Genomic DNA, 72,089 nt, shown 5'->3' on the forward strand with positions numbered 1-72,089 from the left:
ACTAAAGTAGGGGAGGAGAATTTCCTCATCTTTTGCCTGGGGCCAAGATTGGTCATTATAATTATAAAGCATTACTTTTTGTTCTATTGTTCCTTTTGTGTACATTGTTATAGTCATTTTTGTATATTATATTACCTATTCTTCATGCTTTTACTCTGTGTTAGTTTATATGTATTTTCCTGAGTATTTCTGAGTTTCCCATAATTATGAATTCTTAAAATGATTGCACTGTATTGTGGTGTGTGTGTGTGTGTGTGTGTGTGTGTGTGTGTGTGTGTACATGGAGACTTTTCTTTTTGTCTTTGACCTTCTTGGGGTATTACTTAACAATGGACTAAATTATAAACAATTTACATAAAACAAGAACCAGGAATACATTGTGTACAATAACAGCAAGAATGTGTAATGATCAGCTATGAAAGATTTGGTTCTTCTCAGTGGTTCAATGATCTAAAGCAATCCCAATAGACTTTTGACAGAAAATTCCATCTGCATGCAGAAAAAGATTTAAGGAGACTTAATGTAAATCAACACAGCCTATGTTAATTTCTTTTTTCTCAGGTTGAGGTGATCAGAACAATGTCATCCATGAAACAACAGATAAACTTGTTGAACTCATTAGTTTAAAGACCATTTTAAATTAATTCATGTGTCCTAGATCTACAACAGGTTAAAATGGTTAAAAAAAGGAAAAACTGGATGTCTCCAATATCAAGAAAGTAGAGTAGGCAGGATCATAGAGTAAAAAGAATGTGAACTTTCAGAACACTTGGATTTTAGTTCTGACTCTCCTTTTTACCTATGTGATCTTGGGCAAGTTATTGAATTCTTGAGCCTGAGTTTCTTCACCAGTGAAATGTACATACTGATTTCTTTTTCTTTAGAGACAACCAGGTTAAAAAACATCCTTATTCAGGTGTCAGTCAGCACTAATGGTGTCAACCTGTGGTACCATCCAATTCTAGGATTCTGAAAAAGTAGGATGATCATACTTTTGCTACATGCCTCCCAACATGATAGTGGATTGGAAGTCAATCTTTTATGTTTAGATGGCTCTAATGATCAAGAAAGTTTCCTTTCTATCAAGCCTAAATCAGCCTCTCTGAAACATCTGTCCATTATTCCTAATTCTCTGTCCATTATTCCTAATTCTGCCCTTTCAGATCAAAAGCAACATTTGCATGTTCCTTTGAATAAACAAGAACTATCATGTACCCTTTCTATGTCTGGACATCTTTCAAGGATTTAGGTGCTGAACAGCTTGAAGGAAGGGGGTCTAGCTCAGGTGACCTCCTTCTTGCCCTCCTGTACACAGGGGATTCAGGATGATTTCTTTGATTCACAGTCCCCACTGGGAAGATTAATCAGCAAACGGGAGCCACTCTGATCTGCACTAAGCTTTTTATAGACTGTGGGAGCCAACTGCCAACCACAGCTTTAATTAGATCCAGGATATAAAGACCGCTGTGAGATTCTGTCTTCTCTCTCCCAATGACTTAATTCTGGCTCTGACCAGGAGGCTATGGTGTGGCCTTAAGGGTGCTGCTGCCCATGGAAATGGGGACATTCACAGCTGACTCTCCCAACCTTGTCTCTAATAGCTATCTTATCACAGGGGACCAGGACAGGTAGGAAGTTCTTTGTTCATAGGAACCATCTGACCCATGGAGATATCTTTGTGTCATTTTTTACATGATATTGCTTTTTATTTTTTTTATAAAAATAGCTTCTTATTTTTCAAAATACATGCAGATAGTTTTCAACACTCATCCTTCCAAATCCTTGTGTTCCAATTTTTTCTCCTTCTCTCCCCATCACCCTCCCTCAGACAGCAAGTAATCCAATATAGGTTAAACATGTGCAGTTCTTCATGTTTCCACATTTATCATGCTGCACAAGAAAAAGCAGATCAAAAGGGGGAAAAAACACCAAGCAAACAACAACAAAAAAAGAGAAAACACTATATTGTGATCCACATTTTGTGCCCATTGTCTTCTCTCTGGATGCAAATGGTTCTCTCCATCACAAGTCTATTAAAATTGGCCTGAATCACCTCCTTGTTGAAAAGAGCCTAGCCTATCAGAATTGAAAATCACATAATCTTGTTGTTATATACAATATTCTTTTGGTTCTATTCATTTCATTTAGTATCATTTCATGTAAACAATGTAAATGTTGATCATTTCTTATAGAACAATAATATTCCATTACATTCATATGCCATAACTTATTCAGCCATTCACCAACTGATGGGCATCCATTCAATTTCCAGTTTTTGACCACTACAAAAAGGACTGCTGCAATATGGCTTCTTTCCCCTTTTTTATGATCTCTTTGGGATATAAGTCCAGTAGATATACTATTGTATCAAAAGGTATGCAGAGTTTGATAGCTTTCTGAACATAGTTCCAAATTGCTCTCCAGAATGATTGAATACATTCACAACTCCACTAACAATGTATCAGTGTCCCAGTTTTCCTGCATCCTCTCCAACATTCATCATTATCTTTTCCTGTCATCTTAGCCAATCTGAGAGGTATGAGGTGGTTAGGGTCGTTATTCTTTCTATGGGAGAGGCATTATGGCCCAGTGGATAGAGATCTGGCCTCAGAATCAGAAAGACTTGAATTTGTAGGCTGATATATGTAGAACTCAGTACAGATCTCAGCAGTCCTTTAATTCAACCCCCTCATTTTACAGATGGGGAAACTAAGGCCCAGCATGGTAGCGTCACTTGCCTTAGGCAGTAATTGGCAGAACTAGGATTTCAACTCAGATACTTTTATTCTAAATCCAGCCCTCTTTTCTCTGTATTTTTAATATAGATTGGCGTGTGACTATGGCTAAGTCCTTGATAATGATAATAACAGATGATCTTCCCCAAGGCTCCCAAGAAATTTTTAAGACTATAAGTTACAGATCAACCACTAATATGTACTGATAGACTTTCTGATAGTGAAGCCAAAGGCCTGATCTCTGCCATGCATATCATAGGTACTTAATAAATGCCAATTGACTGATTATTCTGAGCTAGGCACAATATTATATAGTTACTGAATGTATCAATATATCAATATATATCAATACTTGTAAAGAACATATATTTTTTCATGATGATGTAGTTTGAATACTCATAATTCCTGGTGGTTATGGGGTCAGATTATTTGTCATACTGGGGAGGGGGAGAGGAGGAAAGGAGAAAAAAATTGAAAATCAAAATCTTATAAAAGTGAATGTTGAAGTTTATAATATTTTATTTGGATTTCTGAGAGTGAAAGGTTGTACTGGGGGCATGATGCCCCCAGGGCTGATGTCCAAAGCATGTAGTAGTGAATGTGAGTTCTCAATGACATATTTATAGCTCTTAGCTCAGGTAGCTAAACAAAGGGGGATAGGGGAAGAGTCCAAACTTTGGTGAGCAGGAATCTCTAGGGAGGGACCATCAATCCGGTTCTGACAGGTTGCAGGTCATACCCATCAGACCATACTGACCATAAACTACCCAGCAGTGTCTCTATTGAGTCTGTATCCCAAGCAGATCATAAAGGAGGGAAAGGGACCTGTTTGTGGCAGCCCTCTTTGTAGTAGCAAGAAACTGGAAACTAAGTGGATGCCCATTAATTGGAGAATGGCTGAATAACTCATGGTATATGAATGTTATGGAATATTATTGTTCTGTTGGAAAATGATAAACAGGTTGGTTTCAGAAAAGACTGGAGAGACATGAACTGATATTAATTGAAGTGAGCAGAATCAAGAAAACATCGTACATAGTAACAAGATTATGTGATGATCAATATGATGGACTAGACTCTTCAACAATGAAGTGATTCAAAACAATTCCAATAGAGTTGTGATAGAAAGAGAGAATTATGGAGACTGAATGTGAATCAAAGCATAGGTTTTTTTAGTTGTTTGTTTGCTTGTTTTTCTTTATGTTTTATTTCTCTTTTGGTCTGATTTTTCTTGGGCAGGCTAATGAATGTGGAAATACTTTTGGAGGAATTTCCATATGTTTGGCTTATATTGGATTTCTTGCTATGTAGGGAAGCAGAGAGGGAGGGAAGAGAAGGAGAAAAATTGAAATACAAGATTTTGCAAAAGTGAATATTGAAAACTATCTTTACATGTATTTGGAAAAATAAAATACTATTTTAAAAAAAGGTATGTTGGAACAAGATTATGGAGGGCTATAAAAGCTAAAGAGAGGAATTTTTATATTTTATCCAAGAAGCAAAAGGGAGCCATCAGAGTTGATTGTGATTTGGTCAGTTCTGTGCTTGTGGGAAATAATTTTGGTAGGGGGAGAGATTTAAGACAGGAATGTCACACAGGATACTCTGTCAATAATTGAAGTAAAAGATGGTGAGGGGTCAGACTAGGGGGGAGGTAGGGTGAGTCCAACATAAGGGGGGGTGATATGAAATATATTGCAGAGGTAGAAATAGCTAGATCTGTCAAATGACTGAACAAATAAGGGGGGAAAAGAAAGTGATGGATCGAAGATAATGTTAAAGTTGTAAACCTGGGAGACTGAATAGAAATAAAGAATTTTAGAAGAAGAATGAGTTTCAGGAAAAATATAGTGAATTTTCTTTGGGGCATATCAGTTGAAAAAACTAGTGTTGTTTAGGCCAAGAAGGAGAAGACTTAAGGGAATGCAAGGAATAGGATTTTATAATCTTAGCTGTTTTGCTTTCATAGGTGTCCTTGAGAAAGAGTAAATACCCCCGGGAATGTGCTAGGATTGCAGTGAAGGAGAGGGAGGGGGAAGTTGCTTCTTGGACTTGAAAGGATTGGAAAAGTGCAGATGTGACCAACAGCATGAGCTCAAATAATGAAAGGAAGAGCTTCTCTGCTCATATTTTGCTTAGAATGGGATATATTATTACCTTTTAAGAAGCATTATAATTTGGAAGGATCTTGACCCAATCAGGATTCTGAGGAAGAATGGGCTAACATTAAAAAGCTTGACCTAGCCTCTGTAAAGTGTATTCTTAATCTACAAAATTGGTACACCCATTCTTGCAAGAATGTAAAATAAAATCTTTCCTGCATTCATCAGTGACTCAGCGAAATTTTTGTTAAGATATTTTTGTTTCTTATAAGGAAGAAATTAATACAATCTCAGGATATTTAAAATGCTATCCTTTGGCCTGCAAAATTTCAGCATTGATTCCTAAATTCCCTGTTATTTTTTGAAGCAAATTAAAGAGTGGGGAATGATGTGGACTTACTCTCTTTCCCTGGCAGGAAGAAACCCATATGGCTATTATCAAGCATCACCAATTCCCAGACTATCCTGTTTGTATTAGAATAATTATGAGGATGGAACTCTTTATCACTCTCCATTGTCTATCCCCCAACTTCTGGGCATCTTTAAACAACATTTGAGATATTAATATATCTTTTAGACAAATTTGGGACCTGATTTGTCAGGTACTCTAATTCCTCCTTAATCCCTCCCTCTGAGCTACCAAATTCTTTCATGAGAAGTCTGTAGGGTTATATTTCCCCCATAAAAGATCTGCTCTGATGAAGATCTTTGCTAAGTTCTTTCCAGGACTAAGCCTGTTATCAGGTACTGTCTCTCTCCCTCTTAGTGTCTTCCCTTTAATGGAGTCTTTGTCCTTGCTGAGTCTTATTAGTTTGCTAAACTCTTCTATGGATTTAAGCTGCCAGTCAATAGTGTATCCAGATCTCATGGCACATTCCTTTTATGAATTCTTCCAAAGTCCTTTCCTTGATAATGATAACTCTACTCCTCTCTCAAATCTATTTCATATTTGCCACTCTTGACACCTTATTTTGTCTTTAACTGCTTCTTCTAAATAAACCTACCTTTTGGCAAAAAGAATGGAAAAAAATAATAATTAATTAAAGTGTTCTCTTCTGTTAGAGGGGCAGCTAGTTGGAGCAATAGATAAAATGGAGCACTGGGCTTGGATTCAGGAAGACATCTTCTTGAGTTCAAATTTGACCTTAGATATTAGCTGTATAACTCTGGACAAGTCATTCTACCTTGCCTCAATTTCCTCATCTGTAAAATGTGATGGAGAAGGAAATAGCCACTCTAGTATCTCTGCCAAGAAAAGTCCAAATTGGTTATTATTATTATTGTTATTAGTTATGTGGTTTTGAGCAAGTCACTAAATTACCCTGGGCCTTTGTATCTTCATCTACAAAATAAGGAGGTTGATTTAGATGGTCTGTGAGGTCTCTTTTAATTCCACAGTTATGACAAAACAAGGTCACTGCCTTCTAGTTCACTTTACTGGAATTATGAAGAGTCAACTAAAAAAAAAAAATGAACATGTGCTAGAAGGACAAAATGTTCTTGGTCATAGAGGGCAGAATAGGGAGTAATAGATAGAATTGTAGGAAGGTAAGATTTTTAACATTGAATTAAAAGTGGAACAGTGTTCTTTAGGAGGTAACAGGTTTTCCCTTTACTAAAAGTTTTTAAGAGGCTGTTATTTGCATCTAGAGAATTATGGAGACTGAATGTGGATCAAAGCATGCTATTTCCACCTTTTTTTCTTGTGGCTTTCCTCTTTTATTTAGATTTTTCTTTCCCAACATGACTAATATGAAAACATACTTAAAATGTTTGTACATGTATAACCATATCAGATTGCTTGCTGTCTTGGGAAGAGTAGAAGTAAGGGAAAGAAAAAAAATTTGAAACTGAAAATCTTACAAAAATGATTGTTGAAAACTATCTTTACATGTAATTGGTAAAAATAACTACTGTTGAGAAAAAAAAGGAAAAATCTGAATGCTTGTTAGGAATGTTGTAGAAAGGATTTTGGTTCACATCTGAATTGGGACAGTTGCTTTCTGAGGACCCCCTTTCACTGACAAACGTGAACTTCTGTGTTTTGGTGGTGAGGGCAAAAAGTCAAGGGCCTTTATTACAATGGGACTTGCTGAGAAGCTCCTTACCCTGTATGAGCATCAAGAGAGTAAAACAGTTGGTATGTAGTGTATAGGGCACCCTCTATCTCACATGAGCTCACAGAAAAACCACCACAGGTTCAGAACACTCTGTAGGTCAGCACCAATTCACAAGCACAGCTTATAAGGCTCCAATAGCTAATTCAACCAGCTATCCAAAAAATAAATTGGTTCAAAACTAAAGACATTTAATCAAATGGCATAGCAAATAAAGTGAAAATATAATTCTGTCCCCACTGAACACATCAAGTAAACTCCTACACTCAATCTCATCACCACTGTGTAAGGGCACACAAATAAGGTAAAGAGATGGTCATTAAAATGTATGAAAGTGAATTGACAGCCATCTCTAGCCATCCTCATGTATATCTTACCAGTGGAGCTAAATGCCTCTGGAGGAGAAAGTGAGACAGGTGACTTTGCACAGCTTTCCCTCCCTTAAATCCAATTCATTTGCATATCATGGCATCACCTCTCTGATGTCATGATCTTCCAGAACAAAAGACAAACAACAACAGCAACAACGAAAGTGAGTATTTGTATGAATGTAATGGAATATTATTTATTTTTTATATGAAATAGTGAGCAGGCTGATTTAAGAAAATCCTGAAAAACCTTACATGAACTGAAGCTAAATGAAGTGAACAGAACCAAGACAACATTGTATGCAACAAGAAGATTATATGATGATGAACTGTGATGGACTTGGCTCTTTTCAACAATGAGGTGATTCAAGGAAATTCCAAGTTGGAATGGAAAGATCCATCTGCATCCAGAGGGAAAACTATGGAGACTGAAAGTGGATCATAGCATACTATTTTCAACTTTTTGTTGTAGTTTGCTTGCTTTTTCTTCTTTCTCGTGTTTTTTCTCCTTTTGATCTGATTTTTTTTTGCACAACATAATGAATATGAAAATAGGTTTAGAAGAATTGCACATGTTTAACTTATATAGGATTGCTTGCTATCTAGGAGAGAGGAGATGGAGAGAGAGGGGAAGAAAAATTTGGAACACAAGATTTTGCAAAAGTGAATGTTGAAACTATCTTTGCATCTATTTGGAAAAATAAAATAATATTTTTTAAAAGGAAAAGGAAATGAATATACATGTGACATGAGGAAACTCAAGGCCTGGGCAAATAACACTTTTGATGCCACACATAGCCAATGCTCTTGCATGATATCATGCTTTTTTCTGATCTTGTCAGAGCATCAAGCTTCTCTGTGCTACTGTCTTTTGTGATTTAGTTCTTCAGGGTTATCTATTATGTTATGCATTCTCATCTACTAAGACACAGTAACTAAGAAAGCTTCTCTCTTTCAAAGGTTTGTTACAACAGTTTGTTACAATATAGCTAGGTACCATACCTAGCTAAAAACAGTTCACAAAAGTCACTCTATTGCTAGGCTAAAATTGTCTATTTTTTTTTTTTTTTTTTTTTTTTTTTTTTTTGCTCTAGTCTGCTGCTGATTTGAAGTGCATGGTCCCAAACAGCTGCCATATTTAGAGTGAGAAAAATCTTTGTGTTTCTAAATATACTTGAAATAGAGATTTTGGAACTTCTCAACTTCATTTCAGAAATTCTACAAAATTAAAAGCTGAAATAAAAAACTTCTAAAATACCAAGATCCACTATGATAGAGGTGAAAGTAACAGTAAGCAAGAGCTAAACAGCAAAAAGGCACTGATTAGTTATATGGCCTTAAGCAAGTCACCAAATTATACTGTGCCTTGGTTTCTTCATTTGTAAAATTAGGAAGTTGAAGTTGATAGCCTCCAAGGTCCCTTTTAATCCCAGAGCAAAGACAAAACCAGGTCATTGCCTTCTGGTTCACTTTACCGCCTATAACAAAAGCCCTTGACTTTTAGCCTTTATGCAACATGTACCAGTATAAAATAAACAATGATGAAGGCTGAGAGAAAGGGTTTTATCTAGTACAACTTATCTGAATTGTGAGCAACTGAGTGGGTTTCTGTTTCCAAAAGAACATGCTAAAGTGAATGGGGATGCTGGGTAATCTGGATTCTAGTCTTGTCTCTGACATAGTTTTGATGAGATGCTCTGCTTTTTGGGCTTCAGTTTTCCCTTCCTTAAAATGGAGGTAAAATAATGCTTGCATTACAGAGTTAGGATCATAGAATTTCAAAATGAAAATGACTTTGGAGATCATCTAGCCCAATTCCTCATTTTTAAAGAAGGAAACTGAGGCCCAGGGAAGGGAAATAATTTACCCACAACTATCCGGATATAAAATAATGAGTCTTAGGAGTCCCTGTACAAGGCCTTTTCAATTAGAGAAGACTTGTCTTATTCAAAGCAAATCTTGAGGTTTTCCTTCAGATGAGAAGCAAATAGTTTCCTAGGAGTTAAAAACAGAATTGGATGTGGCTCTGTCAGACCCGGGGTCCAGAAAGGGTCCCCCTTGAATTTCTGGGAGGTGAAAACTCAGAAAAGGGAAGCGACTCATCACAACCAGGGGAGAGGGGGGAGAGGAAAAGAGAGAGACAGCCTTCTCAGCCCAACTCCAGCTCGGTATTTATTAGTATCAAACAAAGGTGGCTCCGTGCCAAAGCATGGAGAGATGCGCTTGCACAGAGAAGGGATTACTTATATAAGCATTAGTCAGCATGGTTACATCATTGTTAGCCTATATGGCAGACTGCAGATGCAGGATCCTTGAAGCCTGGGTTTTCACACTCCACCTGTTCAGGGATCCATGCCCAGCTTGGTTGTGTTGTGGGACTGAGCCCGAGCACTGCATTCCTACCCCCAACTACGTGTGCTCTAACGTAGGAGAAGGCCAAGTTCACCAGCCAGGAGGATGGTCGGCAGTTCGGCCAAGTCGAGCCCAGGCTATTCCAGCACCGCTGCGGGGTCCCCCACAAGGGTGTGGACCTCCTGTGTGCGGGAGCTCACAGTCGGTAGGGTTGCTGATGTGACATGACTATGGTCAAGGGTAAAGACACAGCCCTTGCGTATAACAGGGCATGCGCGCTATCTTTGGCAGCATGAGGAGATCAAAAGCCGTTCAATGTTGCAGCATGACCTTCCACGTCTGTCCAAATTCATCATTCAGAAGGGATGTCATGCCGTATGAGCATCAAGGGCCTGCTCCACGCGGAGGCTCGGAGCCCTGCGGACAACCTCCCCTGGGGGCGTGATGACATTCCATGGTGTTCGCTTCATGCACTGCCCGGCCGAAAGGTAACCCAGTTGTGAGGCCGCATGGTTGGGCAGGATTCAACCAGGCAAAACCAGGTATGCTGCCCCTCCATGGTCCCATCAAGCAAGCCCACCCACTGTTCCCACGGGCCCTCAGGCCCCACAGGGCAGGGCTGGTATGTCACAGTTTGAGGGTGATAGGAGAGGGAAGTCATCGGCACAAGCAACGGGAAGTCCTGCCCATCCAACAGTGTGCGGCCGAGCTTGGAGTCCAGAGCCCTCAGGGTTCCGGCCACTTTGGTGCTTCACACGCGGCCTTCTTCGGGTCCTGGGGGATCCTCGGGAGAGAGAGAAACACTCGTGATGGGCCTTGGGAGAGGGACACCCAGCGGAAGTGAGGGCTCTCAGCCCGGCCGCTCGGGCCAGGCCTCGGGGTCAGGGCCCAGGAGCGGCCGCCGCGGGCCAGCGAGGCTTTTATCCGGACACCCTCTGAAGGACTGCTGATTCTATAAAGGTGCAGCCCGCTGGACGGGGGCCTCATAGACAGCCCCTCTATCTGCACACTGGCTCAAAGAACCTCTTCCCAACCTCCCCAGGGCGCACAGCCCCAAACCTGGCCCCACCTGAGACCTGCGAGATCCCCCGTACGTCCCCTCAGGGCCCCCGGGCTCCCTGTCAGTGGGACGCTGACCAGACCTCCCGTCCCGCCTGTCCCCGATCCCAGCAGCCCCTTTCTGGTCACGTTGTACAAGAGTCCGGACAGCCGGGTCCGTGGGGAGTGAACACCCCCCAAAAAGGTCCGGGAGGTCTGCAACGGGGAAATTACCGGGGGAGGTGATGAATCACAGCCTCGGGCACTACTTGGGCCTTGCCCCACCCCGTCTAGAACTTGTCAGACCCTGGGCCCCGCAGTACTGCCGGCCGGCCGCACGGTGGCAACAGCACCGGTGACGCGGCTCTGAACCTGGCAGAGTGAGGCGGCTCCCACCCCGCCTCGGGCCCCTTCCCTGGCCGCAGCGCGCGCATTCTAGGCACGGGCCCAGCAGCGGGACTGTAAATGCCCCGAGTGAAGGGGAACCAGCCCTGCGGCACGCGGCTGTCTCCACAGACAGAGGGCCAGGCCCGAGGCAGTGACGGGTCCTCGGCTGACCCGTCGGTGGGGGCAGCGGCAGTAAAGGTGTTTAATTGCTCGTGACCACACATCACAGGGCACCCGGTTCGCGGGCCGTGGGAAGGGTATGTCAGGCCACAGGTCCGGGATCCTCGGAGACCAGCCGCTCCTCGGTGCTACCCGGGCCAGAAACGCGGCGGAGGGATACTATGTGCAATAAAACATTCACAAAACTACGCTCGGCCGGAACTCTAAATCGTACCCTCCCTCTCCACCCCCCGCGTCTGAAAAGCTGCTTTTTATCCACCAGAGGGAGCAGCAGCACTGCGTTCCAGTCTGGCCTAAAGGCGGGGTAGGATAGAGGGCCTAGCTCGAGGAAAGCAAAGAGTAGCTATGCCTTCTGGGAATCGTAGTCCTTTCTCCTAAAGGACAGCCCTCCGAGATGGCGCGCGATGCCTTTCGGGAATTGTAGTACCGATGAGAGCGCTGTCCGAGCTTCCTGGGCTTCCGCCTGACTGACTCTCACTTTCGGGAACTTTGACTCCCAGAGGGCAGCGGGGCTGGGGGAGGGGTCTCTGCTCCGGCTTCTGGCTCTGACGGATCCAGAAGGTAAAAGGTCGATTTCTAAGGGACCTCCAAGGCAGGGTGAGTATGACTTAGGGTGATGATCCCCAGGTCCGGCGTCCCTTCTTGAGCCCCTTCCTGGCCCGCGGCTCTCCTCCTTGGCCCTTCACTTACTGACCTCCTCGGTGAACCCCATGACTCCTCAGGCTCCCCTCACTGGCCCCCACAGTGACTCCTCACAGCCCCCTTACTGACCCCTCAGTGACCCCTCACAGCCCCTTACTGACCCCTCAGTGACCCCTCACAGCCCCTTACTGACCCCTCAGTGACCCCCCACAGCCCCCTCACTGAACCCTCCATGACTCCCCTTACTGACCCCTCAGTGACCCCTCACAGCCTCCTTACTGACCCCCTCAGTGACCCCTCACAGCCCCCCTTACTGACCCCCTCAGTGAACCCTCCATGACTCCCCATAACCCCCTGATACCCCAACCTTCAGGGCACCCCCAAAGATTCCCCATAGTTCCGCTCACAGCCATACCCCGAGCCTCTCACTGAGAACCCATGACTCCCAGAGCGTACCTAACCCTTAATAACCCGCAGTAATACCTCATGAGTCCCTTTACTGTTCCCCCCCCCTCCAAAGACTCGGACTCCTTGTAGCCCCGCACTGTGACGCCTTGGAGACCCCTGACGTCTCCTCCAAGCCCACTCCCACTCTCAGGAAGGTGTTGCCCCCAGGGCAGAAGATAAGGTCTGAGGTGGGGTAACCCTGGCAGGAGAGATTCAGCCTTGGATACACATCCCTTGGCTGGTGGGTCTCCATTTGTGTGAGAATAGAATGGTTTCCCTTCCCATCCCATGGAAGGGCACCGGGGCTTCCTTCTTGTAAGTTCCATTTTGAAAAGGACATTGATACTGATATAGATGAAATTTATCTGTCTACCTTTGGCGATGATGGCCCTTTAAACTCTGCCCTTTCCCAGTCCTCCAGGGTCTCTAGAAGAGACGGACAGATGTGCAGTTGGGTCTAGAACCTGATCCTTGTCTTTCCCCCGATTCTGGAAGAATTCCCAGCACAACAGCCCTGTGCCACATAGGTTGGAAAAGATTAAAGGAGCTTAGGACTAGGGAACTGGGCCAGGGATCACTTAAAGGGGAAACAGCATCTCAAAGTGTCAGGACAGAGGGAAAGAAAAAAGAGGCGAGACCTTTGTCAACAAACTTAATTATTTCCTGTGCTTGGTTTTCCCTACTTACTGAGCTGCAAACTTCTTGAGAGAAAAGTATAACCTTTATACTCTGACAGCACTGAGAATCATAGCTTTGAAACTAGCAGGAACTTTAAAGGCCGTTTAGTCCCAGCCTTTCATTCTAAAGATGAGGAAACAGTCACAGAGCATGGAGTGGCTTACCCCAAGTCATACAGTTAGTAAGTGGCTGAGCTAGAACTGGAACCCACATCTTCCCATCATGTCCGCCTTCCCTCCTCCCCCAGTGCTGCCCGACCTCTCCATTTTCCAGCTTTTCTCCTGGAGCAGTGGTATCAAACTCCAACGGAAATGATTGTACATAAGGATTCATGAGGTTACCTGTTCACTTAGAAAACCACATATTAACATTATCTATGTTCTATTGTATTTTTGTTAATTTCATCTTGATGTGGTTTGGGCTGCACTCCGGAGTGTTTGTGGCAGGTATATGACATCTGCCCTAGAGCACTGCGAAGATGAAGTTTGAAAAGTAGTCAGATGATGAAGCACCTTGAATGGCTAGGAAAGGAATCTGGACTTGGTCTTCCTGAGTCCTAGAGGGAGCAGGAAGAGAAAGACACTGGGCATGTTAGGAAGAGTAATCTGTTAGTCCCTGTAGGAGAGAGTGGAGAAAGCTGGAGGTGGGGAAGCAAAGAGTAGCAGACAAGAATGCAGATCTAAGGAAGGAGGCCGTATGGAATAGCAGAACAGGCCTGGATGGAGGCAGGGGATCTGGATTTGACTCTAGCTCTCTCATTCTTAGGTTGTGAAACCACGGGCAAATCATTTCATCCCAAACCTGTTTTCCCAAGGATGAAATGCCCCAAACTCTCCAGTGGCTCACAATTACCTCAAGGGTAACTTACTTGCCATTTAAGGACAACCTTAAATCTGGGTCTGACCTACTTTCCAGCCTGATTTTATATTATTCCCCTTCCAGAGCTTTATATTCTAGCCAAGCGAAATTGTCCTCAAACTCAGCATTCCACCCATGTTGTGTGTTTGCACAGGCTGTCCCCCGTGCCCGGCCTCCACTCCCTCCAAAACTCTGCCTTCAGAAGTCTTGTCTTCCTTGAGGGCAGGACCGTCCTTTATATGGCAGCTCCTTCATGAAGCACTCTTCCTCTCTCTGTTTGTTAGTTCTCCCGCTTCCCCCCTTATAATCCTTTTGCACTGACTCATATTTTTTTTCCTCTTTTTTATTATTATTATAGCTTTTTATTTACAAGATATATGCATGGGTAATTTTTCAGCATTGACGATTGCAAAGCCTTTTGTTCCAATTTTTCCCTTCCTTCCCCCCCCCCCAGATGGCAGGTTGACCAATACATGTTAAATACATTAGAGTATAAGTTAAATACCATATATGTAGACATGTCCAAACAGTTGTTTTGCTGTACAAAAGGAATCGGACTTTGAAACAGTGTACAATTAGCCTGTGAAGCAAATCAAAAATGCAGATGGTCAAAAATAAAGGGATTGGGAATTGTATGTAGTGGTTCATACTTTCTCATATCTTTGTACATGTTGTATTTCCCAGCAGAGGAGATGCTCCGTGGAGCGAGGGAACTCTGTTATAGTTTTTGTGTCCCATCCATGCCTCTTGGGTCAGTTACACTAGTGGGGGCCTGATAGACATTTATTGAATCTAGTTAAATTACATACAATTTAAAGCAGCAAAATGGGGCAGTGGATAGTGCCCTGAAGTCAGGGGGTCCTGAGTTCAAATCTGGCCCCAGATACTCAACATTCCCTAACTTTGTGGCCCTGAGCAAGTCACTTAACCCCAATTGCCTGGGGAGGGGTTACATACTACTTAATTATTCACCTTTGAGGATGATTGTGAGAAAAGCATTTTGGAAACCTTCAAGCACCATAAAAATAGGAATTATTACTTCCTTCATAGATCACATAAAAGAATGTAGTAATAATCTACATTTTTATTTTGCTTGAAAATCATTTTGATCCCAAGCACTCTTAAGTAAGTGATGCAAGTATTAGCTCCATTTTACTGTTGAGGATCTGAGGGGTTAAGTGACTTGCCCTAATCCCACAGGCCAGGTAGAATTGGTAGCTCCTATTTACAAAGCATTTCACATTTGTTATCTCACTTAATCCTTGCAATTACTCTATGAGTTGATTCTCTTGTTAGTCCCATTGACTGAGGAGAAAACTGAAGTGCTGGGATGTTAAATGATTTGATGAATGCCACATAGCTAAAATGTCTAATGGTGGAATTTGAACTTGGGTCTTCCTGACCTCACGTTCACCATTTTACTTCAGAAATGACATGAAAACTATAAAGGGAAAAAGTATAACAACTCCCCAAATGTTTACTTTCCTAAAGCCAAAAGGACCTTTTGGCTTCCCCATGAGTATGGTCGGTCCTTCCATTAACAGAGATGACTGACAGTTGATGTTTAAGATGACTTGAGCCCTACTGTGTATGTGAGAGAAGAAAAGAGTTTTTATCACCTCGAAAGAAAAAAAAAAAAAAAAGGAAAGAAGAAATGGAGGGAGCTATAACTAAAACTTGAACCCTGTACTTTTCAGCATACGATTTGTTATGCTGTGCTGAAATGCATATTTTGAATTCATTTCAGGAAACATTTATTGAGATATTGTGCAAGGCACTCTAGTGGGGCTCCAAAACATCAATTTAACAGCCCTCATGTAATCAAATGGTCTATTGGGGGATACAATCTATACACAAATAAATATAGCACAAGGTAAACTGAGGGAGACAGTGTTTAAGGTGAGGGTGGGGGAGATCTGGAAAATTTCACAGTGGAGTTGACACCTCAGCTAAATCTAGAAGGAAGTCACAGATTGGGAGTCTGGGAAGTGACTTGTGAGAGTGTTTGAAGGCTGGAAATCCAGTTTGGGAAACAACTAGTGTTTCAGTTTGGCTGAAACATTGAATTTTTAAAAGGAAGTAATGTGAAATAAAGCTGAAAAGTCAGAAAAGAATCAGATTGTGAAGGATCTTAAACAGAAAACTCAGTAGTTTTCATTTTCTCCTAGAAGCAGTGGGGAGCCACAGAAGAGTTTGAGCATAGGAGTGATCCTGTCTTTGCCTTATGAATTATTTTAGTTAAGGTATGGAGGATAAATTAGAGAGACTGGAAGCAGAGAGGCCAATTAGGAGGCCGTAGCAGTGGTTCAAGTGAGAAGTGCTCAGGAATTGAACTAGAGACAGGCTTCAAGAGATAGGGGCTTGGAATTAATGACTTTGGCTCCTCTTAAGGACTCACCATGTTCTAATTTATTTTGCACTTGGATTGCATACATGTCTGAGCAAAGAGATTCAGAGACTCTACACAAGCAGCCAGCTCACCTCCTCCTCCTCCTCTTCTGCCAGAGCAAACCTTTCCCTTTGTTCTTCTTGGCAGTAGTTCCTGGGCTGATTTTAGGCACCAGAGTAAATAAACCCAGAAAGAACTGAACACTTGCAAGATGGAATTAGGAAAATTAGGAATTCCAGAGGTGAAGACAAAATGAGCCTCTAGGGACCTCTCATTAATGAACAGTTCTGATGGGCCCTTGGTGAATCCATGGGCTTGGAGGCCAACAGAACAGCCTGAAACAGCTGTCTTGGGTTCTCAGGCTTCACTCCTTTCTCCTGACGAGTTCCCCCAAGTGCCCTCCTTGGGCATTTCTCTTTAGTGACCTCCCTCCAGCTTTGCTGCTCTAGTGTTTCTCCTCTTCTGCCTCATAGCCTATCCCCTTAGGGCCAGGGTGATAAGAAGCTACTTCTTCTATTAATGTACTAATTCAGTGCCATAAACATTTATTAAATAACTACCACTTACCCTGTACTTGGGGCTGGACAGAGATGAAAAAATAGTATAATCAGGGCAGCTAGTTGGTGCAGATGATAGAGCACCAGCCCTGAAGTCAGAGGACCTGAGTTTAAATCTGGCCTCAGATACTGTGTGACCCTGGGCAAGTCACTTAACTTCAATTGCCTCAGCCAAAAAAAGAAAAGAAAAAATATTATACTCCTTAACCTTAGGGTACTTATAATCTAATGGATATGGGGGAGGAATACAACACAGGCACAAATTAATATGAAACAAGTGAAAATGAGATTAATTCCCAGAAGTCATCCAGAGTAGAAGAGATCACTTTCCTCTGAGAAGAGGAAATAGGGAAGGTTTCATGAAGGGTCTGGTACCTGAATTAGACCCTGAAGGAAGGAAGGAATTTTGATGGTTGGAGAAGAACAATACAGGCATGGAAGAGAGTTATAAATAAAGACACACAGAGAGAAGAAGACAAGATGAAAATAGTACAGTTTGAGGAAGATAGAGAATTAATGAATGGGAATAGTATGAGATAAAGCTGAATGGTCCACTGGACCTTGTTTGTGGAAAGCCCTGGAATGCCAGAACCAGGAGCTTGTACTGCATTCAGCAAGCAATAGAGTGCAACCATAAGTTTTTGAATGGAAGAAGGGCACGGCTAAGAGATGCATATGTATTAGTAAAATTGTTTTCATGATATGGAGCATAGATAGGTTTAAAGACAAAGAGAGCAGCTAGGATATTATTATGACAAACCAGGTAGGAAAAAAGGTAAAAAATAAAAATAAAAGCGTGGAATAACTTGTTTCTAGAGTACGTTAAGATTTACAAAGTGATCTCATCCAGTTCTGAGAAGCAGATGGTGCTGATATTTTTATCTCCGTTTTAGAGAAGAAGAAACTCGGTGCCAGTGTTGTTATCTCTGTTTTAGAGATGAGGAAACGAGGGGCTAGATAGGTAATGTGATTTATATAAGTTCTCCAAGCTAGAAATGAACAGAGCTGGGCCACTGAGCCTGGGTCTCTGGACTCCAAGTTTCTTCCTACATTGGTACCCCGAGACGATCCCTCATCACAGGCAAATGAAGTCTCAGACTCACCCAGAGGCAGTGAGCAGACCAGCGTGGCGGAGAAGAACAGGGCCGGAGAAGTAGGTTGTGTCTCTGGGGAGAGAACTTTAAATGCCGGCCTAAAGCTTGGGCAGGAATTGAGACTAGGCTGGTGGTTTCAGAAGCAGCACTTCCCACCAGACTTAGTTTGCTTTTTCATCCACTTCAATTCCTTTTGCTTCAGCCAAAAGAGCTCAAGTCCAGGCCTTGTTCTGCCACTCCTCAGAGTGGACAGGTCAGTTCCCTGGGCACCCAGTTCTCCCTTGTAAGATGAGGGGGTCAGATTAGTTGTCTTTCAGGCCCTTCCTAGCTTTGAGACACTGTGTTCTAAGCCCCTCCCAGCGCCAGTGTTCTAAGGTCTCTAGCTCTGACATTCTGTGATTTTTATCTGCCATCTTCTTATCTGTGTCCTATTTACTCATTTTTCAAGACCCAGCCATGGCCCCAACTCTTTTTCTAACTGTACGCTGATCTTTTTTTCTCTCTGTACTACTATTCTTATAGTTAGGTCTGTAGTTTAATACTTAGTCTGTAATTATTTCATGCAGGACAGTTCTGTATTCTCAACTGGATTATTAACTTAAAAAGTGGAAAAGATATCTCATATGTATTTCTGGGGTTTACAACCACAGAATCATCTTTAATTTCAATTCTTAATTTTAATTTAATTCTTGATTTAACTTTTCTTTTTCAGGCAAGTACTAAGTCTTGTAAATTCTACCTCCCTGACCTCTCCTACATCCGTCCTCTTCTCCCTACTTATCACAGCTACCATTCTTACCCAAGCCCTCATTCCCCTCTTGTCTATACTATTTTTTTAAATTTTAATTTAATTTAATTTTTAATTTATTTTTAACATACAGTGCTTTATGAATCATTTTGGGAAAGAAAAATCAACAAAAAAAAGAAAAACTATGGGAGAGAAAAAAAATTTTTAAAAAGTGAACATGGTATCTGTTGATTTGCATTCAGTCTCCTTAGTTCTTTTTCTGGATGCATATTGCCCATACTATTTTAATAGTCTTCCTCCACTGGAATATTCCTAAAGTAAGATCTGACCACATCAATCTGACCCTCATTTTCTTGGTGGAGCTGGTGGCTACTGTTATGGGATTTATTTTTAGGCAAGAGATTAAGAACAGCTTAAAGATGAATTATGAGGCTTTCTTGAAGCCGACCAGTGATACAGCCAGTTACCGATGTGAGCCAGTGGGTACCACCCAGAAAACTTTGCAATACTGCAGGCCTGGAGCGATACAGACTGAGGAATTCCTGCCTACTCTGCAGCTTTTCTCAGTATATTGTAGATAACCAGTACGAGATGGCATAAGCTGGTGGTTGACAGGTCTGTCCTTGCCTAGACTTGAGGACATTATTCTCAGCTTCCTTCCTTTGTGGCCTTCACTATGCAAACTGCTGAAAAGTTTTCTGAACAGACTGATCCAGTCACCACCTGGCAGTTCTGATCTCCCCGCCCCCAGCTTTTAGGGACTGGGGGAGCACTGTGGGTAACAGCTGCCCACCTTCTGATTGCCCTTTCAGTGGGGCTGTTTCCCAGAGGCAGGGCTCTGGTCCTGGGGGCCCTTGATGTGACCTGACCTCCTCTTTGGTGCCATAGGGTCTCCTGCTGCCTGGGAAGATGAGCCCTGTGCCCATCAAAGGCTCTCATGTTTGACTCTGTGGTTTGCAGCAGGCAGTTGCTGAGCACAGAGCTCACACATGAAGATCAAGAAGCTTTAGTGGCTCCTTGCTGCTTCTAGGATAAAACGCAGACTCCTCTGTTCGGCATTTAAGATCTTTCACAATTTGAGTCCATGCTACTTAACCAGGCTGATTGCCTGTGCATCACAATTTTTATGTTCCAAGAAAACCAGCCTATTTGTTCTTCCCTATATTCAGTATTCCATCTCCCACTTCCATGCTTTTGCAAGTCTGTTCCCCATGCCCAAAAGCATCTTCCAACCCAATTGCTTACTCCCCAGGAGGCTTCTCCAGATCCCTCTGACTAATGCTTGCCTTCCCTTTTCCTTTGCTTTCACGTTGTATATCCATATCTCCCATAACTCCTTGTGCACATGTATTTCCTCAGTAGTTTTTAAGCTCTTTGAGGAAACTAGCAGTCTCTTCTTGGCATCTTCAGCTCCTAGGACAGTCTCTGATCCAGAAAGCCAAGGATTACATCTGGGATTTTATCAGTCTCGGCAACTCAGATATAAAAAATTCCCTGAATAAATACCAATGTCTCTGTTACCTTCTCAGCACTTTGTCTTAGAAAACAAGTAGGTGATTTGCCAGTTTTTGTCAGAAGTGAGAATTTGAACCCAGATCTTTTTGACTCCAGAATTGGCTTTCTCTCTATTAAACCATGCTGCCTCCCACCTGGCCCATCAGAGGTTTAACAAGGTTGTTGAGTAATGTCAGGTGTGAAATTTAACCAAAAGGTAAACTGAGGCAACTCTTCATGCAAGTTGTTTTATTAATAGGGCACTAAACCTATTGATAAAGGATGGTCAGTGATACTGCCTCTGGTCAGAGATCCAGAACTGAAGGTACAACTCCGTTTTATAAGCATAAAACTTTTTAAAAAACAACATAAATCATATTAAGTTTGGTAACGTCATAGAGTTTGGAGATCATGATTGGTTACATTAAAAAAAAAAAAGTGGATGTAGTCCTCCTGTGGAACATAGACCACTTCTCTCTATCTCTAACAAATGTTTATGTGCATTAATGAGTCCTAATGCATTCTGAGGTCACTGATTGGGACCAAGGTATATAGGCTCACTGGCCCCTGGGGGATTAAGCAAAACCACCATTTTAATTGCTGAAGATGGGAAAAGGTCAGTTAGTCCCGCTTCTCAAGTTTAACCCACACAACTCTTGTAGGATGCTAAGATGGTGTGTCATGTGTCATGAGAATAGAACTTCCTTAAACCAACAGTGAAAGTGGGAAAACTTAAGCCTTTGGTATTTAACTTCCTAGAGAGACTGAACTTTTGAACTCATAAGCTTCTTCACTCAGAGACAAAGAGGCTTACATAGAATACAGAGTATGGTTACAGAATAAAACCACTTACAGAGTCAAATCAGATAGAAAATGCACTAACAATATCTGATTTTGACAATGAATTCTTGGCATCTAAGTGGTGCTGGACCAAGTTTGAACACCAAGTTCAAATTTAGTCCCAGACATTTAGTAACTGTGCGACCCTGGGAAAGTCATTTTACTACTGTCTGCATCAGTTTTCTCATCTGTCAGATGAGGATAATAAGACCTCCCTCCCAAGGTTGTTGTAAGGATTAAATGAGATAATTTTTGTAAAGCACTTTTCAAACTTTAAAGCACTATATAAGTTCTAGCTTTTAACATCATCATTATTATTACTAATAAATACAGTATCTGGAATAATTCTGGGTACTCAGTGAATATAGTATGGTGCAGTGGAAAGTTACCATTCTAAGGGATACAAGAGGGTTTTGCCCTTGTCTGACTGAACCAACATTGCACAAGTTTCACAGTTCGACTGGTGGATGGAAGGAATGATCAACAGGAAACACATAGAGGAAGCCAGTGGGAGGCTGTTCCTGCATCCTTCTTGGTTCTTCTGCCTCAGCCATCCGACTCAGCTGCTTGTGTCATCCTTCCAGGTTTGAGCCGACCATTGGATGCCATGGGAGTCAGCCCTTCCCTGGGGCTTCCGCCCGTAGCTGGCCCCCATCTTGTAGGCTGTGGAGATGTGATGGAAGGCCAGACTCGCCAGGTATGCTGCGTCACCTCAGTCCTTCTCCCCCTTCCTCTGACTGCCCAGAGTTCTCTGTTTCTCCATTTCTCCCAACATTTCATGTGATGACAATTTACTGCCAGTTCCCAAATAGAATTTATTCTGGTGATAGAGCTGTGAGGATCAGTCCTCTTAGATTCCTCCTTTCCCATTAGAAATAGCCTTAGAGAGGGTTAATGGTTGGTTCTCTCAAATAGGCTAGGTTATGGGAAAGACTTGGAAAGGGCCTCTAGAGTTCAGTCACTAGAGACATCTTTCAGTCCATTAACCCTTCCAGGGGGAGGGGTTGTAACAGATGCACTAATGAGAGAGTTCTCTGATCTCATCTTTAGCAGCTTCTAAAAATGGAAGAACAGATGGATCATGGGTCAGGGTGCATCTGACTCTTAGAAGTCAGGTTGGCCCCTCTGAGGTCAGTGTTGATCTACTCTGGCTCCCCATTTCTCCACAGGGGAAGAAATTCTTCCTCTCCTTTCTCAGATCATCCCCTCCACATCTTGTCCTCTATCTCCTCCTCTCTCCTTTAGTTTCTTCTTGCTTTATTCTTCACTTATCTATTTCTGCATTATTTCTCATTCTTTCTCTTTCTCATTCTGATTCCTCTCTTACCATGGGCACTCAGTTCCTGCTAGCTCTGCTACCTCTTACTATGTAGGATAAATTTGTGGCTTTCCTCTTGTGACCAGCCTGCAAAAGTAACCTTTTAGACCGATATCTTGGAGCACTGGGTTATATTCTCCAAATTGCAGGGATTTGGGCTATAGCCGGGCAGGGAAGTTAGTTGCCTGTCTTGAACAGCCATTGCCTTCTCTCCAACAGGGTAGTTTCTTCCGCCTCTTCTACCCCTGCCAAGAAACTGAGGGGGAAGTTGAGCAGCCCTTATGGATTCCCCGATATGAATACTGCGTTGGCCTGGCGGACTTTCTGCGCATCAATAAGCGCTGGGGGGGAATGCTGTTCAACGTAGCTATGGGTAAGGGTAGGACTGACCTCCTGCTTCTCTTTCCCCTTATCTGCTACTGGAGAAGTGCCTAAACAGGCATGACAATTTTGGAAGTGAAAGGAACAGAGCCTGCAAGCCAACGTTGGACTGGATTGTCCTAGTGAGCATTGCTCAAAGAATGGGCTCGTACCTACTGCTCTCTACAGTGGCTGACACGGTAGCCTACGTATTCCTCTCTCCTGTTGTTCCCTCTTGGATGACATGATCTATCCCTAGAAGCCCTGCCCCCTAGAAATGTGTTTTCTCCACCTCATCCTCCCCTTTCACCATATTTAACCCTAACTTCTGTGTTATTCTCATCTTTCCCAAGAGACTGGTGGGCTAGTAATGATATGTGATAAGTACTTTTGGAATCAGGGAAGGGCCCTTACTCCCACTTGTATTCACTTAGCCCCTGACGCTACCAACTCCGATGTAATAGGGAGTTCCATTTTCTGTGTTTCTCCTAGGGTCCTGCCGCCTCCCCATCAGTTGGAATGGCCGCTTTAAACCACAGGGCTCTGGGTACCCACTGATCATTTTCTCCCATGGCTTGGGAGCCTTCAGGTGAGAGCTCTCCTCTGCTTCTCCCATCTTTTGCGCAGTGAAAGTTACTAATCCAATAACGTTATTAATCTGCACTGTTATACTATGGGCCTCACTGCCAGAGGGCAGCAGGTAAGTGGAGAAATAGTACTTTCTTTCCATTTGCTATCTATTTTGTATTGGCTTATGTTCCTATCAAAATCTATAGTTTACAAAGCAGTTGACTCGTTACCTTCCAAGGCAGGTGCTACAATGTAAATGTCATTATTCCTATTTTGTAGATGAGAAAAACTAAGCCCAGATAGGTCATTATTTGCTCACAGTTTAGTATAGCTGGCAAGCAGCATAGAGACTCAACTCCTATCTCTTGACTGCATTTACGGTGTCTGTAAGAAACTAGGTTTTCCTTCTATGTGAGTTCCTTTTCCATGAAGTCTTTCCAGGATGACCCCAATCCTTTCCCTACCTCAGATACCTTCCCCTCTAACTTCACTAACCCCTCCCCTTTACTGAAATATACAGAAGATTTACCTTTAAAAATATGAGATAAAAGCTTGGAACATGAGGTTTTGCAGGGGTGAATGTTGAAAATTCTCCATGCATATGTTTTGAAAATAAAAAGCTTTAATTAAAAAAACTATGACATGCTGTATAGATGTAATTATCAGGCCGGATGGTGCTCTTTGTTTTCATGGGAGGAAATGGTCAAAGAATATTCTACATTTGCTAAGCCATTCATGACTCCAAATGAGATTCTTAAACGTCAACTTCCAAACCGTGGTCTGGTCTCCCTCTGAATCTTGTGAATTTTCTCCTTCCATTTTTGTAATTGACAGATTCTAATCTAGGCTAATCTGTGCTAATGCCTTAGTATTTCATCTTTATGGCCGACTTAGGCCAAATCTTGCTTCATCGTCATTGATAAGGCTTCAAGAGTCACTCTGGTCAGAAGTTTCATCACCAGCCCTCTAGGGATGAGTTCTCAGGTGGCAAACACGCTGTAGCTCTGCATAATGCCCTTTCTGCTGGGTAGGGTCTGCCAGGGCTTATACCCCTCTAGTGTAGGTTTCAAAGGCCGGAAGGCCCTCTGTGCCACATTAAGGCATTGGCAGAGTACTTTGATGGACAATCTTTAGGTGGCCAGCTTCTTCAAAGGAAGGATCATATCTTCTTTCTGGTAGTCTTTTGATTCATTCAGCAAATGTGGATTAGGTAGATAGTTCACCATAGTGAGAGAAACTCAAGCTTAAGTAAAACAGCCTCCCCCCACGAGGAGTTCTAGTCTACTAAGGGGATTGAGAAATGTGCGTGGGAAACCCAGTTCGAGATGGAAAGTGACATATTAAGACATAGAAGGGTCTTATTATCAGCAGTGGAAGTGCAGGGGCATAACAAGTTGGGGAAGGCCTCCTTCAGCAGAGAGCAGGTGAGCTGGCCCTTGACCAGATGGAGGTGGAACCAGTGCCCTGGGCTGTATTGGTCTGGTGTAATTAGGTGAAGAGCCAGGGTGTGGGGGCTGGAAAATGCCCACTGTTTTCATGGAATGGTGATTAGCAAAAGACTTCTGTGAGAAAATAGGATCGTGAGGTGACAAGACAGGAAGTGCTGCAGAATCCTAGATTTGGATAATAAGCATCCCCATTTCTGTGGCATTTTTAAGACCTACAAAGTGCTTTCTTACAGCAGCCCTGTAAGGTGAATGGTGTACGGATCACACTCGTGAAATTGATGCTCAGGCTGACATATGTGATTTCCCCAGAGTCCTTCAACTAAGAGAGTGCCAGGACTCAGCTCCAGAACTTGCAAACCCCTCATCTTACAGATGAGGAAACTAAGGGACAGATTGGCAGCAAGCTCCCTGAGCCACAAAAATAAGTGGTGGGGGCAGGAAGGAGGCCAGGCCTCTCAGGGCTCATCTAGGGTGCTTTCTTGTGTGATCCTTGGCCTACTGGAAAGCCTTTGAACGCCAGCCTGAGGAATGTCCTCTCGTCCCCAGACATCCGTGGTCTCTCTCTGACTTTCTAGCTTCTGCCAAGCTGACTAAATATGTTCACCCATGTGTGAGTGAGTAGCAATACTCTGATGGGGAAAGACACTGCATGATATGGGGCAGGTGGGGAAGCTTCCTCAGCTTCCTTCCCCTTATTTCCCTCCCTCTGCTACCTTTGCCACAATAATCAACCAGTTATCTGGGGCTCTCCTTACCAGCCATGGTCTCCCTGTTGCTGCCAAACTCTTCCTTGGCCATGGGAGAAGACAGATCAGAGGTAAACAAGAACAGGCAACAAGCATTTATTAAGCAGTCACTGTATGCCCCGCATAGTGCTAAGCCCTGGAAACACAAGTTAGACACCTTGTCCTCAAAGAGCTTCCATTCTAACCAGGGAGCTTCCATGAAGAAGCAGAGGGGATCAAGGAAAACACCAGAGTAGAGGCATGGAGGGGGCCTGGAGCGAAGGCTGTGCCTCACATGGGCCTTCTCAAAATGGAAGGAGCAGGAAAAGCTCACTGGTAGAAAAGGGACAAGTGAAGAACAACCAAAACAGCCTGGAGTCCAGAGAATTAAAGTGAAGCAAGAAAGGAGAAAGAGCTTCCCTTTCTTTTCTGGGAAGAGTCCAAGCACCCGGGGGAAATACCCTTTGGGTCCCATTGGGAGGACAGGCTGCATGGGCTCTAAGAGTTTGAAGATCAGGAGGAGATCCAGAAAAGCTCTCCTGTCTGGGACACTGTCCAGAAGACCCCTGGGCAGGTACAGGTTGGATTCTGGGACGGGGTCCCACCCGGATGCTAGAATTCTGTAATCAGCAGACATAAAACAGTGCTGAAGTGCCAAGAGAGGGAGGGAAGGGCTGTGATTGCCTGGGCTTAGAGAATGTGTGGGGTGAATTCCCCATGGTTTCCCGAAGAAGGGGATCTGGAGCCGAAAGGAAACAGGTGTCATAGTCAGGAAGAGGGAGCCGGCAAGTGAAGGACCTCATAAGTCTTGCCCCAAACCAGCCTTTGTGGCTCCTGTGGGACAAGGAGGCCTGTCTTCTGCTCAGTCTGTCTGCTCTCTACTGTCTCCTCAGGACCGTGTACTCTGCCTTCTGCATGGAGCTGGCTTCTCGTGGCTTTGTGGTGGCTGTACCAGAGCACAGGTGAGGGATAGACCCAAGGGGGAGGGGACAGCTCTGGAAACTGCCCTCTAGCTTTTTTTCTCTTCTTGGGGGACCCAGCAAGTGTCAGGGGCCAAATAGAGAGCGGGCGGAGGGAGAGAGTGGGGCTGAAGAATGCCTTCTCTCTTCCCCTCCCCTTCCTCCAGTCAGCCCTATGTCTTTCAAGGGACCATTCTGCCTCAGCCACCTACTTCTACAAGCATGCTACGGGGGAGAGCTGTCCCCAGGCTGGGTCACTGGAGGAAGAGTGGATCGCCTACCGCAGGGTGGAAGAAGGGGAGAAAGAATTCCGGATTCGAAATCCCCAGGTGAGTTTGTGCCAGGGAAGGGTGTGTCCTGACCCTCCCCCCGGGCCTGAGTCTTCCTCACCCACTCAGAGCTGCTGTTGCAGAAGGCCTTGTCTCCTCAATTCCACTCAGTACCTTGTTTCAAGTTCTGGCTCATGACATCTCCTTGTAGGATAAGATCAATCATACTGAACCATGCTAAATTAGATAATTATTGTCTCTATGAATTCCACTGTCTTAGTACCTTGTAAGAATCATAACATCTCCCGCTTTCTTTTGATTTAGAACATAGGTGGTCATGATCTCCCTGACTTTTCAAAGAGGTGAGAACTCCAAAAAAGAAGGTGATCACACCTTCCTTGACTGCTCAAAAAAGGAGTGAAAAACACCATAAAAAGAGGTGATCACATCCTTCCTGAGACATCTCAGGAAAGGAGATGAAAACACCAAAGGAAATGGGAAATCAAATCAGATTAGCGGGTTTCTGAAGGGGCTCCCTCTTAACACAGATATACATAAATCCATCAATATGGGAGGTATTACACATAATTACATAAATTACATAAGCACATAGTAACATAACACAGTGATGTAACACATAACATGAATCAACATGAGGAATTATACATGTCCAAGTCCTAGAAACAGTCCAAAAGGAATCTATTGTCCATTAGTTCATGTGCCAGGAATCCAATAATTCCTGCAAGTTTTTGAAGTCCTGCAATAGTCTCATCTTGTGTTAGGGAATCCAATGATTCCTGTAGATTTTGTTCTTAGGTCTTTCCCTTTGTTTTGAGGTTTTTCTCCTGTCTCTCTTCAGGTGCTCATTGCCACCCATCTGTTTCTTTCTCCATCTGTAGGAATAGAAGCAAATCCTCTCTCCCAGGTTAACAACCTATCTAGTCCCTTCTATTTTCCACTTTCTGAATCTCTCATCATCATCTGGCAATTACATTGGAGCTGTTTGCACTGGACACTGCCCTGTTGGTTTAAAAAGCCTGTATTTTCTCCAGTTGTAATCCCTTTCTACCATGTGATTGATTTTTGGCTGATTGATCACATCAGAGTCCTGAACTTCTCTGGGTGTAAACTCAGCTGCCATCATGCCCCACTTGTCTTTTGTATGATATCTTGGAGCTGGGCCCTGCCTCTCATTTCCTTGGGTCAATCTATAATCTGAGGCCCAATGGAAGCCCTTGTGGCATTTTGGACATGGGGTTTTGGGTCTTCTTTCAGCCTGTCTTCTCATTCTATTTCTATATCTACACTGAGTTTTTAGATGTCCAACTTTTCCACACTGAAAACATTGATGAGTTTCTCTAGAAGTCCCTTGCCAGGAGGACCCTGTCTTCCCACGTTCATCATAGTTTGGGTATAAGTACTTGTGCCCACTGTGGCACAGCGTCTTATGATCTCTTCTAAAGGAGCATCTTTGTGTAGTCCCCCTATAATTCTTCTGCAAATCTTATTGGCATTTTCCTTAGTCAGATGTCTGGTCATTTCTGTACCTGCATTTTCTCCAATGGTTCTTGTGACAGCTGTCTGCAGACGTCCCACAAAATCTGCACAGGGTTCATTGGGACCTTGCTTTATTTTTGTGAAGGCTTCCCCTCGATTTTTTGTCTGGGGAGGGAACCCCAAGCTTTTGCTGCAGCAGTTGTAATCTGCTCCTAAGCTGTTGTGGGGTAATTAATCTGTTCTGAATTCTCTCCATACTGACCTTTACCCGCTAGTTGGTTAAAAGTCACTTGTGTCTTAACTTCCATTGGCCTGTTGTGTCTGACTTGAATCCTACATAATTCATGATACTCTGAAAGCCACAACAAGTTTTGTCCAGATTCTAATCATGTCCTTGTTATGGATTTCCAGTCACTCTGCGTTAGGATTTCATAAGACAAATTATTTAGTAACATCTTAACATAAGATGATGCAGCCCCATAAAGAGTGCAACCTTTTTCAAATCCTTAATTTTTTCCAGATCAAAAGGAATATATCTTCTCCTTTTTTGACCCGAAGAGTCAAGCTCTTCAATCCAGGGTATGCATTTATAAAATCAGATACATCCTGTCCTTCATTTTTTGCCTTGACGGATGCCCTTTGTAATCTTGTTATAGGGTGCTTCATAGGTGGTTGTGGCACTGCTTCTCCACCTCCTTCTTCTCCCTCCACCCATGAAGAGTTAATTGAGGGAAGTAGGTCAGGGGATGGGACATGCTCCTGTTATGAAGTGCCACACTCAGAATTGTACTTAACTCCATTCTTATCTGATTCTTCATCCTTTTCACCTAGTTTATTTGGATTCTCCCTCTCCTGCTCTTTCATCTTTTTCCTTATTCTAACACTTACATAATTTCTTAAAGCCAGTTATATTAAATTATATGTATTAAGTGTATTTTTGGATATTGAGTTTGGATTGGAATTGTAGTATTCACCTAGTTGCTCTCCTACTAATTTCCACTCGTCTAGATCCAATTCTTTTTCCATAGAGAACCAAGGAGATGTATACAGTACAGTTTCTAAAAGTTCAGTGATCTACTCCCAAATTAAAATCAATCCTTGGCTTTTCATAAGACAATGCTCTCTACACATTTTCCTTGATGAGGAAAAACAGGCTGTTTTCTAAACATCTGTCCCATTTCAGCTGAAATTCTACTTTAGCTCTTTAACAAAGTTTCCTTGTTGTACTCATTCTGATTTCTGGGTCACAGATGAAGGTTCTTGGTCCCACGTTCAGGCACCAACATGTAATGTTCTTCTCTAGAATATAATGTTCTCTGGGAGCAGGTTTCCTGGGGAGTTTCTGGAGGCAGCCTTAGTTTCAGTTCAGTTATCACAAGTGCAACCAGGGATTAAGTCCAAATCCTTTATTTTCTCTTTCCAAGTCTTGTCTCCTTCCTTGGGCCCGGTTAACTTTCTTAGAGACCTTTCTCTCTCCTTGGTTCCCGAGAGCTCTTACTGCTAGGCCTTTGCCTCTGCCAGCTTCAGCCTCTCATCTTCCCAATGTCTCCAGCCAGCACAAAGGTGGAAGTTGAATGAATCTCACTCCACCTCCAAAAGAGTGGGCTTGTGGGCTTCTGTGTCTGGCCCTGAGAGCTTCTTGCTTATATGCTATACACTGAGTACACACCAATCATTACAACATTAGGAAGCCATTATTTGTTGTAGGATTAAACCAATGCTAATTAGATTTGACCATTGTCTCCTCACTTCCACTGAGTACCTTGTTTCAAGTTCTGGCCCATAACATCTCCTTATAGGATCAGATCAAACATACTGAACCATGCTAAATTAGATAATTATTGTCTCTATCAATTCCACTGTCTTAGTACCTTGTAAGAATCATAACAGGCTTATATATTATACCATGTTATTTATACAAGTAAAACGATAACAAGGAGCCCTCCTTAATGGTCTTCAGAAGACTTTTGTTAGGCCCTGAGGAGCCCCCATCTCTGTTGTCTGTCCCTTTTTTTCCAATACCACTTCATAATACATACATAATACATCATGGAAAAGCAACATCATCAACTTCTTTGTCTGTTGTTCTTCAAAGCATTATGTTCACTTTGTCCAAATTACACAATTAAATAAGGCCTCTTTCTCTGAATGTCCTGCTCCTACCTCCTGCGCAATTCTGTTCTCTTCCCTGATAGGACCCTTTAGACTTGACAGTCTGGTAGGTACCCAGGTAAAGGGGAAGGAATATTGAACTTGGAGTCCAGGAAGAATAGTAGGGGACACTAGAATACTGAATTGGGAGTCAGAGGTCTGGGTTCGAATCCCATTTTTATTGCTCACTTTGTATGCTGTTAGTAAAGTTCACTTTGGGCTTTTGACAAAGGAAGTATTAGATCACCTCTAATAGAGAACCTTTAAGATTCCTTTCAGTTCTAAATCTGTGGTTTCTCTAATATAGGCTAAAATGGGGCTTTTAAAACTTTTTCCACTTGTTATCCCAATTTTTATGTGACCATGGGCATATAGGTATGTAAAAATAGGTGTGCAAATCAAACATTTATTGATAACAAATTATAATTTTTGTGATCCCCACATTCAGATTGTGAAATCACTTATAGGGTCAAGAATCACAGTTTAAAAAGCTAAGGGCCAGAATAGGAGCTCTGATAAATTCTAACTCTGGAGCCTTGGGAGAGAAGAAAAAGTACCAAGCATTCCTGTGTGCCAAGCACGGTGCTAAGCAGCTAACATATAGTCCTTAACTGTGGGCCAGACACTCTGCCAAGTCTTGATAATTATTATCTCCTTTGATTCTCAAAATCCTGGGAGGTGGGTACTCTGATTCCCTCCATTTACTGATGAGGAAACTGAAGCTAACAGATGAAGTGACTCGTCCAAGGTCATGCAGCTACTGAGTGTCTGAGGCTACATTTGAACTTAGGTCTTCCTGACTGCAGGTCCAACTCTGTGTGCATTGTGGTGCCCCCAGCTCTTTAGCCCCGAGATGCTTTATAACCATTAAACTAATATATGTCTGAGTCTTTTCTTCTGAGAAGCAGTATGGCTCGGTCAATAGAAACGTGGGACCGGAAGGCAGGAACATCTGGCTTCTTTTAACCTGAACAAGTCACTTGTAACCTCTCTGAGACCATAAGTGATGGAGAAGGGACTGATCTGTGCTGGGAGAGGCGTTCCCTATACCAGTGAAATCACAAGACTGCTCTTTTTTCAGCTAGATCAGGGGTCGGCAAACTGTGGCTCATGAGCCAAATCTAGCAAACATTCTTAACTCATGGGCCACACAGAAACCAATGATGGACCAGATTTGGTCCTCGAACCAGTTTGCTGACCTTTGATCTAAAGTATTATGATAGTTTCCTATCTTCAAACCAACCCTCTCATTCATCCTTTACAACATTGCTAGTGTCGTCTTCTCAACATTTCTCTTTTTTTAACTTTATTTTTTATTTTTAAAATTTTATTTAATATTTTATTTTCCCCCAGTTATATGTAAAAACAGTTTTAAACATTTGTTTTTAAGAACTTTTAGTTCCAAATTCTTTCCCTTCTTCCCTGTCCCCTTCATTGAGAAGGCTAGCTATTTGATGCCTGTGTTAAGTCCTGCAAAAACATATTTCCTTGTGATCTGAACAAGTCATTTAGCCCTCATTGCCTCACAAAACAAACAAAAAATAACAATAACCAAAAAAAAGGTGAGGTTATCATGAAGAGAGATTGTTTAAACAGCAACATTTTGTGATCATCAACTATGAGACATCTCTTCTCACTAATGCAATGATAAAAGGCAATTTCAAAAGACCCATAAAGGAAAATGCCATCCACATCCAGAGAAAGAATTATGGAGTCTAAAAGCAGAACAAAGCATGCTATTTTCATTTTATTTTTTTTTCTTTTAGTGGTTTTTTTCTCTTTTGTCCTTTTTCTTCTTTCACAATATGACCAACATGGAAATAAGATGATTACACATGGAGAACTTATTATCAGATGGCTTACTATCTTGGGGAGGGAAAGAGGACAGAAGGAGAGGGAAAAATTTGGAACTCTAAATCTTAGAAAAATCAATGTTGAAAACTATCTTTACGATTGGAAATAAAATACTACTTAAATTTAATAAAATACTATTAAATACTATTTAAAAACCTTATTCCCTTTTAATCATCCCAACATTTCTATTCATGTCACTTCTCTCCTTTAAAACCTACTTTGAATTCTGCACTGACTACTAGAGAAGGGAATAAACATTTTCTGTATTGTCTATTATGTATCAGACCCTGTATTAAGCTGTTTACAGACAGTTCATTTGATTCCCACAACCACCCTATCAGGTAGATGCTGTTTGGCAGAGAAGACCGAGGCAGGGGAAGTGACTTGCCCAGGGTCACGTGGCTAGCCTGTGTCTGAGCCTTCCTGACTCCAGGCCCAGGCTCTCCCCAGGGGCCACCTCACTTGGCCCTCCTTCCCGTTCAGCCTTCTCTCCTTCATCTCCTGCTTTCCTCTTCATGCCCTCTAGCCAGACTCTGCTAGTCTCCTTCCCTTTCTCAGCCAGGCCTCGCCCTACTCATGCTACGTCCTCCATGTGCTTTGTGACCCAGCTCAGGTTCCTTCATGAAGCCTCTGCCTTCTCTCCTTGATGGAAAGTGAGCTTCCTCCTCAGAGAGCCCTTTGCCAGGCCTTGGCTGGCATACTTGTCTCACTTGTGTTGTGCTCATTGGTGCCCAGGTTGAAACCTCCTGGTAAATTAGGAGCCGCCTGTGCTTGGTGGCTCAGCCACAGCCCCAAGGATTGCCTAATTCATGGCAGTCATTTCATAAGTGTTGGTTGAATTTAACCAGCACATTAATACAGCCAGGTTATTAGATTAACTGATCATCAGCTCCAGAAGGTAACAGAAGAAAGGCAGAAAGAGCTTGCCCTAAGAGAATTCAATCTGAGTCAGAGAAGAGTTGAACTAGAAAGGGGGAAGTCCAGTGGTAGCAAGACCAGGAGTTCATTCACTTGATCTACAAGTAGTTATTAATCCTTACTGTCTCCCAGGCACTGTGTTTAGTGCTAGGCATGCAAAGGCAAAAAAATTGAAACATTTCCTGTCCCCCAAAACATGGATTTTATTGGAGGAAGTAGTAACTACATAAATAAGTGCAGAATGTACAAAAAATAATTGTTACGGTACCCAGTGGGATCTGTGGTATTTTGGGGAGAAGTGGGTGAGTTGTGAAAACCCCTGGCTCAGACTTGGCTTCCCTGGAACCACAGATTCATTATTAGTACTGAAGGCCCTTCCTTGTGCGTTAACAAGAAGCTCCTAGTATAGCTTCTCTTTGTCTCCTTAGCTGTTGAATTCCTGCTCCTTCACTCTGGTAGGTGCTTGCTTCTCTTGGTGTTAAAGTGAATCATGTTGAACATTGCTTGTATCTTAGGGAGGGAAGATGGGAAAGAAGGAGTAAAATATGGAAGTTAAAATCATATAAAGGCGAATGTTAGAAATTATCTTTACATGTAATTGGAAAAAATAAAATACTATTAAGTGGGGAAGACACAAAGTGAATCATGTCTCCATGTTGGGCTGTTCTGCCAGCCCACACCCTTCCTAGGGAGGGCAGCCCAGCAGTCACCTCCGAATGGGAGTGGGATGGGGATGGGCAGCCGTCTGTGCTCAGAGGTCTGCCAAGTTTTTTTGCTCAGATATGTATGCAGATTCAGTATGCTGCCAAATAGCATGTGGCAAATATGTACTAGGAACACGGGCCTTGATTCTACCTCTGCAGCATTTTTCACTTTGGACTCTTACTTTTTCCCTACCGTTCCTCAAATTTAGGCTTTATGGCATCTTGCCTGCTATTATAGAAACCTCCTCACCAGTCTCCCTGCTTCCATTCCTTCCTTCTTCAATGCAGCCCCTACACAGACAGATGCCAGAACAATCAAATAATTATGTACCTGTCCCTTCTCTGCCCCAGGATCCTCAGAAAGCAGTTCTCTCTCTCCTATGGTTCACCTTGTGCTATGTTAGTTTACATTTTGTATCCCCAGGTAGGATGTAAGCTTCCTGAAGGCAGGGACATGAGAGAGAGGTGGCCTGGCTTAGTGCAGAGGTGTCAAACTCCAGTAGGAACAGGGTCACTAAACCAATACCTAGGGACCACAGATTCATTTAAAAAACCACATATTTTTATGGTCTATTGTATTTTTATTTATTTTGTTAAATATTTCCCAATTACATTTTAGAATGTCTTATTTTATTTTTTCTCAATTATTTCCAAAACTAATTTTTAACATTCAGTTTTTACAATTTTTGAGTTCTCTTCTTTCCTCCCCCATCCTTAAAAAGACAAGCAATTTTATATAGATTATACATGTATAGTCTTGTAAAACATATTTCCATATTAGTTATGTTGCGAAAGAAACTGCAGATAAAAAAAAAAAACCCCAAACCTAGCCCAAGAAAAATAAACAAAAAAGTGGACTTCAGTCTGCATTCAGACCCCATCAGTTCTTTCTTTCTGAATGGGGAAATCTTTTTTCATCATGAGTCCTTCAGGATTGTGTTGGATCTTTGTATTGCTGAGCATAGATGAATCTTTCCCAGTTGATCATCCCTCCAATATTGCCATTGGTGTGTAATGTTCTTTTTTGTTCTTTTTAAAATTAATTTTATAATTATAACATTTTTGACAGTACATATGCATAGGTAATTTTTTACAGCATTATCCCTTGTACTCACTTCTGTTCTGAATTTTCCCCTCCTTCCCTCCACCCCCTCCCCTAGATGGCAGGCATTCCCATACATATTAAATATGTTGTAGTATATCCTAGATACACTATGTGTGCAGAACCGAATTTTGTTGTTGTTGTTGTTATTGTTGCAAAGGAAGAATTGGATTCAGAAGGTAAAAATAACCTGGGACAAAAACCCAAAAATGCAAACAGTTTACACTCATTTCCCAGTGTTCCTTCTCTGGATGTAGCTGATTCTGTCCATCATTGATCAATTGGAACTGCATTAGATCTTCTCTTTGTTGAAGATATCCACTTCCATCAATGTTCTTCTGGTTCTGTTTATTTCACTTTGCATCAGTTCAAGTCAGACCTCCCAAGCTTTTCTGAGAGCATCCTGCTCATTATTTCTTAGAGCAGAGCTGCATTCCATCACAGTCATCTGTCACAGCTTGTTTGGCTATCCCCCATTAATAAGCATCCCCTCTGTGTCCAATTGTTTGCTCTCACAAAAAGAGCTACTATAAATATTTTTGTACATAAAAGCCTTTCCCAATTACGTTTTAATCTGTTTCCGGTGTAAGGACATATGTTTGACACTTCCAGCTTAGTGGACAGGCACTGGGGTTGGAGTTAGGAACAAATGGATTCAAATTTCACCCCAAAGACATACTGGATAAGTCCCTTACCTTCTCTAAGCCACAGTTTCCTCAGTAAAATGAAAGTATTAGACCTGATGGCTTTTAAAATGGCCCTTCCAGGGACATTTCACTCTAACTCCTTAGTCTATAATTATCTTGTTTTTGACTTTGAATCCCCAGCAGCTCCCATAGTCAGACTATGCCAAGGTTGGATCACTTCCAGCTGTGTGAATCAGGGAAACTTTCATAGAAGCCATTGAGGATAGATTTCCTGCTTAGAAGGGTATAATGAACAACGTGAGAAAAGACCACAAAATGAAGAGTGTGATAGGAACATAGGCAAAACTGTATGCAATATTGTTATTAGTACTAAGAGGTCTTATATTGCAGTCTGCTCAATGCCTTACCTTCATTATCTCATTGAGATAAGTAGGACAACCATGAGTATCTTCATTTTTTCAGGTAAAATATCTGAGGCCCAGAATGGAGCCAGACTGGACAGTCACCAGGCAGCTAGCATTTTCTTTCTTTTTTAAAAAAATATTTTAATTAATATATATGACCCTCCAAAGCAATCCCAATAGACTTTGGACAGAAAATGTCATCTGCATCCAGAAAAAAGAACTTTAGAGATTGAATGTAAATCAACACGTGCTATATTCACTTCTTCTTTTTCTCTCCCATGGCTTTTTCTTTTTTGTCCTGATTTTTCTCTCCCAACATGATTCATAAAGCAATTGTATTAAAAATAAATTAGAGTACATGAAGGTTATGGAATATTATTGCTCTGTAAGAAATGACCAGCAGGAGGAATACAGAGAGGCCTGGAGAGACTTAAATCAACTGATGCTGAGTGAAATGAGCAGAACCAGAAGATCACTGTACACTTCAACAACAATACTGTATGAGGATGTATTCTGATGGAAGTGGAAATCTTCAACATAAAGAAGATCCAACTCACTTCCAGTTGATCAATGATGAACAGAAATAACTACACCCAGAGAAGGAACACTGGGAAGCGAATGTAAATTGTTAGCACTACTGTCTATGTACCCAGGTTACTTATACCTTCGGAAGCTAATAATTAATGTGCAACAAGAAAATGGTATTTACACACATATATTGTATCTAGGTCATATTGTAACACATGTAAAATGTATGGGATTACCTGCCATCGGGGGGAGGGAGTGGAGGGAGGGAGGGGATAATTTGGAAAAATGAATAAAATAAAAAAAAAATAAATTAGATATGCCCCTCATTATATATAAAAACAATTTTAGCTTGTTTTCTAAAATTTTGAGTTTCAAATTTCCTCCTTTTCTTCTTTTATTCTCCCCTCCTTGAAAAGTCAAGCAATTTGATATAGTCTAGATCAGGGATTCTCAAACTACGGCCAGCCAGCCAGATGCGGCCCACTGAGGACATTTATGCGGCCCATCATTATGGTAAATGTGCTGAGGGGCGGAGACAGAATGTGAGGTTTTGTTTTTACTATAGTCCGGCTCTCCAACAGTCTGAGGGATGTGAACTGGCCCCCTATTTAAAAAGTTTGAGGACCACTGGTCTACTTTGTGCTCTTGACGGATGATATAAGGTATAAATAAGTATGTGAGTAGAGAGAAGGGGAAAGATATTAGAAATATTAATGGAAAGTAAACTCCTTAAATGAAGAGAAAGGTTTTTGTTTTGAATTTTTAACCCTGGTGACCAATGTACTTTGTATGTAGTAATTGCTTTGGTCTTGAATTTCAGGGTGATCATGCTAACCATGTGAAACCTGAACTCCTTCAGCCAGTTTCAGGCTCTTCTGGGCCCTCTGATACTTCCCCTCCACATGGATATGTCTTTGGGAATTACTGATAACTAATATGTCCAGAGCCCTGCAAAGTTTATGAAGTGCTTTCTTCCCAACCTCCCTTCAGGATAGAAAAGTGTGAGCACCGATCCTGGAGTCAGAAGGACCCAAGTTTGAATCCAGAGTCAGACACTTAACACTTTCTAGCTATGTGACCCTGGGCAAGGCACTTAACCCCAACTGCCTCAAAAACAAAACAAAACAAAAAAAAGAAAGAAAATTATGGCTCCTGTTCTTACCATTTTACAGATAGGACAAGTAAAATGACTGGAACAGGGTCCTAGGGAGAGCCAGGACCTAAGGTCAGCCAATGCTCTGAACCACACTGGCTGCTTGTACACAATGTCCTAGTGTCTGGGGGAGTCTTGGCCTTCTTGGGCCCCTGGGAATGAAGTTAATTACTATGGTATGGGGAAGAACATCATATGCTGGGTCTCACCAGGAAAAATGCCTCTTGCAGGTGCATCAGCGAGCTAATGAGTGTGTTCGGGTATTGAGGATCCTGCAGGACATTACCACAGGCCAGAATGTCTCCAACATCCTGCCTGGCGGATTGGATCTAAAGACTCTGAAGGTACAGTGGCTTTTAGTTTACATCAGGGTGGTTTCCCATCCTGAAGGGGATATTTGGTCTGAAGTTCTTCACGTCTGTTCCCCTTAAAGGCATTGGTCTGAATTCCTCCGAGGAAACATGTCTTGTCAAGTCAACAAATGTTTATTAAGCATTTCTCACATACCAGGTGCTGTACAAAGTGAGTCCTAGAATCTCAGCTAGAAGGAATTAGAGGGATCTGTTAGAACCAATCCTGGAATTCACATTTATTTTGGATATGTCCCAGCAAATGGCCATCCAGACCCCAATGTGGGACCTCCAGCAAAGGGAGTTCACAGCCTTCATGGGCTGATGAATTCACTACTTCATGAAGCAGTGCAAATAGGTGGTGCAAATCAGAGCTTGATTCAAAACTTGATTCCTCAGTAATTCAATAAACATTTACAAAACAGCAAAATTCAGAGCATCGGGCTCAGTGCCAGGGCAGATGTAGAGTTTAAATATGACACAGTTCCAGTTTTCAGGGAGCTCCCAGCCCATTAGAAAGATAAGATACAAATACAGATAACTACAATGCACAGCATGTGTTAAGTGTAATTGAGAGTTACAGACAAACTATCACAGGACATCCTAGGGAAACAGTAATGCCCAGAGACCCCTAGAATCTCTGGGCGTAGCTGAGAAACTCCTTCCTGGTTGATAGATGGATGGGAAAAGAGAGGCTGGGGGAGGAGAAAGTGTATGTGTATGTGGGGAAGGGGCCAGCTTGGCAAAGTGGTGGTACTTGAGTTGGGCTTTAAAGGATTGTAAAAGGTCTAGCAGGACCACTGGGATCCCTCTGCCACATGACTGCCCTTCAGATATATGAAGCTAGAGATGATATCTCAGTGGAAGGGAAAAGTTCCTAACAATTAGAATTACCTAAAAGAAGTATAAACTGCTTTAGGAAGCAGTGATTTCTCTATCACTGGAAATCTTCCTGCAGAAGCTGAATGACAAATGTCTAGGATATTGGTGAGGGGATTTCTGATTCAAATGTCAGCTGTGGTCCCTCTGAACTTAAGGTCTGATGCTTTGGGTTCAAGTATTTTCTTTAAGCTGAAAATCCAGAAGTCCTTTACCAGATTCTGGTATAGTCAAACATTGGCTAATCAGTTATTGTAGGCCCTGAATGTGGCCTACAATTATATGTATTAAACAGAAAGTTCAGGGACAGAAGCTTTCACAGAGAAACTCTCCAAACTTCTTGAAAGAGAGCTGAGACACATTTGTGGATACATGGTCCAAGTTGGTGAAAGAATTGCCCAGATAGTCAGGTGAGTGTGGCCGACAGAATGGACCGGCTCACTACTGACTTCCTCACACCAGCCGGCCACAATCCTATGAGTCAAGTGAGAAACAGAAGAGTCCAGTCCATCCTCAGCTTTATCCATGCACCAGTCACCACCACCACCACCATCCCTGGACTGGGTAGGGTCCATAAAAAGGAGGACATTCTCCCCTCTGGGTTTAGACTGATGAAGGATTCATGCTTCCCACCTTGGAGAACCTCTCCTCTGATGAAGGAGTTCTTCATGTGAGGGTGGCTCATCCTACAGGGTTGATTAAGGCTCTGTTCTCCTTTGTTAGGGGGTCCAAGCAACTGGATCTGTCGAGTAGAGTGAGCTACTTTGTGAAATGAATAGGTAGTATTCTCACCGTTGGATATTAAGTGGACATTGTCATTGAGCAGAAGGTAGTAGAAGTGATTGCTGTCACAAGCTGGAGAAGACACTAGTTGATGTACCTTCCCCCTCCCCCCCTGCCGCTGCCTCCTCTTCTATTTCTCCCTCTCCAAAACCTGGAGAAGAAAGAACGTGATGGTTCCTGTTTAGCTAAGGCATCTCCTCCTATTCTCAGGGCAGCATCGACCTATGTAGGGTGGCAGTGATGGGACACTCATTTGGAGGGGCAACGGCCATTCTAGCCCTGACCAAGGATCCCCGTTTTCGGTGAGTTTCTCACTGATACTTTAGTCTTGGCATGACTGGAATTGGAGCCTGGAAAGACTCGCAGTAGAGATGAGAATTCTGAACTGTATAAGTTCTTGAGAGTTTTGGACCATCTCCTTCCTTTTGGACCTCTTCTGTCCCCCTCCCTTTGAGGTTAACGTCTTCTTTGGCCAGTTTTCCTTGGTTCTTGGTGGCTCAGCACCTTGGAGCTGCCACTCACTGCCTGTACATGAGTCTCCAAGCTCTACTACTCATACTTCATGTGTCAGATCAGAGGAAAGGTCCCCTTGGGAGGGTCTTCTAATAGCCTACCTTCTGATAAGGAAGCTTGGGATGAAGTTGAAGGGGGTCACCCTACTACAGTTAGGTACTGGTGCCTCTAATTCCCTTCATAGAAAAGTCTATAAAGAGAAGCCTTGCAACTACTACGCTAGAACAGCTAGCCACCATTTCCAGATGTCTGCTCTCATTCCAGATGTGCAATAGCTTTGGACGCCTGGATGTTTCCCCTGGAACACAACTTCTACCCCAAGGCCCAGGGCCCTGTCTTCTTCATCAACACCGAGAACTTCCAGACAGCTGAGAGTCTCAGCCGAATGAAGAAGATCTGTGCCCGTCACAGCCAGACGAAGATCATAACCATCCTGTGAGTAATAGTAAAAATTATAATCATAACCCTTCTCCACCTGGCTCTCTGGGTCCTTCCATTTTCCTGGGATTTCTTAGAAAGTGTTTGGATCCATTTCCTGGAACTATCTGGGAGTCTCCTGGAACACTGTAAGATTCATATAAAATCTTCTACCTATCTTTGAATGATATGAACATTGGACTAAGAATTGAGTTCTAGGCCCAGGTATACTGTGGTCATCTCTCTGGGCCTCAGTAATAATTACAATAACAAAAACTTAAGTCTAATCTGCCCATTTGGCAGATGATGAAACTGAAGAACTAGGATGTGAGAGCTAGAACACATTATTTTGAATTAGATGATCTCTAAAGTTCCTCTTGAAAGCTAAGTGGTACAGTAGGTAGAGAGCTGCAGCTGGAGTCAGGAAACTCATTTTCGCAAGTTCAAATCTGGCCTCAGACACTGACTAGCTGTCTAAAATCTCTTAGCCCTGTTTACCTCAGTTTGCTCGTCTGTAAAATGAACTGAAAAAGGAAACAGCAAACCACTTCAGTATCTCTGCCCCAGATGGGATCACAGAGTGAGACATGACTGAAAAACAGCCAAACGGTGCAAGGTTCCTCTCAGTTCTGACATCCTGTTTCCATTTTAACATTGACTTTTAACTATAACTATAGCATCAGGGCATCTCCCTTGGCACAAGAACTTGGCTACCAGTGATCCATGGTCCCTTGCACATAGAGTCAGTAGCATGTGCCCCTGGCCAGGAAAACTTGGGAACAGCAAGTATCTGACTGTTTCCTCTCTCATTATGCCTGTGGTTTGTGCCACTGCCCAAAGAAAATGAGAACCTCAGTCCCTGGTTCACTTCGGCTCCCCTACAAGACGTCAGGCAGAAGTTAAAAGAGCAGAATAGCCTCAGACGAGAGGCCATCAGCCAGGCAGCCTTCTGCTTGCCTTCCTCCCTGGTGACTGCCACCTTCCCTGGTGACTTCTACAACCCATGTGACTCTCAGCACTAACAAGGGCAGGGCTGGTGAGCCGGCTCCTCCTCAGGGCTGTTCCCCAGTGGTTCCCATGGAACTGATCTCTGCACTTTCAGCAGAGGGAAGCTTTGTGGCCTTACTCCTCAGAGACTGTCAGTATTTCAGCATCTGTGTCTAGCACCAGCTCCTCGGGGCAGCCACAGGGGTGCTTTGTCTTCCCTTCTTATAACTTATATCTTCCTCATGACTTATAACCTCCTTCTCTATCCCTGGGAGCAGCTCTGGTTCCCTCTTACCTAGAGGTGGAGCCCTTGCCTGGATATACGCTCTGCTCAATACTCTGTGGTCCTGTGAATCCCTCAGTAACATATGCGTCCTCTCACGTGGCATGGAGAGCTGCTACTTCTGAGCACAGTCCAGTCAAGTGTGTATACAAGGGAAACTGGTAGGCGGGGAGGAGGATTTTTTCCTGGTGAGAATCCACAGATATGGGGGCAGCTAGGGGGCGCAGTGGATAGAGCACCAGCCCTGAATTCAGGAGGACCCGATTCAAATCTGGTCTCAGACACTTAACACTTCCTGGCTGTGTGACCCTGGGCAAGTCACTTAACCCCAGCCTCAGGAAAAAAGAGAGAGAGAAAGAGAGAGAGAGAGAGAGAGAGAGAGAGAGAGAGAGAGAGAGAGAGAGAGAGAGAGAGAGAGAGAGAGAGAGAGAGAGAATCCACAGATAATTACTGTTCGTTCCCATTTGGTACTTTAGCGGTGTCTTCTGAGAGGAACATAGGATGCATCAGGCTACTCCTTCCTTAATTTGTCTTAATCCAGACTATTTCAATTGTTTCCCAGTCATTTCTGACTTTCTGACCCCATTTAGGGTTTTTCTGGCAGAGGTACCGAAATGGTTTTGCCCTTTCCTTCTCCAGCTCCTTTTTCAGATGAGGAAACAGGCAAACAGGATAAGTGACTTGCCCAGGGTCATGTGGCTAGTAAGTGTCTGAGGTCAGATTTGAACTCATGAAGATAAGCCTTCCTGACTCCAGGCCCAGGGTCTGCATCACCCAACTGCCCAAACCTAAATACTACTTCCTAACTTATAAGAAAAGACTGCTCGGAGCCCATGGCACAGTCCCAAAGCAGCTGGTTGAAAAATAAAACACAGTAGTACCTACTATGTGTTAGTCACTGGGCAAACAGAAACAGAACAGTCTGTGCCCTAGAGGAGCTTACAGTCTACAAGGTGGCTACAACATGTACACAGAAAAATATATGCAAGAGACACTGAGGGAGTCAGGAAGCTGTCAGAGAGGAAAGAGCAGTACTTGGGCTAAGCCTGGAAAGAAATCAAGGAGAGACAGCGACAGAGAAAGGGAGAGACAGAGAGAGAATGGCCATTCCTTCTTCCTTGTTTGTCATGTGATGTCCCAGTGCAGAAAAATGGTGATAATGGCTTTGCTTTGTGTGGACAAAAGCCATTTGAAGGCTCTCTTTCCAAGGGGAGCACAAGCCATCTTGGGTCCTACTGAAAGATTTTGAGTCTAGTCCTGGGAAGGGATCAGGCTCTCTGAGGACCAGTCCAGCTATGTATAGAGAAACTTATCATGAATAGGCTGCTTAGTCATGAATTTTTTGACCAATAAGGGGATGTACAATTGGAGAAACCAAACTGAAATTACAGATCAATTTGAGAATTCATGGAATAATTCATTTACTACTGCCAGGGATTTAAAACATCGGGATATGCAAGTGGAATATGTTGGAGAACTCTGCCAATTCTCTAGCAATCCACCTTTCTCTTCTTCTAAGGTTGTGTTTAGCTACAGGATTTAATTATTACTAAAAAAAATACTAAGGTATTTTAAAAATACCTAATCAAATTCTATATGTCTTCAACTAGAAACATACAGAAGACATTCCTGTTTATTAATTGACATTCCTGTTCTAACATTCCATGTTCTACACTTCCTTCCTCTGGGAAGCTTTCTTCCAAATTTAACATTCTGAGATCTAAACCAGATAGAAATAAATGGATTCTGCATATATCGATTTGGAAAATCACAACTTAACATTATCTATGTTGTATTGTATTTTTATTTATTTTGTAAAGTATTTCTCAATTACATCTTAATCTGATTCCTCTTTGGGCCAGTCTCCCAGAGTTTGACAACTCCATTTTAAATCTCCTTCCAGACAAATGTTCTGTTTTTTTAAGAGCTCTGACAGCTCCAGCTTCAGATTCTGATGGTAGATATGACTTCTTCAAACAGTTGTTTCTCTTCCCTTTTAGTGGTTCTGTTCATCAGAGTCAAAGTGATTTTACTTTTGTGACTGGAAATCTGCTCGGTAAATTCTTCTCTACCCGAACCCGAGGGAAGCTGGACCCTTACAAGGGTCAAGAGATTGTGGTGCAGGCCATGCTGGCATTCCTACAGAAACACCTTGGTAAGAGTGTGGTGAAGGGGCTGCAAGCGGGTTAGGGAAGAGCTTTATGGAGGAGGACCAGAGAGGGGAAGAGACAAGGCTTTGTGTTGAAAAGATTGGGAACTCAGAGATTTGGGGAAAGAGGAAAATGTGATTAGGAGTAGGATGAAGAGGCAGCTGGGTGGTGCAGTATTTAGAGCACCAGTCCCAAAGTCAGGAAGACCTGAGTTCAAATTTGATCTCAGATACTTAATACTTCCAGGCTGTGTGACCCTGGACAAGTCACTTAACCCTAATTGCCTGAGCATGAAAAAAAATTTTTTAGTAAAGTGGTAAAAGAGGAGTGGGATGAATATTTTCTAGTAGAAAGAATGTATAACTAAAAGTAGGGTTGCCTAGGTTCAAGTCTCAATCCTGCCCCCGACATGCTTTGTGACTCTCTGCATGTCACTGAACTACCCTGGGCCTCCTCTAGTTTCTCATCATGATATGGAGGTCACCCTGGGCTCCTCAAGGCTGTTCAATAGAACTGAAGCTTTACCAGGTCCCACCAGTTTAAAAAGACCTAGATCATGTGCTTCTTTGGCCTGAGGACCAGTTTAGCTTAGAGCAGAGATTAATTAATCACCAACAAGTTACTTATCAGGTGAGGAATACATCTTATGAAACTGTTTGATAAGACATTGTGGGATAGAGTGCAACTTGTGTTGATGTAGAAATTATAAATCTTTTTTTATTTAAAAATATTTTATTGAAAAGCTTTTCACTCCACATTCTTTCTCTCTCTCTGTCTCTGTCTCTCTGTCTCTGCCTCTCTCTGTCTCTGTCTCTCTCTCTCCCTCCCTCTCCCCCTCTCTTCAGTAGACCCCTACTTTATAATAAAGAAGTAGAATCACATAAAAAAACCACTTTGGCCATGCTTTAAAATGTATGCCTTATTCTGCACATACAGTCCACCATCTCTCTGCCAAGAGTGGGAGGAATGTGTACTTCACCAATGACCAGAGTTCTAACATCATTTCACTCTCCTTTTCCTTTTACTTTTTGAAGTCCTTGTTCATCTGGCTCTGCATTGGTTCATTCATGAATTCCTAAATTTCTTCAAATTTCTGGTATTTATTGTTTCTTATGGCCCAGTAATGCATCTCTTGTTCATGCATCATAATTTGTTCAGCCATTTCCCAAACAATGGTCACTCACTCTCTTTCTAGTTCTTTGACAAAAGCTCTGCCATAAATGTTTCAATGTGCCTGGGCTCGCTCCCTCTGGCTTCGACTTATATGCCAAGTAGAAGTATTAATTGAGTCAGATGGTTTATGTGGTTTAACGATTTGTTTTGTCCAATTGAAATTATGATTCTGTGGAAGAAAAAATAATAGCATTCTGGGCGATTTGGTAAATGAGCTGAGAGTATAACTGGTCCTCACTTCTAGAGAAGCCAGCTCAGAATGTGTGCCCCCTTGCAGAGATAGTATCGTTCAGTCTTCATGGCCCACCTCCCTAGATGCCCCCCCTTGAACTCCAGGAACTCCAGTCATGAGAATGCCCTCTTCAGTTAGGCACTTTGGGACATTTATTGATGAAGCTCCTTTCTCCGTCATATTGTCATAGAATTGGTCCTGAGGCATTTATCCTGTCTCCCATCCCTCAGCCTATAAGCTCCCTAAGATCAGGGGCTGCCCCCTCCCTCAACCAGAGCCCAAGGACAGGACAGGATGAGCTCCTTACAGACAAGTGGAGATCTCAGCTCCTTTCTTTATCGTGTCTGGCAACAGATAACCCCCAACAGTAAGCAGTTCAGTTAGGCAGCAGTGCTGAGTACAAGATAAGTCTGGCAAGCTGGAGTGGAGTCAGAGTGAGCTGGGGGTAGGCTTGGGGGGAGAGGGGTCCTCACATGAACAAACCTCATGTTCCCGAGCCCATTCACTGACCAGTCATTCTCACCTCCTCCAGCACAGCACAGATCTTTGACTTGTTCCCTTCTCATTCCACAGAACTAAAAGAAGATTATGATCAGTGGGACAGCCTCATTGAAGGTGTTGGACCATCTGTGGCCCCCGGGGCCCCACACCAGCTGAGCAGTCTCTAAAGATGTTGGCCATCTGGCGAACGGCAACTGAAGCCAGATTTTTTCCAGTTTGAGTGGGGTTGACCCAAATTGCCAAATTCATGGGACATCCTTGATCTCTTGTTAGAAAGCTTCCTACAAGAGCAGATAATCATGCTGCTGATTGAAGGGATTGGGTACTTTTATCTTTGACTTTTGTTGATTTGAAACTCACACTTAGAACTTGGAGGTGATCTGAGCCAGACCGTGGACTGAAGTGAAATCCAAAACCTGATACCTCCAGGGCACATGGACAGTTGGGTGGATCCTAGAGCTTCACCTCTAGCCAACCCCTCCACTCCCCTGCCAGATTGACTCCTGTAAGGAAGGGTGTGATTTCAGGGCAGGGCAGAGCTCCCACTGATTTGTAGTTCTTGTCTGGAGAGCACTTGGAAGGAAATCTAGAGATTGTCTGTCTAGTCTGTCTTTTTATCCTACGCAAGAATTCCTCCTCTGTGGCTCTCTAGCCTCTCTGCTTGAATGCTTTTAAAGATGCAGAGTTCACTGCTTGCTAAAGCAGACTGTTCCATTTTTAGACAGCTCTTGTGTTGAAGAAGCTTTTCCTCATGTTAAATTTACTTTTGTAATTTACTCCCATTCATCCTAATTCTCTCCTCTGGAGGCCCCAGTGTGGATATAATCCTTCTTATTCTGTATATCTGCACCAGAACTTTCTTTAGGCTACTTTGTCGAGATGTCTATCCACAAAGGCCTCCAGGGATGGCCTGGGTGGTCCCTGAGAGTCCCTGTTTATTCCCCTTCCATGTTATCTGTGACCCAAGAAAATTTAGTTGGGAGCACAGTTGGTATCAGCCAATCTGATACTGGTCCATGTATTTGAGAACACTGTTTTCCCCAACCATAGGCAATGTTGCAGAAGCGCATTTAGGGACTGCCAGGGGTCAGTCAGCCCATTACTCCCTTTGTCTTCAGAAAGAGCCTCAGACAATTTCTGATGGGCTCTGTCCTGTTTTTAATGCCCTAGGGAAGGTAACTGATCATTTCTCCACGTGACTATTTTCACAGCATCTCCTTAACCCCTCAAATCCCACACACTAGTCATGTGATACCAGCAAACCTTGCTTCCACTTCCTTCCTTCCACTTCCCTTCCTCCTCTGTAAAGGGAGGACCCCACGACCTCTAAGCCTTCAGTTCTAAATCTGAGATCTGTGCCTTTATTCCTCTCCAAAGATATTTGATAAGATCAGAGCACTTTAATTTCTGGCCCGTGAGCTCCATTAAGGGACAGGGCCAGTCTTATACTTAATCTGCACAATGATTGGCACAGTGCTGGCCACACAGTTCCTTGAAAATACTTATTTAATGAGGGGGACCACATTGGGGGAAAGCAAGGGAGACTGAGAGCGGTGCTGCAGTCTGGGGTGTTGGGTGTTTCATGGCGCTGGGGTTTCTCCAGGGCTTTGTCAACAACAACCTCAGCTGGAAATCAGCAGGAGCGGGGTGAGCCCAGGACAAGAACAATCATCGTCTTATTAAGCGTCCCCTTGTACCAGCCACTGTTACCAGAGGCCGCTTGGTCCTCCTGGCTCTCTGGAAGAGCCTGGGGAGCAACCTGTTTTATCATTCGGTTTGGGGGCCTGGCCCCTGCTGGAGGGGGTCACAGTGACACTGAGGGGCCACCTGTGGCTGCGGAATAACTTGTGAAGTCCAGATTCCATTTTCTACCATGATTTGTACCATGCTTTGGTGTTTGTTGATGGGAAATCATACTGAGATGAATACGCATGTATTTGCCGAATGATATATATTGTAATAGTCTTTCAAATCTGCATTAAACCAAGATGGGAAGCCATCTGGACCTGCTTTTACCTTCTGTCTTCCTTTCTTGTCTTCCATTCTCCAGGAAAGGAGGCAGAGTCCTCCGTACCCCCATTCCATGAACTTAACTTGAAGCTATATTTATCTCCTCAGTCTGAGCCCCATACCCAATCAAAAGGGGCTGGGAATGCGGTGAGGATTATATCAGAGTCAGGACCTGGCCTCCCAGCTTCTCCAAAAGGTGTTTATTCCAAAAGCAAAGTGGGAACCAGCTGGTGAACTGAGAGTTACAGGGAGGATGCTGTGGCAGAAAGAGCCTGGCTTCTCTGGGGCTGGGTTGGGGGGAGTGGGAGCCAAGGCCCCAGTGACCAACCTCGTTAGAAGGATTCCAGGGATCAAATGGGAGATAGCCTTTTGAGGCTACCCCAGGAGCCAAGCCCTGAGAAGGGGAGAAGCAGATGCATAGGAGTTCTCCAAGGAAGTTTGGGAGATTTCTGGCAGAAATATTGCATGTGAAACCTGGCCCTTAAGGGGCCGGTGGTGGGGAGAGCCATATGCTTGGACCTGAACTCCCTTTGAGGATTGGTGAGGACAGAGGAGCTTGGGTTAGGAAATACCCTTTATTTGGGGGAAGAGAGGGAAACCTGGTCTATGTCCCCCTCTCCCCAACTTGTGACAGTAACATTATGTAATAGAAGAAACAAGGTTTGGGTTCAAAGCCCGGCTCTTTCACTTACTAGCTGTATGACCATGGCAAGCCATTTGGCTTCTCTGGCCTCAATTTCCCTATCTGTAAAAATGGAAATAAGTACATTCAAGTTTTCTACTTTATAGTTTGTGAGGTGCTTGTCAGCCTTAAAGCACTTTGGAAATAATATAAATTTTAAGTAAAAGTGGTTCAGAACTGTTAGTTAAAGGAGATGGATGGAAAACTGGAAACCTAATTCACCTCATTCTTTCATCAGCAAGCACATATGCCCTTAGTACTATGGTGACACCTCATTTACCCAGCATTACTAGGATAAGCTATCCAAGAAAAGAATGAATTTTCCAGTTAACACAAGCTTAGCCAGTGAATTTTTTAAAAATCTAGATAATTTTTATGGAAACTTTTCTATACTGCATATTTCAGCATGAAGGTTAGTCTGTGATATGATTTCAAAAGGATCTTTTAATTGCATCAACGCAGACAAAAGACTATTCTTCCCTGACAGAAGATTGCAGTTCCTTCCTTCCTTAATAGATGCAGCAGCCCCAAAAGTGATTCCTGAAGGGGGCCTCTTTACACTTAGCTAGGCTGGCCCTTGAGCAGCAAGTGCTGGACCCACACTGGAAACCTTTCTGGCAAGACTTTGATCTCCATGTGTTGATGCATGAGACACCAGAGAAATGCTGGAGTTGGGAAAATAAAGTGGGGATTATTGAACACAAGCATTTTCTTAATGAGCCAAGGATCTAAGTGTGCTATTCAAACAGTAATGTCTCTAAAAGACCGAAAGGAATATATGCCCATATGTTCATATGTCCATATGCTCAGTGTCCCCAGGCAATGAAGACTTTTAAGTCGCCCCCATCTCCTTTTGACATTTGTTCTGCCTTTTTCCTTTGTTATGAGTCACTGGGCTCTCATTACACCTTATAACTCTGATTTTCCCCACTAACCTTCTGTGTCTGGCTCTGAGCAGCCTCCTCACTCCTTTTTGATTAGCTGCTGGTGGGTAGGAAACCCAAAGCAGTGAGGTATAACAGAAAGGATCCTCCATGGGACATCAGGGCACTTTGGTTCAAATCCCAGGGTGGCTACTGATGATCTGTGTGAACTTGGGGAGATCATTTCACTTTTCAGCTTTGATGAACTGAGTTTCCTTCTTGCTCCAAAGCCTGTGGTTTTTATTAGATTTAATGAAATGAGTTCAGGCTAAGTTAGTGGTACAGGCCCTTTAGAACTAGAAGGAACCATCAGAGTCATCTCTTCATTTTACAGAGATATTGCGATGTGATCAGGATTATACAACTAATAATAAAGCAGCTGGTGGTGCAGTGGATAGAGTGCCAGCCCTAGAGTCAGGAGCTCAAATTTGGCCTCAGACCCTTAGTAGCTATGTGACTCTGGGCAAGTCACTTAACTCTGTTTCTTCGCCTGTAAAATGAGCTGGAGAAGGAAATGGCAAAGCAGTCTCCTATCTTTACCAAGAAAACCCCAAATGGGATCACGAAGAGTCGGACACAGCTAACAAAAAACAAAATTAGAGTGAGTTGGGAATTTGGTCTGGGTCTTCTGACCTCCACTCTTATCATACTACCCTATGCTCCCCTTCCCCACCCACAGCTCAGAACAACAGCCTATTTCTGCTGACTAAACCAGTTGGGCCAGCGGATCCCCTGGATGCACCTGTTCACCCAGCTCCTCTTTGTAAATGGAGGAATATCTGAGCACCTCTTTGCAGGGCAGTTACTGGGTCAGCAGTGAGGGTAGGATTGGTAGACTCTCCACTTTCCCGGAAATGGGTGACCAGTTCTGAGAAATAGTCTGGGATTGAATATATATATGTATATGTACATATATATATATATGTATATGTACATATATATATATATATAATAATCTGAGGTTACAGAAGAAATCTGTGCAATAGCAACATGATGAATATGGAAATATGTTTAGAAGAACTGTACTGTTTAATATATACTATGTATAATATACATATATATTTCCACTATAATCTGAGGTTACAGAAGAAATCTGTGCAATAGCAGCATGATGAATATGGAAATATGTTTAGAAGAACTGTACATGTTTAACCTACATCAGATTACTTGCTGTCTTGGGGAGAAGGGGAAACATTTGGAACACAAGGTTTTGTAGAAGTGAATGTTGAAAACTATCTTTGCATGTATTTGGGAAATTAAAATACTATTTAAAAAAGAAATCTATGAAATATTAATGTCTAAAATATTGGTCTGGTACCAAGAGTCTCTTTTCTCTCCCCCCCAATAAATAAATAAAATCCAATGTGATTTTAGACTGAATTAATAGAATTGGAGTATAAAGGATGAGTGAGACGATTGTCTTGCTTGAGTATTCTGCCTCATCTAGGGGCCTTCTGAGGTAGAAAGATCACAAACCCTCGAATCATAAGACCTGGCTCCAGGCTTCCAGGAGGAGCCCCAGTTTCCTCCTTTGTACAGTGGGGATAATCTTGATGCTGTTGACCTTGTGAGGTCACACCTCACCTTTGTCACCCGTAAAGAATTAGAGGCGTGAGCTGCTAAACAAAAAATGAGAGCTGGTGATCTGTAGGATTCAGAATCTGCAAGGAACATTGACATGCCCATCTGGAAGAATTCACTATGAGGCAGGATGGGAGGGCTGCTTTGGGGTCCGAGGCCCTGGGTTTGAATTGTGGCCCTGCTAGTTACCCCCCCATAAGAAGAGTTCTCTTTCAGATACAATTTAGCCCAAATGGCTTCTGAAGTCCCTCCTATGCTGAAACTATGAGGGAAAATGTGATTCTGTGAAAGAGGTCTGGGATTAAGAACAGAGTTTAAATATTGCTCTGCCCTTTATTTACTTCTTCGGGAAATCGCTTAACTTCTGTGGTCTGCAGTTTCTTTAGCTGCAAAACAAGAGAACTGCATTAAGTAACTTCTGAAGTGGGCCCTGTGACAGAAAGTGCGACTGGAACTGAAACCAAACAATTCAGCTAGAAGAACTGTACATGTTTAACCTACATCCGATTACTTGCTGCCTTGGGGAGAAAGGGAAATGCACGGCAAAAGCTTTTGCAAACAGAACATGGGCGTCATTACTGTGGTTATGTCATACTCTCTGAGCCCATCCCCATCTGGCGCTGACATCATCCAGCAGAGGCAAGCTCTGGGTCCCTGTGGACCCCATCATCACCTGCTCCCCCAGCCCAGGGGCTTAGGGAAGACTTCTGTGATTCCTGCTGGTTCTGTAAGGGACCCTTAGGATGATGAAAGAATGGGGAAAGTAAAACCTCAGTGGATGCTGGATTTAGAGCTTAGAGGCATTTTAAAGATCATCAATCAAAGCCTTCATTTTTTGATTGAGGAAACATCCCCAGAGAAGTTAAGCAATTTGTCCAAACCTGCTTTGTACCCAAGCGCTCAGTCAGTTGACCTTTGTTTGAAAATAACCAATGAAGAGAAGCCTACTTGTCTCTAAGGCAGCCCTTCCCATTTCCACATACTTCTCAGGAAAAGGAGAGGGAAGGAAGGGAAGAAGCTGGAGATTGATGAGATCAACAAAAGCACCAAAGGCAGAAGTCAGCATAGTATATTCCAGGAAAATATCAGGCTCACAGGTAGCAGGTGAAGGATACCCCCTCCTCAAACCAGCCCCTGAAAACCAACACCTGTGGGCAAGCCTCAGTCTATGGGTCTGAAACAGATGTGGACATACTGGGCCAAAGCAGCCCTGCAAGCCCACTCTAAAGCAAACTGCCCGAGCTTCCCCCTCCCCTGGACTTAGGATCCTGCTGCCCTGTCCCAGAGTCCCTGCTAGTCAGAACCTGCTTCTCCTAGGCCTAGAGGGCTCATTCTTCCTCCTCGTGTTTTTCCTCAAAGTTCCCCTTTCATCCCCCAACACCCTGACCAAACTCCTCTCCTGACCCCTTAGATGTGGCCCATCCAGAGCCAGTGGTATGGTTTCCTAATGGCCCAGTCCCGCTCCCTGCCTCAGAACAGAGGTGCACCTAAGCCATTCAGGACTGATGATGATAAAAATACAACTTCAAGACCTGTGACTGCAGTGGGTGCTCACTCCACCCACACGTATCACAACCGCTCTACAACTTGATAATTACTATTTTGAGAGTTCTATAGTAAGAAAATCATCACCCTGAGATTAACCTAGTGATGTGTCTGTATGAAACCCAGACTTCCTCAGAAGGCAGAGATACAGTCGTTTGCCCTGGGCCTGCACCCACTGGGTGAAAGTCTGCCTCGTTTTGCCCTCTGCAGATATGGCCTTCCAAATTCCAAGATCTTTCCTTGTCATCCTGAGGCATTAGAAGCTTACTTGTGGAAGAATAAGAATAGTAAGCCAGTGGGATGTTCTTTTAAGTACTTGAGAGTTGTTTCATGGCATGTCTTTCCTAGAGGTTATTAAAGGAGTTTTTTCTTCCCTACTTTACAAATGGAGAAATAAAGTCCCAGAAAGAATGGGGGTTTATCCAGGATCTTATGTGCTCAGTCATATAAGCTCTCAGAACTAAAAGGGACCTCACATGGCAGCCAGTCCAATTTATAACTAAACAGGATTGCCTTTATGATGTCTCCACTCAAAGTGACAGGGAGCTCCCTACCTCCCAAAGCAGCTCAATTTCCACTTTGGGCCGGCTCTGATGAGTAGAAAGCTTTTCCTTATATTGACCTAGAATCTGCCTCGCTGCAGCTTCCCTGCCTGCCTTCCTCCCTAAGATGCTCCTGGTTCTGGCCTCTGGGACCAAGCAGAACAGATCCAATATCTTCCCCCAAACAGACTTAAAAACTTGCAGTTTCTTTCATTGTCCCTCTGCCACTACTAAATAATTTCTTCATCCTTATATTCTTTAGCTCTTTACTTGATCATCTAAATGGTATGCTCTCCAGTCCCATCATCCCCTCCCCACCACACACACACCATACCCTGGTTGTGAAATGATGGAGTTGGGGGGAGGGCTCCCCCAGAGGGAAGCTCTGCTCCAGGAGGTCAGGTTCTGAGCACTGTGGCTCCCCTCTCCTCCCCATCGCCCTTCCTCATGGGTTGAGAGCAGTTCAGAGGTATGCTTTGAGTCTGTCTTATTTGGACTAGGTGGAGCTGGAGACCAAAAGGAAAGGAAGTTTGGTCTCCTTCCTCAGTCCAGACTGGCAGGAGGTTGGAGGGACTAACTGGCAGATGCCTTTCACCCCTAACCCCCCCCTCACCTTCCGGTCTTGTTAGTGTGCAAGGACGGGGAAAGAAAAAGAATGGGTGGAAGTCTCTGGCTCAGGCCCTGGAGCTGTGACCCTGACCCCTTAGGTAACCTCAGAGGGGGAATGTCCAATGAACCCAGTCCCTAAGCACAAATTGAGGTGACAGCAGCTGATAATTCCCAGTTCGGAAGAAAAACTGCCCAGATCCTTCAGTCTGAAGTCACCCCTTGGACAACCTGCCTCCTATGGGCAGAGCCCTTCTCTGGGGCAGAAATAAATTAGGAGGAATAAGGATAAGGTTGTAAGACTCAGAGCTGACGGGAGCCTTAGAAATGTTTCAGACCAATCCCCCTCATTTTATAGCTTTAAAAACCTCCAAAAAACAAAACAAACAAACAAAAAAACCAGACATCTAGGAAGGGGAGCCAGCGTTAGGTTACAAAGTATTTGCAAGTATTTCCTTACCGGCATTCACAGCAATCCCACAAGGTAGATAGAATAAGTATTATTATTTATCCCCAGCTGCAATTTTGGACAGTTTTGAAGTGACTTCAGAGTTAACCAGCTGGTAAGTAGAAGGGCTGGATTAGAATCCTGGGCTCCTAATTCTAGACCCCAGTGCTTCTTCTAATGCATCAGTAATAATAGTCAAGCAATGTGTTCCTTTTTACATAACCTAAGTGTTTTTCATGGATTATTCTATTTAATCTTCATAATAACTATGAGAAGTTAAGAGCAATTATCATTAGTATTATCATTAACCCCATTTGATAAATAAGGAAAGTGAGACTTCAGTGAGATTATAAGGAATAACAATAATGAGGGCTAACATTTGTACTGTGTGCCAGGCACCAATTATTACCTCACGTGATCTTCACAATGACCCTGGGACCTAAATGCTATGATTATCATCTTTTATAAATGGAAACCAACAGGGGTTAAGTGACATGCCCAGGGTGACACAGTAAGTGTCAGAGGCTGGAGGCAGGTTCTTCTGACTCCAGGCTCAACACGATCCCCTGTGCCACCTTGATGCCCCATGAGTTGGCAAAGGGCACCTGGCTGGTATAAGCCAGGGCTTCTCATTCCAAGGACAATGGGCTTTCTACCAGTCTTTCAAAATCTCACTCATCCTCCCAGGACCATTTCTAGATATGCTTCCTCTATGAAATCTTCCCAAAGAATTTCCACCATTATCAATGCCATCCATTCTTCAGCATCTAATTCAGTTCGATGCTGTCTGGTATAGTCTGTTGTCATTCCTTAGCTGGCGTGTGTGTGTGTGTGTGTGTGTGTGTGTGTGTGTGTGTGTGTGTGTGTGTGAGTGTATGTGGTTTTACCAACAAAACGGATCCAGCCAGAGATCTCTGGTCCAAGTAGAGAGACATTGTTTTGGGGCAGCTAGGGGGCACAGTGGAGAGAGCACCAGCCCTGAAGTCAAGAGGACCGGAGTTCAAATCCATCAGACACTTAACACTTCCTAGCCATGGGACCCTGGGCAAGTCACTTAACCCCAGCCTCAGAGGAAAAAAGAGAGAGAGAGAGAGAGAGAGAGAGAGAGAGAGAGAGAGAGAGAGAGAGAGAGAGAGAGAGAGAGACAGTGTTTTAACCTACTGAAACTATAGTCTGATAAAAGAACCACAGGCCCTGTGTAAAGGGAACATAATGTATGAAGCTGGAGGAGACGCAGCCCCCATCCTCAGGGAAGTTCCTGGTCTCATGGGGCAGGAGCCATCAAGAGAATCCTCTGCCCTCTCCGTGATCCATCTTCCACAAGGTTGTCAGTGATTTTCCTAATGCACGGGTTATTCATTAAGCTCAGGGATTTAAAAACCCTTCCCAAGTTGGCTCCAACCTACATCCAGACTCTCCAGTCTGGCTTAAATCAGCCCTGCTGCTGCTCCTCCAAACAACACTCCCATATTCTATCTCTGCGTCTTAGTATAGGCTATTCCCTAAACCAGGGGTTCTTAAATAATTGTTGTTGATATTTTTTTAAATTTCCAAAAAAAAGTCATCCACATCCTGAGAAAAAACTCTGGAGAATGAATACATGTTGAAGCATACTAATTTTTTTCTTTCTCATGGTTTTCCCCTTTTGTTCTGATTTTTCTTTCACAATATGACATATGAAAATATGTTTAAAATAATTGTATAGTATAACTTATCAGTTTGCTTGCTGCCTTGGGGAGGGGAGTGAGAAGGGAGGGAAGGAAAAAATTTGGAACTTAAAATCTTGCAAAAATGAAGATTGAAAATTAACTTGTAATTAGAAAAAATAAAATACAATTAAGTGAAAAATACATAACTAAACAAAAAGATCAATATAAATTTTCCCCATAGCTGTGCTTTATTATAATGTTTTTCTCTCTAATCCTATTGGATTTTAAAATTTTTATTTTATGCATTTGAAAACATGATTCTGAGTTAGGGGCCAAAAGCTTCATCCGCCAGCAACCTAGGGTTCTACGACAAAAGAAGAAGAAGAAGAAGAAGAAGAAGAAGAAGAAGAAGAAGAAGAAGAAGAAGAAGAAGAAGAAGAAGAAGAAGAAGAAGAAGAAGAAGAAGAAGAAGAAGAAGAAGAAGAAGAAGAAGAAGAAGAAGAAGAAGAAGAAGAAGAAGAAGAAGAAGAAGAAGAAGAAGAAGAAGAAGAAGAAGAAGAAGAAGAAGAAGAAGAAGAAGAAGAAGAAGAAAGAAGAAGAAAGAAGAAGAAAGAAGAAGAAGAAAGAAGAAGAAGAAAGAAGAAGAAGAAAGAAGAAGAAAGAAGAAGAAAGAAGAAGAAGAAGAAAGAAGAAGAAAGAAGAAGAAGAAGAAGAACCTTTGCCCTATACTAAAATACTCTTTCTTCACCTTAGAATCCATAGTTCTTTTCAAAGCTCTTCTTAAACTCTCCTGTCTACATAAGTGCTTTTCTGTACATTCCCTGCTAGTAACTTTGACCTGTATTTGTTTTACAAAATATTCCAATAAACATTTATGAATTACCTACTGTTTACCAGGCACAGTACTCAGCTCAGGGTGCAAATAAGCAAAATACTGCTGCCAAGAAGCTTAATAGGGGAAGACAGTAGACCTAATGAAGCTGAATGAAGTAAGAGAAGTTACCCAGCACCAGGACATGATGATGCTGGAGCTGGCCCCAAGCATTAGAGCTGGTGGGAGATGAAGAATTGGCTGGCCTTCTGAGCCCTCTTTAAATGGGGGTTTTAGGAGGAGATTTTGCTCTGTCCTTCAGCCCTCCAATCAGAAGGGCAGACATTTCTGAGGGCACCGATAGATGCAGTCTCTATGGTGATGAGTTTTTGGTGATGAACTTTTCCTGGAAAGGCACTGATGCTACTGAAGTCAATCCAAGCAGTGCAGATGTCATGGACTATCAGAACTGGGAGGGACCGCCTAGATCCTGCAGTTCAAATATCCCATTTTATAGAGGAGAAAACAGACCCAAATTGGGAAGGTTCCAATGAATTAGTGGCAGGATCAGGAATTGTCTATAGATAAAGCATTTTGCTTGTATGTACACATTGTAGTCCCCCGATAAAAGCTAATCTCAAGGGCAGAGATTATTTCCTTTTTGTCTTTCTAATCCTAGAGCCAGCACACAACAGGCACTTAATAAATGCTTTTTGATAGATTGATAGGAGACGGGACACACATAGGTCAATGGACAAAGTCACAGCTGTAGGATATAGTGAAATGGATCTACTTTGAGAATTAAAAGAAATGATTCCCCTGTGAATGACAGCAGCAGGTGGGGATGCTGAAAGGAGCATGAACACAGTGTGAGACTGTCACCTCAGAAGAGGTGAATATGGAGCAGTATTCAGAAGCAGGAGAAGAAACCTGCTTTTTAAAAGAGAAGATGGGGGTAGGGAGCTGTATCCAGAATAGTCTGCTTTTGGAAGCTTGAGGATGGAGGGAATGAGACATGAGCAATAAGGCATGGAGCTGAGAGGGAGACCAGATATGTTGCGTAGGGAGCTAAGAGGTCAGAGATAGGGAGAATGATTAAACCTTGAAAGATTTCACTATTATAATGTAAGACAATTCCAAAGGACCCATAGTGAAAGATGCTCTCCATCTCCAGAGAAAACTGGCAAACTCTAGTGCAAATTAAAGCAGAGTTTTTTTGTTTTCTTTGGTTTTTTGTTCAGAAGATATAGAATAATGGAAGGGGATGTGCTATATCATCATTTATCAAAATCTAAGTGTGGAATGAATATTTTTGTGTTAAGTTTTTTGTGTAAGTTTCCTTTTGCAACATGGCTAATATGGAAATATGTTTTATATGATTTCAATGTAAAAAAAAAAAGAAAGAAATATACTACGGCAGCTAGTTGACAGTGCATAGCATGCTGCACTTGATGTCCTGAGGTCAGAATCCATTATTTGACACTAGCTATAAATCCCTGAGCAAATCACTTTAACTGTTTGCCTTAATTTCCTCATCTGTAAAATAGGATAATAATAGTCCCTATCTCCCAGAGTGGTTGTAAGGATGAAATTGAATATTTAAAATCTTAAAGCACTATGTAAATGTGAGCTAATACAATTAAAATAAATATGTAACCAATATTAGGTATTTAATAATAGTTCTTCACACAATTTGGCTCTGATTTCCTTTTGGCTCTAATTTCCTTTCCAGATTTATTCTGTATTATTCCTTTTGCATACACTGTCTACAATCCAGCCACAATCCAGTACAGTACAGTCTTAAATGTCCTTCACACACAGTTCCCCATCTCTCTCCTTGGACATTTCGCACTGGCCAACTCCCCTTCCTGTTGTGCACTCCCAGCTCACTTTTAACTCTTGAAATCTTTAGTTTTCTTTTCATAGCTCAACTCCAGCACCGGCTTTGGGACTTTTCAAAAAACAAACAAAAAACGCAACTTGTATTTATTTTATAGATACTTATGTGTGTAACCAATAATAGCTAATAGCAATAATAATAGCTACCATTTATCTAACATTTACCATATGCTAAGCTCTTTACAATGAGTATTTCATTGGATTCTCACAACCCCTTTTACAGATGAGGAAACTGAGGCAGAATGACTTGTCATTCAAAAGGGGGTCAAGTGATAATAAATCACCCAGCTAGTAAGTGGCCAACTCTGGATTAGAACTCAGACCCTTCTGGCTCCAAAATACCATGACCAGCTGCCTGAACTTGTGGTTTCTGCTGATAGAAGGAGGCTGCTTCCTGAGTACCTGTAATCAGCACCTATATTTGTTAACTGATCAATTGAACAAAATGTATTTAAATGCTTACCATGTGCCAAACACTCCACTGGATAGGACTGGGGGTCTGAAAACAAGAGTTTACATCCTACTAGTTGGTGGGGATGGGAACAAAGTATATGTAAATAAGAAAATATAAAATATAACCAAATGATCTGGGGGAAGGAGAAAGGTCCCAGTATTGGGGGACAGAAGGGGTCTCAGGAATGACCCCTTTAGCCAGGAGGCGCTTCTGCAGCTCAGCCTTGAAGGATGCCAGGGTATCCAAGAGCGGAGGGCAAAGCTGCCTCAGGGAATCAGTGAGGGCAGAATGGGAGGGGGCTAAAGTTATATATAGGTTATAGAATACGGGAAGAGAATTGCTCTATAATCATTTATCAAAATCTAAGTGTGAAATGACTATGATTATTGAATTGTTGACTCTACCCCCAAGGAGGATACAGCCTGGGGCTGGGTGGTTTCCTTAGTCTCAGTCCACCACTGTGAATTAGCTCACTGGTGATATCATACTACTTGTGTTATCCCTTTTCCTCTTTTGGACTCAGTTTCCTTATCTGTAAAATGAAAGAAGTGGGAAGAAAGGACTTGGTAAAACACTTGTTAAACAAATAAATGTGAGTTATTATAGACTGGAAGGCTTCTAAGATCCCTTCCAACTCTAAAATTCTATACTCTAAAATCTCTTCCAAATCATACATTCTTTGTTCTAAGATCCTTCCCAGTTGTGGCAACTCTTTGTTCTAAGGTGCCTTCCAGCACTTAGATTCTAAAATGATTTTATTAAAATTAAAATCACAGTGAAATAAGCTCTCTTGAAAAAATAGAGATATTTTTTAAAATTTAAGACTTTATGATTTTAAAATTAAAATCACAATGAAATAAGCTATCTGAAAGTAGAATTTTTTAAAAATTTTAAGACGCTTTATGATTTTATTCAAATGAAAATCACAGTGAAATAAGCTCTCTGAAAAATAAAGATTTTTGCAAAAAAATTTTAAAGATGCTTTATATTTCTTTTTTATATTAATGCTGTTTGAAATATGGTGCCTGGATTCCAAATACCTGCATCGCTTTAACACGCCTGTTCTATTTTCATCTCTCCCCTCGATGCTTAAAATAAAAAGCCCATTGCTATTCCATTCACGGCCATGTTTAAATCATAACTGGGAGAATACATTTTTCTCCCTCCAAGTGCTGGTTTTATCTTTAACAGACTCCACAGGCTCCCAACCCACGCCCGGCTCTCTGGAAGGAGCAGTAGTCTGGGTCTGATCCTAGGGGAAAGGCCGGGCACTGAAGGTCCCAGGGAGAAGCTCCCACTGGTCCTTCCCCACATATTCCTTGTCTATCCCCCAGCTCCCCCCCCCCCAATCACCAGCAAGCACTTGACATTTTTTATCTCTCCCTGTAGTTCCTCCCTTTCCCTCTGTATCTCTTTGCAGAAAGGAGGGGGATGTGTATGGGAGGGAGAAGCAGATCTAGTACGACCGATTTCCATCTCCACAAATGCCTGTGTTGAAAGCTCCTTCTGGCCTTGCATCTGCTCTGACTTTCTTTCTGAGAGGCTGAAAATCAGTAAGATAAAGAATTCAATGTAGCCCCGCGAGAAGTGGGTGAATGAATGGAGGGAGATGACCCCAGCTCCCGAGCTCCTGGTCTGGGGATTTGCTCCGAGGCTCTTGCTTTGTTATCATCCCTCCTTTTCCCACCTCCCAGCCCAGACTTCTCCCCATCTCCCTCCCGGGGAAGGGTCACACTTATTATCATCATTTCACAAGCAACTAAATGAGCCCCAGAGGGAAGACAGGCAGGGGCAGAGCCCAGATTAGGAAGGGGGGGCCTCTTCTCAGGGCTGTCTCCAGACTGAGCCATCCCTCAAACGCCTCATTATTATCATCATCATTATGGAGTTTTCCTTTTCTGAAGCAAATCACTTCCCGTCCTGTGTGTAGAATGGGAGTTGGATTCTAAAGCCCCTTCTAAGCCTGACATTCTACAATTTAGGGCTCTTGTGCTGAGAATCCTGTTGCCTCAGACTTCATCTGAAGAAAAATATAATAAAACAGTAAGAAAAAGGGGTTATGCCCCTTGTACAAGGAGGGGAAACTGAGGCACAGAGAGGTGGGCAAGTGAGAGAAAGAGAATAAGCGTTTATGTAGCCCATGCTGGGGAGTACCTGCGCAGTGCCAGACGTTGCCATAAATGCTTTGTGAAGATTATCTTATTTGAGCCTTACAGGACCTGGTGAGGCAGACGCTATTATTCCCAGTGCCACAGAGAGCCAGGAATATAAAGGTTCCACTGGGCCCCACTCTAGCTGGATGCATGAAGACGGCACCACGTCCCTCCCTGAGGGGGAGGGGAGCGTTGAAGTCGGTTGTTTTCTTCCCACCAGTGGAGACGTGGCTCGGGAGCATCCCTGCTGCTCCCCAGAGGGCATCAGACTGTGGGAGCCAGTTTTCCTCTGGACCCGTGGTTTTGGCTTCCACCAGTCCCAATTACCGAAAGCAAAACAGATTCCCCTTGGGCTCATTCCCCTGGCGAGAAAACTGACTTCTCCGTAGGATGAGCCCTCTGCAACGCGGAATGCTTTGATTTTTAGTGACCACCTAGGTCTTCCCATTCAACAGCCAGCCATTAAGGGGGAGGGAGCGGGGCAGAGGCGCAGAGGTAATAAGTAAGGACTAGTCCTGACCTTGGGTAGCTTACAGTCTAGGGGGGCATTTATTACCTGCCTACAATTTCCCAAGCACGAGGTACGGGGGATGCAGACAAAGCCTTCAAAGAGCTTAAATTCTATTCCGCTCTAACGCCTATGCAAGTGACCGGGGTACTACCTAGGTAGGGAAGCTCATCATTCTCCCCACTTTTCAAGAATTCCCCTTGGCCCCCATCTCCAGGGAGCTTATTCAATTAGCATCTTCTGAAAGTAACCAAATGGGAGGAAACTCCTCTCTCCCCTCCAAACTCCTCTAAATCGCGAGCGTCTTTTATTACCGGACGGGATGGAGGAGAGAAAGGGGAGAGCGGACGGTGAAGCTCCTGCGCCCCCCGCCCCCGGTCTACTGACGCAGGGCAGGCTCTGAGCGAGGTCTCCAGACCGCCAAAGCCCCGAGCTGAGAAGGCCCGGGCGCCACCCTCGCCACCGAGCGCTGGGGGCCGGGGCTTGGAAGGGGAACGGCTCCACAAAGGGCCTGCCCTTTGCCATCTGCTCTGGGAAATCCCGCTAGGAGCCCGACAGCAGCTGGAGAGTGTAGAGGACTGAATTGTCCCGTGATTACGGGGCGTACTCGTGGGCTGGGCGGGGGTGCCTTGATTTTCTCCTTCCCTGGAAGACAGAGGTCCGCTTTTCCCCATGTTCAGCGCCTCTCCCCCAATCCTCCTGCGTGTCCCCCCTCCCACCCCAGGACCAGTCTATTCCCTTACTTCGGGTGGGTGGGTTTGCAGCCCTCGGGGCTGGAGGGACTAGACGGTCCCCAGCCTTTTATTTTACAAGCCGAGACCCAGTGACCTGGCGCGGCCTGTCCTGGGGCACACAGGGCTGGGATTTGAACCCAGGCTCTCCGAGTCCGAATCCGGCGCCCTTTCGGCTGCAACACCCGTCTCCAAGCTGGGTAGAGCAGGCCTTTGCCCCAGTTGCCATGGAGACAGACAGGCAGCAGCTGCAGAGGGGTGGGGGGGCGGAGAGGGAAGAAGCAGAAGCTTTCTCTCCTCTTCTTGGTCCTTAAGGTAGCAACGGCTGCTAGTGGGGGCCCGTCTCCCCTGCCCATCTTTCCGGAGTCTACCCGCCAAGCTCGGACTCCTCCTGGAAGCTCTCCTTGCTTTCCTGGAAAAATAGGCCCTCGGTTCCCGGCTCCCTCCGGGTGGTCCGGCGGGGGCCTAAGAGGCCGCCCCCAGAGACCAGCTGGCCCCCGAGCTCTGCCCCCTTCTCGCAGCAGACAGAGGCGGGGGCTGCACCGGGGAGCTGACCAGCTTTGTCCAGCCTTCACACGCTCGGCTTTCAGGCTCGGGAGCCAGCCTCCCTTCCATAAAGGACGGGCTTTATTGTCTCCTCCGAGGAAGGATCCTCCGCCGATAGCGCTGGAGACCCTGCTTGACACGCTCCCCCCCACTGTTCCCCCCCGCAGCCCCCTCCTCCTTCCCGGAGCTGAAGCAGCCTTTATGCTTCCTTCCCTCCGGTGCATTATGTCTCTCCATCAAAGCGGGCTGGCCGGCCTGGGTCCGCTTTCTCTTCGGAGCCTCGGAAAGGTCGCGCCAGCGTCTCCATTTCGTCGCCTTTGGTAAAATGAGAAATGGGGCCAGGGCTGTTTTGGCAGCTTGGGTTCCTCCGCTGTTACATAAGCAAACAGTAGGCCAGTATTAAGGCGAGAGCCAGAAAGATACAGAAGAGACGAAGGCTGACACACAAAACGTTAGAGCCCCGAGAACGGCGCCACAGAACACTGGAGCCTGGAAAGGCAGCACCGAAGATGGGCTGGGCTGGGGGGCGGAGAGGGGTTTTAGAGGAGAGAGCATGGGAACTGAGGAGGTCAAAAGGGATGGGACTTTTGCAGGGCAGAATCTGGGCACGGAGAAGGTAGAATTATTAGTTACTTTCTCATCTTTATTTTTTATAGAAGAAAAAATGAGACTCAGAGGAAGCATCTTGTCCTAAGTCACCCAGGGACTGAGTAAAAGGCCCAATATCAGAATTTGGGCTCCCCAATACTCTCCTCTCCGATGCTCTTTCAGCTGCCTCGCAGCCAACATGGAGCTTTACTTTAGCATTCAGATGAAATTTCTCTGCTCTAATAAGAGAGGTTGAAGGGATACAGGCTGACTGTGGGGCTGTGATTCAGAAAGAGCTGTCTAGAGCCCAGCAACGCTACCCAGGATCAAACAATTAAATATAGAAACATTGTCAGGGGGATAGATGATTTGATTACCCTGGAAGAGATTAAATGTTTGTTAGAGGAGAAAAATACATTCTGCCTGTCAGAAATGGAGAGGCTGGGGCTGGGGAAAGCAATCGGTAAAGTTGGAGGATTTAAAACTGAGAGGGGCAGGGGCAGCTGGTGGGGCAGTGGAGAAAGCCCCAGCCCTGAAGTCAGGGGGACATGAGTTCAAATTTGCCCTCAGACACGTAACCCATCCTAGCTGTGTAACCCTGGGCAAGTCCCTTAAACCTCAACTGCCTCGGGGGAGAAAAAAACTGAGAGGGATGTTGGGACTCATCTGTGAAAGGGATATGGAAAATTCCTTCCTTTCTAAATCTAGGATTCTTTCACTTTATAGCTAAGAAAACTGAGACTGAGTTAAATTAACACATGCTATGTTCACTCCTTTTTTTCTGTTTTTAAAATCTCTCTCATGGTTTTTTTCCCTTTTGCTCTGATTTTTTCTCCCAATATGATTCATAAAGTAATGAATATTAAAAATAAAATTACTACAATTTTTAAAAGGTAGACAGGAAAAAAAATCTATATGAGCTTATGAAGGGTAGAGTATGAGAGAGACAGACACAGACAGACACAGACCCAGAAAGAAGAAGAGTAGACATAGCGGGAGACAGAGAACTCATCACAAAACCTTGGAGTATTTTGACATTTAGATATGGATGATGATCAAGAAAAGGAGATTTAAGAAGGAACAGTCAGATGGATAGGAGAGAGGAATGTCATGAAAAATACAGAGAAAGTAAAGACCAACAGAGTCATAAGAAGGCTGAAAACTAAAGCAAATCATCAGTTTTGGCACTTGACAACAAGGGTGACTTTGGAGCAGTTTCAGTTGAGTGGCAATCCTCAAAACCAGATTACAAAAGGTCAAGAAGAAAGAAGAAAAAGGTGTGGACACAGTGATAGATAGCTTTTTCTAGCATGAAAAGGGAGGAGATATGGAATTCCAATTTGAAAGGATGTTAGGATTTTAAAAAGGTTTTTTTAAACAGGAGGATGACTTGAACACATTTATAGGTAGCAAGTAGAACCAGTAAGTAGGAAGGCATTGAAGATAAGGGAGGGAGAGAGGAGAATTATGGAAGCAAAATACTGGAGAAGAGGGGAGAAGATGGAAATAAGTTCAAGTAAAAGGGTTGGCCTTGGGTGGTGAGAAGGACCACCTTTTCACCAGAAATAGGGGGAGTTAGAGATAGGGGAGAGAGGAAAGTGATGTCAAAGTGTTATGAGTTGAACAGAAAGGAGGGCAAAGGAAGCTAAAGAAAAAGAACTTCTTTTTTCTTAGCCAAGGAAGAAGCAAGATCCTTAGCCATAAGGGTGGGAGGAGCAATGCTTTGGAGACTTGAGGAAGGAACAGAAGTTAGTGGACAGCCACTGTGGAGAGTAGGATAGAAAATCAATTAAGGTGGAGAAAAACAATTGCTTTGTTGCATTGAGGGTGCAGTTGAGATCAGATGGTATAGATTTGTGGTGGATCCAGTCAGTCTCGGCTATGATTTTCTTCAACAGCAGGTGAATAGGAGAAGAAGAATTAGATGGCAAGAGTAATCCAGGATTGGACTTTGGCCAACCTTGAATGGATGGAGGACTGGGGAGCAGAAGATTCAAGGGTCAGTCAATCAGTAAATCAGTTATGCACTTATTGGGTGCCAATCATTGTGCTAAGGGCTGTGAATACCAATATAAGTAAGCAGGGATAGATTCTACTGTTACTTTATCCTATTCAGACCCTGTCTAAAGTATAATATTTTGGGCAACACGTTTTTTTGTTTTTGTTTTTTTTATTTTTACAACATTATCCCTTGTACTCCCTTCTGTTCCAAATTTTCCCCTACTTCCCTCCACTCCCTCCCCTAGAAGGCAGGCATTCCCATACATATTAAATATGTTATAGTATATCCTAGGTACAATATATATGTGCAGAACCGACTTTTGTTGTTATTGTTGTTCTTGCAAAGGAAGAATTGGATTCCGAAGGTAAAACTAACCTGGGGAGAAAAACAAGAAAATGCTAACAGTTTACACTCATTTCCCATTGTTCCTTTTCTGAGTATAGCTGATTCTGTCCATCATTGATCAACTGGAATTGGGTTAGCTCTTCTCTATGTTGAAGATATCCACTTCCATCAGAATACATCCTCATACAGTATCGTTGTTGAAGTGTATAATGATCTCCTGGTTCTGCTCATTTCACTCAGCATCAGTTGAGTCTCTCCAGGCCTCTCTGTATTCATCCTGCTGGTCATTTCTTACAGAACAAAAATATTCCATAACATTCATATACCATAATTTACCCAACCATTCTCCAATTGATGGGCATCCACTCATTTTCCAGTTTCTAGCCACTACAAAAAGGGCTGCCACAAACATTTCGGCACATATAGGGCCCTTTCCCTTCTTTAGTATTTCTTTGGGATATGAGCCCAGTAGTAGCACTGCTGGATCAAAGAGTATGCACAGTTTGGTAACTTTGGGGGCATAATTCCAGATTGCTCTCCAGAATGGTTGGATTCTTTCACAACTCCAACAATGTATCAGTGTCCACATCCCCTCCAACATTCATCATTATTTTTTCTTAGCCAATCTGACAGGTATGTAGTGGTATCTCAGAGTTGTCTTAATTTGCATTTCTCTGATCAATAGTGATTTGGAACACTCTTTCATATGAGTAGAAATAGTTTCAATTCATCATCTGAAAATTGTCTGTTCATATCCTTTGACCATTTATCAATTAGAGAATGGCTTGATTTCTTATAGATTAAAGTCAGTTTTCTGTATATGTTGGAGATGAGGCCTTTATCAGAACCTTTAACTGTAAAAATGTTTTCCCAATTTGTTACTTCCCTTCTAATCTTGTTTGCATTAGTTTTGTTTGTGCAAAATTGGGCAACACATTGTTAAGAAGGATATTAACCAGCTTGACAATAACTAGAGAAGGACAGCCAAAATAGTGAAGGGTCTTGAAGATAAGTATTATGATGATGGACTCAGAATTGGGGATATTTAACCCAGAGAAGAGAAGACCTAATAAAAATAAGAGAGACTTCAGGTATCTGAAGATCTATAACTATTAGATTTGTTCCATTTGACTTTAGAAGGCAGAAGGAGCAACAATGGGTAGAAATTGCATTGAAAACAATTTATATTTAAAGACAGAAAGCATTTTATTATTAGGAATTATATTATTTATTGGTAACCCTAATAAAGGGTTGTCCAAAAGTAAAATGGATGGTGGTTTTTTATCCCTGAAAGCCTTCAAGCAAAAGCTGGATGATCACTGAGTGTTGAAGGAGATTGTTTATGGTGGATTGGATAGCTTCTGAAATCCTTTCCAATTAGTAGATTTTTATAATTTAGAGATTTCTATAATCATTGTAGGGGTTTTACAAATGAAAGAAATTGTCTCAAAGGCAAGAATACAAATCTCTTGAATGCAGATCTCTTGACTCAGTCTGCTCTTCTGTGTACTATATCATGTAATGCAAACATCATAATGGCAGTTATATATATGGAGAGAGAGAGGTATATAATGCCTCAGTTTCCCCATCTGTAAAATGGGGATAATAATAGCATCCACCTCTCAGGGTTGCTATAAGGATCAAATGAGGTAATCATTTTTCATTTAAATTACATTTTATTTTGATCAAAGGATATGAACAATTTTCAGATGATGAAATTGAAACTATTTCCACTCATATGAAAGAGTGATCCAAATCACTGTTGATCAGAGAAATGCAAATTAAGACAACTCTGAGATACCACTACACACCTGTCAGATTGGCTAAGATGACAGGAAAAAATAATGATGAATGTTGGAGGGGATGCAAAAAAAACTGGGACATTGATGCATTGCTGGTGGAGTTGTGAACAAATCCAACCATTCTGGAGAGCAATCTGGAATTATGCCCCAAAAGTTATCAAACTGTGCATACCCTTTGATCCAACAGTGCTACTACTGGGCTTATATCCCTTATATTCCCTTACTAAAGAAGGGAAAGGGCCCTATATGTGCCAAAATGTTTGTGGCAGCCCTTTTTGTAGTGGCTAGAAACTGGAAAATGAGTGGATGCCCATCAATTGGAGAATGGTTGGGTAAATTGTGGTATATGAATGTTATGAAATATTACTGTTCTGTAAGAAATGACCAGCAGGATGAATACAGAGAGATTTGGAGAGACTTACATGAACTGATGCTAAGTGAAATGAGCAGAACCAGGAAATCATTATACACTTCAACAACAATACTTTATAAGGATGTATTCTGATGGAAGTGGATATCTTGGACAAAGAGATGATCTGATTCAGTTCCAATTGGTCAATGAGGGACAGATTCAGCCACACCCAGAAAAAGGAACACTGGGAAATGAGTGTAAACTGTACTTTTGTTTCTCTTCCCAGGTTATTTTTACTATCTGAATCCAATTCTTCCTGTGCAACAAGAAATTCGGTTCTGCACACATATATTGTAACTATAACACATTTAACATGTATAAGATTGCTTGCCATCTAGGGAAGAGGGTGGAGGGAGGAAAGGGAAAAGTTGGAACAGAAGTGAGTGCAAGTGATAATGTTGTAAAAAATTACCCAGGCATATGTTCTGTCAATAAAAAGTTTTAATAAAAAAAGGATTTTTTTCTGAAGATGAAAAAAATTACATTTTATTTTTCTTAATTACATATGAACAAAAATGTTTAATATTCTTTTTTTTCAAAATTTTGAGTTCCAAATTCTCTTCCTCCCTCCCTTCCTCTTTCCCTTTCCTTGGGAAGGCAAGCAATTTGAAATAGATTAAGATAATAATTATAAAGCACTTAGCACAGTTTCTGGCACATAACAGGTGCAATAGAAATGTTATCACTATTCCTCTTATTGCCATCATCAGGGAGGCAGGGCAATTGATAAGGAATGACAGGAAATCAGCAGTTGCTACCAATGCCCTATAGAGCCGTATCAGCCTCTTAGTCCCTCTGAGACCATGTATGGGGCATTCTGCTATAGGTCTCTGGGCCACTATAGCTAAACTGACTTAAGTTCACACAGGAAGACCATATGGTACAGTGTAAAGGTGGTAGGATTTGAAGCCAAAGGACCTGGTTTTGAATTCTGGCACTGCTGATTAGTAGTTGAGCTTGTGCTGGTCTACTTAACCTCTCTACCCTCCAGTTTCCTAATTTTTTTTAAAGAAGGCATTAAATCAGATGATCTCAAAGGTCTCTTCCAGCTCTGATCTGTGATTCTGCAATATAACCTTTATACTTATAGAATATGTGGGTAGGGAAAAGGGCAATAAAGTTAAATGAAATTGTGCTCAGACTCTGGGACTGAGTCATGTGGATCTGAGTAATCCCTAGCTACCTGGATAATTTCCTGGTGCATTCATTTTTTCTCCCATGAATTGTATGTCTACCTGCAGAAAGTCTTGTGTTAGACTTTGCTATAAAATACCTGAGGTTTAGGCTTAGCACACTAGTCAGAAATACCTCTGTATTATAAGTTCAAGCACAATGCCATAGAATCACAGATTTAGGCACAAAGTAGGAGAAAGGCAGATATATTTTATGATTGTTGGCAGCAATGCCACCTTTACATTCATAATAGAAATCCTGGCTCCTTGATTAGGGTAACAATAGGGAGAAAGCCAAAAACTGTAAAAAGTATGCAAGGTTCTGTAAAAGCACAGTGGTGTATGACAACAAATTTTACAATCTAATTGAAATGGATGAATATTTACAAAAATATAAATTGCTCAGATTAATGGAAGAGAAAATAAAATACTTAAATGAACCCATTTTAGAATATAATTGATGAAAGCTATCAATGAACTAAGAAAAAATCCCCAGGGCCAGATGGATTTACAAGTGAATTCTTATAAACATTTTAAAAGCAATTAATTTCAGTGCTATATAAACTATTTGTGAAAAGGGTGAAGAAGGAGTTCTGCCAAATTCCTTTTATAACAAAAATATGGTGCTGATACCTAAACCAGGAAGAGACAAAATAGAGAAAGAAAATTATAGACCAATCTCCCTAATGATCTATGATGCAAAAAATTTAAATAAAATATTAGCAATTTATTACCAGGGTAATACACCATGAGCAAGTGAGATTTGTAGGAGGAATGCAGGGCTGCTTTGATATCAGGAAAACTATCAGCATAATTGATCATATCAATAGCAAAACCAACAGAAATATATACTTATTTCAATAGATGCAGAAAAAGCTTTGGACAAAATACAACACTCATTCCTATTAAAAATACTAGAGAGTCTAAGAATAAATGGATATATAAACATTATATATATATATATGGAGAGAAGCTAGAAGCATTCCCAATAAGCTCAGAGGTGAAACAAGGATGCCCATTATCAACACTATTATCAATATTGTACTAGAAATGTTAGTTTTAGCAATAAGAGAAGAAAAAGAAATCGAAGGGATTGAAGTAGACAATGAGGAAATAAAACTATCATTCTTTGCAGATGATATGACAATATATTTAAAGAATCCCAGGGACTTAAATAAAAAATAACTTAAAACAATTCACAACTTTAGCAAAGTAGCAGAATATAAAATAAACCCACATAAATCACCTGATTTTCTATTTATTACTAACAAAGACCAGCAGCAAGAGAAAGAAAAATCCCATTTAAAATAACTGTAGACAATAAAAAATATTTGCGAGTCTACCTGCCAAGACAACAATAAATCTAAACAACTGAAAGAATATCAATTGCCCACAGGCAGGCCGAGCTAATATAATAAAAATGACAATTCTGAACAAATTAATCTACTTATTCAATGGCCATACCAATCAAACTGCTAAAAATTTATTTTATAGAGCTAGAAAAAAATTCATCTGGAAAGACAAAAGGTCAAGAATGTCAAGGGAAATAATGGGAAAGAAAATGAAAAGGATGGTGGCCTAGCCATACCAGACTTAAAACTATATTATAAAGTGTCAGTCATCAAAACCATTTGGTCCTGGCTAAGAAATAAAGTAGTGAATCAGTGGAACAGGTTAGGTAAACAAGTCACAGTAGTCAATGACTATAGTAATCTAGTGTTTAATAAACCCAGTGACTTAGTTTCTGGGATAAGAACTCACTATTTTGTCAAAAACTGCTGGAAAAAATTGGAAAATAATATGGCAGAAACTAGGCATAGACCAACATCTCACATCCTATACCAAGATAAGATCAAAATGGGTTCATGATTTAAATATAAAGGATGATACTATAAGCAAATTAGGAGAGCTAAGGATGTTTTATCAGTCAGATCTTTGGAAAAGGGAAGAATTCATAGCCAAACAAGAAACAGAGAACATTATGAAATGCTAAATAGTTCATATTGACTACATTACATTAAAAATATTTTGCACAAACAAAACCAATGCAGCCAAGATTCGAAAGGGAACAGAAAGTAGAGAAGCATCTTTTATAGCCAGTGTTTCTGATAAAAGCCTAATTTCTAAAATATGTAAAGAACTGAGTCAAATTTATAAGAATATAAGTCAATCCCCAATTGATAAGTGGTCAAAAGATATGACCAGGCAGTTTTCAGATGAAGAAATTAAAACCATCTATAGACATCTAAATAAAAAAATGCTTTAAATCATTTTGGTTAGAGGAATACAAATTAAAAACCACCTCACATCTCTCAAATTGACTATGATGACAGAAGAAGATAATGATAAATGTTGGAAGAGATGTAGGAAAACTGAGATACTAATGCATTATTGGTGGTATTGTGAACTGATCTGATCATTCTGGAAAACAATTTGGAACTATGCCCAAAAGTCTGCAAAACTGTGCATACCCTTTGATCCAGCAGTGCCCCTCGTGGTTGTATTCCAAATAGCATACTATTATCACCTTTTTTGTTATTGTTGTTGTTGTTTGTTGTTTTGTTGTGGGTTTTCCCTTTTGTTCTGATTTTTATTTTCCAATATGAGTCATATGAAAATATGTTAAAAATTGATTGTACATGTATAATCTATTTCAGTTTCTTTGCTGTCTTTGAGAGGAGGGAAATAAAAGATGGAGGGAGAAAAATTGGAATTCAAAATCTTACAAAAATGAAAATCTTATGTGTAAATGGAAAAATAAGATACCATTAAAATAACT

At 42.6% G+C, this 72,089-nt stretch overlaps 1 protein-coding gene and 1 long non-coding RNA gene across 2 annotated transcripts; one reads left to right on the top strand and one right to left on the bottom strand.

Annotated features, from left to right (window-relative positions):
* Nucleotides 1-9,484: 9,484 nt before the first annotated feature.
* LOC141563944 (uncharacterized) lies at nt 9,485-12,079 on the bottom strand. The gene is made up of 2 exons (XR_012488544.1): nt 11,707-12,079; nt 9,485-10,458 (listed from the first exon to the last, which is right to left on the bottom strand). It is a non-coding gene; the product is annotated as an uncharacterized LOC141563944 (long non-coding RNA).
* On the top strand, nt 11,747-47,916 carry PAFAH2 (platelet activating factor acetylhydrolase 2). Its single transcript, XM_074305769.1, has 11 exons — nt 11,747-11,876; nt 21,611-21,723; nt 22,564-22,717; nt 23,197-23,293; nt 26,341-26,409; nt 26,594-26,735; nt 37,864-37,977; nt 39,856-39,947; nt 40,423-40,593; nt 43,846-44,000; nt 45,974-47,916. Exons 2-11 carry the CDS (start codon nt 21,634-21,636, stop codon nt 46,066-46,068), a joined length of 1,179 nt encoding a protein of 392 aa, XP_074161870.1. The 5' UTR covers nt 11,747-11,876; nt 21,611-21,633; the 3' UTR covers nt 46,069-47,916.
* The last annotated feature ends 24,173 nt before the right edge of the window (nt 47,917-72,089 follow it).

The sequence above is a fragment of the Sminthopsis crassicaudata genome, chromosome 3 (genome assembly GCF_048593235.1).
Source record: "Sminthopsis crassicaudata isolate SCR6 chromosome 3, ASM4859323v1, whole genome shotgun sequence".
Classification (NCBI taxonomy): Eukaryota; Metazoa; Chordata; class Mammalia; order Dasyuromorphia; family Dasyuridae; genus Sminthopsis; species Sminthopsis crassicaudata.

What these genes read in the sequence shown, in the direction of transcription:
- PAFAH2 (XM_074305769.1), top strand. Translation starts at nt 21,634, where the DNA reads ATGGGAGTCAGCCCTTCCCTGGGGCTTCCGCCCGTAGCTGGCCCCCAT. An exon ending in ACCAAGGATCCCCGTTTTCG is followed by an intron (nt 39,948 to 40,422) that starts GTGAGTTTCTCA and finishes CTCTCATTCCAG; the next exon opens with ATGTGCAATAGCTTTGGACG. An exon ending in ATTCCTACAGAAACACCTTG is followed by an intron (nt 44,001 to 45,973) that starts GTAAGAGTGTGG and finishes CTCATTCCACAG; the next exon opens with AACTAAAAGAAGATTATGAT.